The following is a 59983-nucleotide window of genomic DNA, read 5'->3' on the forward strand; positions in this document are numbered from 1 at the left end:
ACGTTTAAAAAAAGAACTGCTTGGTTGAATTTATAAAATTAATAACTTACCTAATAAATGTTTTCAAACGTAGCCACACAGACTAACTTTTAGAGTCTACTATATATCGTTACATTTGATAACATTTCTTAAGAGTTTTTTTTAAAGGAATAGTTCACCCAAAAATTAACATTTGCTGATAATTTACTCACCCTCAGGCCATCGAAGATGTATCTGAGTTTCTTTCTTCATCAAAACAGAATTTAAGACTTTTAGGATTTCATTTCAGGCCTCCTCCTTTAAACAATGCAAGTGAATGTCCTCCATTATTTGACGGGCCAAAATGCATATTTACGGTGCATCAAAATAATCCACACGACTCCAGTCGACAAATAAAGTTCTTCTGAACGCAAACGATTGATTATTTTTAGAAACAAAACAGTACTTGTATACTTTTTAACTGCAAATGTTCGCTTCCATACATCTCTATGAGGTGAGCTCATAAGAGGGACGACGTAAGCTCGTTGGTAAGGTCACGCGTCACGTGGAGGAGTCAGGAAGCGCGTCATTACATTGTTATTATTATTTGGAAATTATTTATTTTACATTGTTTTGAAATTGTTCTGGTTTGTGAACAGAACAAGTTTCTCTTGTAAACAATGATGCTCTTCCTGACTGGCCTGAGGGTGAGTAAATTAGCAGCAAATTTTCATTTTTGGGTGAACTATTCCTTAATGTTGAAAAGCAAACATGATTAACAGTCAAAACTAGTGCGTGTTAACCTTGCTGCATGTTATTTCTGGGATTTTAATGATATCTTGAGATGTGCTCAGGCCAAAACCTAAGGCAGTGTGAAGTTTATGATTTTAAGGTTCTGACTACTAAAGTAAATATTCTGAAGCTAAAGGAGAGAAAATACACTAAATTACACTCAATAACTTTTAAAGATTATAATCATTCACTATATCTATAGATATCAGCATGCTCAAACAACTATAAGAGCCCAAGAAATTGCTCTTCTAATTCAGCTCGTTTCGCTGCCAGAAGAAAAGTTCATGGGGATGCCACTAGTTGATGTACTCAAATGCGCTTAAAGCATATATTCAAATTTACAGCCACGCATGATTAAATGAATTAAACAGAGATCTGTTTCCACTGTAGACTGCTATTCATATTTTGTATCACAGAGACAGTTGGAGTCAGTTCATGAAACAGGAATAAACTCATAATTTTTGCATCATTGCAGGCATATAAACAACTACTTTGTACAATACAGCCATCATCTGTCTAACATTGCTTTAGTAACTAAACCTAACCCCCCCCCCCACACACACACACACACACACACACACACACACACACACAAAAAATATACATCCAACAAAAACCTCAATGTTCTTCACCAGACCGAGGCACCACAATGGCTCAGCTCAGTGCATGACTATGGATCCTCCAGCATACTGTTAAACAATTCAGCCTGAAGGTATGGTACAGAACAGCTCCCTTCACAGTCATAGAGAATGAAAGGGGAATACTGTGGGTGTGTGACACGTGAAGGACATTTTTCTGAATCAGCTGGAACTGTGGTTTTGCACAATGTGTTCAATGAGGTGTAAAGGGTGTGGCATAAATGGCACCTGTCCCATTCCTCAAACTACACAAAGCAGTCAAGTGGAAATCCAACCCAAGAAAAAAAAAATCTGTTACTCAGTTTAAAGCAATACCATCAATAATAATTATAAAAAATAATGAAGGCAGAATATAATAAAATAAAAGACTGTCATGATCTCAGTCTACTACATCAAACATGAGATTTGGTCAATCCTCAGAGCTCAAGGAAGAGTCTGAATTTTTTGGTGCCATGATGACATCATCCAAAATGGCCTCTCTGTCTGAACTATCGTAGCCGCCCTGCGACAAACTGTCACCTTCATCCAAATCAAGAGCGCTTGGCTCCATTTTCACATCGTAGGTGGAAGTAAGGAAGTGGTGAGATGATGTTAGGTGACCACCGTCTTCCAGGTCCTCATCCATCATGTATGCTCCATCAGAAACTAACATCTCGCCTTCGCCTCCTCCCAGGAGAGGGTCATTAGAATGGATTGAAGGGGTGGGGAGGTAATGTTGGCTCTTTTTGGGGATCGAAGCATGGGGACTCAGGAGTCTGTGGAACAAACTCTCTGGCAAGAAGCCCTGAGATTGAAGACAAGGACCACTTTAATTTCCAGATACACAATTCTTTATGGTTGACCTAATATTTAAAGCAGTAGTGACCATTAAGACATAAGCACAACTTTTTTGTAAATTAAATTATCATGAGCTACATTTAGGATAAGGCCACCTATGGTTCAGAACAGTTTTTGATGTCAGGGTAGATATAAGCAGAATCAATAACCATTGGTTCAACAGTACATAGATATACTACCAAGTGAACACAGTAGACACTGACCGAGTTGCGAACAGTCTCGGACCATTCTGGTGCTACAGCATGGTCGGGATTCTCTTCCAGATATTCTTTCAGGTCCTGTAGTACGGGGCCGTATATACCACCATACTGGAAAGCAGGGAAGCGTACAATTATTAAGACCAGTAATTAGGGCTGTCAATTCAACATTAATTTAGTGCGATTCATTTTATGAAAAATAAAGCGTTAACGCAATGCAATCTCGAGATGCGATTTTCAAAGTTTCAAACTACATTTAACTTGACACAGCATCCTAAAAACAGTGCTTATGACTAGAGACGCAACGTAACCAAAGTGAGATGCTCCAAATGCATCTGTCGGCAGGGTTGGGGTGTAACGGAATACATGTAACGAGATTACGTATTTAAAATACAAAATATAAGTAACTGTATTCCACTACAGTTACAGTTTAAATCATTGGTAATTAGAATACAGTTACATTCAAAAAGTATTTTCATTACTGAAGTGATTACTTTGCATTTTATTGTCATTTGTTTCATTTAATATTTAGTCCTTTCAGATGGAAAACATTTATACATATAAATAATGCGATCCAAAGTGCATTTGAACAGCGGTGAAACACTTTCTTATGATGAGTTACATTCATACGAGCAGACAGAGAAGTAAGTTTGAAGTAGTTTGGAGCAGAAGAAATAAAAATAAACTTGTCAGCCTTACGCCAAGTTAAAATGTTATTTCTAGCCATTTTACATGCACGTTATCAGGCACGATCTTATTTTTTTAATCAAGAAAATTCACATTGGATCAATCTCTTTTTTTCTAGTAAGACCTTTGATATTAGAGCAAAAATTGTATTCTTGATAATAATGTTTGTATTGTTTTCCTGTAAAAATATCTAAAAATCCTAATTTGATTTATCTTGTTTTAGAAACAACACTGCATAAGATATTTAGGTTTTTCAGAGAATGTATTTTTAACATGTGTATTTTGTCTTACTGTACTGGCAGAGTTTTTATAGTCAAAACAAGTGAAAAAATCTACCAGTGCTGAAGAAGTAATCCAAAGTATTTAGAATACGTTACTGACCTTGAGTAATCTAACAGAATACGTTACAAATTATATTTTACAGCATGTATTCTGTAATCTGTAGTGGAATACATTTCAAAAGTAACTCTCCCAACACTGTCTGTCGGACACACAAGTACATAGACCAACAATTAAAAATACAGTAGTCGGAAGCAGGATAATAATAGGGTTATATCCAATTAAATGGATAAAGATTCACTTTATCACTTGAGGTGTGGAAAGGAGAAGCTTATTATCTGCACTCTCACAGAAGCAGATATCTCATGTAGGCATCCTGGACCAACAACCAATAGTTGTGGTTATAGGCTAGAGATTGATTAATTCTAAGTTAATAATTCAATACTATTTAATTCTGTGTGTGTGAATTGATAAAAAAATAGAGGACAAGATGCATTGTGATGCATCGAGAATCGTTTTGTAATCGAATTGTTACCCTTTGAATCATAATCGAATCATGAGGCCAGTGAAGATTCACATCTCTAGGGAAAACACCTGTGCCTGATTAGCAAACTCACCGTCTTGCCCGTTATTATGTCTATGACTTTTACTCCCTCACTGCCTGTAAGCACTGCTCCTTTCTCCACCCTCTTCCTCCTCCTCTTCCTTTTGGTCCGGTTCGCCAGTAGCTGCAACAAAAAAAAAAAAGAGGAACATTATCAGATGTGTCAGTCCAAGCAGAACGCTAGTTACATAGGTAACTGTGGCTCTGTGAATTCCAGATGACCGCCAGAGGCAGTGCTTAAGCACTAGTGGATTATCGCAGCAGCAGCTAGATAGGTCGAGAGAATATACCAACAAAATCACGTAGTGACGTAGGCTGAGCCTCGAGGATAATAGCTACATTAGCTCAGCTTTCAGCCTCGGTACGTCTTTCTCATGCATTCCGAGTGACATAACTCTGGCGGTCATCCGGAATCCACAGAACCACAGTTATCTACGTAACTAGCATTCGGCTTCATTTCTCCTGACTACCAGAGGCGGTGCTTAAGCACTAGTGGATGACTACTACCAACATAGTCATGAGGAATGCCACTCACCTGAAAAACAGTCAAGGCTATCCCTGAAGAACCACTGAACTCACAGCATGAAGGGTAGCAACATTGACCTTGTAGAAGCGAGCAAAGGCACATGGAAAAGCCCAGGTATCAGCTGCACAGATATCTGCCATGGAGACTCCTCTAAAAGCAGCCCAAGATGTAGACACAGCCCTAGCAGAATGACAAGAAATACCTCATGGCAGGGGCTTTTGGGCTTTCTTGTATGTCAGAGTGATCAACTTCACAATCCAATGTGACAATCTCTGCTTAGATACAGCGGCACCCTTACGGACACCACCATAGCAAACAAATAGCTGATCTGTTTGTCTAAGAGGAATGGTAGCATCCACGTAACACCTCAAGGCTCGCTCAGGACACAAGAGGTGATTCCTTGACTCATCTGACTGGGACGAATACTGAAATGCAGCCAGATTACTGGACTGATTCACAAACTGAGGAAACAGAACTTTAGGAAGAAAAGATTGATTTGGCCGAAGCACAGTGCCAGAATCATCCGGCAACCAACGCATGCATAACTCACTAACAGACAATGCATGTAACTCACTGACTCGCTTGGAAGCAATGGCCAACAGAAAAAGGCAGTTTTCAAAGATATCCACTTAAGATCAGCCGTCTGCAAAGGTTCGAACTGCAGCAAACAAGTGGAACACTGTTGAGGTGTTGTCGGACCAAATGAGCACATGTTGGCTTGCCAGAACCAGCAAGAAATATTGAAGGGCTAGGAAAATCATACGTTAACACCAGGAGGTTGATGTGGTCCATGGACTGATCTTGAGACCGACAGCCACAAATACCGCTGTGATTCCATGTTCATTTCACCCCATGAGGGAAGCATTGGTCGTGACCACCTCCCAACGAGAAGGAATGACCCCTAGGGGTACAACTGTCATTAAAAACTCCCAGCGATTCCATTGTGTCAATGCATGAACATAACAGTGGGAAACAACAATCAACCGATGACGATGTCTAAATCAGCCGGAAATGAGCAAGGAGCTTCAGAATATTGTCTGCCCGAAAAATGTGACAGAGTGGCAGACATGGCACGAGAGTCCAGATTCATCCCAATGAAAGTAACCAATTGCACCGGAATCAGGCAATTCTGTCTTGTATACAACGAGACCTAGTTTCTGCACATGCTCTAAAAGCAGTCTGGTGTCGCAGACAGCTTGATGCCTTGTGGGGGCACAAAGCAGCCAGTCGTCCAAATAAGGAAGGATCCGCATTCCTCTGGACCACAGAGGATACAGAGCAGTACTCAGACAGACAAAATGATAGGACCTTGAATTGGTAAGCTTTTCGATACTGAATCGAAGAAACTTCCTGTGCGGACACATTTTACTCTATTTACTGGTCATCAGCTGCCGCAGACGCACAATGTTTCAGAGTCCGTGTGGTGGGGGTAACTCTGACTCCCAGAGTTTCACCACTGAACTAGGGTCTAACTCAGCTAGACGGAACCGCCTCTCCGACATAGGCAAAAGACTACAGTGCAAGCACAGGTCTGTGATAGCCTCTCTCAAAAGCTGAATTCCCAAACAAGTCGGACAGACATCATGGCCGTCAGCAGGGAGAAGAGTATTGGGACACAGCTTACATGTCAGTTGGAGGCCAGTGGCTATAGAACCATGAGCAATGATCACTTCGTTAAAAACACCCCCGGATAGAACCGAAAGGCTAAGGCGAGCAGAGCGGTAATAGCCAGGGGGAGGTACCGCGACGATGAACAAAAAGTAATACAATTCCTCCGAAGAGAACCAGAAGGCAGTTCAGCAAAGAATTCTCACGGAAAAAACGTAAAAGAATATATCCACACTCTGATAACTGGCCGCCGGATTGCACTGAGGAGCACAGCGCATCACAAAAATCAAAATAGAGATTTAGATAAGATAAAAAGTTAGCGGGGATCCGAAAACTTATCAGCGCGGTAAAATAGCCACCAGACAGCACCGAGAAGCACAAAGTGTTACCGACAGATCGTAAAATTATATCCAATGAAAAACAAAACTCACCAAACGCAGACAAAATAATCCAATCCGGATCCAAAATGTTTAGGAGCGCTCTGTCCTCAACTTGCGAGGACGATACTTTAATGCTCTAGTAAGCTGCATTTGACAGCGCGGGCTCAAACGAAGAATAATGACCTATCTCTATCAGGCGAGAAAGCGAAAGAGGCTGAACACTGAGCTAATGTGGCTATTATCCTCAAGGCTCAGCCTACATCACTACGTGACTTTGTTGGTATATTCTCTCGACCTATTTAGCTGCCGCTGCGATAATCCACTAGTGTTTAAGCACTGCCTCTGGTGGTCAGGAGGAATGAAACAGAACTCAAGAGCTCAACTTGAGTGTTTTGCACTTACCTCTAACATGTCTCCCTCCACCTCATAATCTGGATTTTCTTTGAGCCAGTTGGGAAGGTCCCTCCTGCGGGGAGCATGGAGAACTCCCTCTTCATCTACCAGCTAAGGGCCAGACAGCAACCACATTTTATTTTTGGAGATATCTATGAGTTTCATGTAAATTTAGAATTGACCAGGTAAGACATCTGCTCTCCAGAGCTAAGCGCTTCTATATTTCCTAAGTTTTTCTTTTGTTGTATGGGTTCTGCTCTCAAGTCATGCAAAGGACAAGTTTGTGAGATTCAATTTCCATACCTCATGGTCCTTACGTTTCTTGCGGCCACTCCCTTCCCCATTTGGCATCAGAGCCTGCTTAGAGAATGTCAGCTTCAGTCCCTCCTCCTACAGAAAATGAACCCAATGTTAAAATAGAAAAAGAAACGGATGAGGTCGATAACTCTTGAATACCCATTAACATAACCCATCTCAAATGTATGAATGCCTCCTCACCTTCAGGAGTTTTACTGTGAACTCTGTATCTTGGCCTTCAACAGCTTCTGCAGATAGGACACTGTTGCTTTTGCGTGGCACTCGGGGGAAACCCAGGTCATCTCCAAGGTCAAGTTCTTCAGATGGCACATTAAGATGTACGTCAGACACATAGCGGCGCCCTGATGGCCAATGTCCCGTCAGAACCAGTGAACAGAGATTATCTATTCGGTTTATCAGCACTCGATCCTTGGGCCAATCAACTCTGAGAGGGTCAGTAAGGGACTCTCGTGGGCCACCTTCTTGGGATGGTGTGAATGAGAGGATGCTGTTTTCTTCATCACCATCACACAGCCTGAGAGCTGCTGCTGAGAGAATGGATTAATTTTAGTTACACATCACATATAATTACACCAATACACCTTGATAACTGTTTGAGTTAACACTTAGTGAATAGGGCTGGTAAATCTATCAAATATTCAAAAAATATTTGTGATTACTGGTGATACAAAATGTTTGTGAATAAAATGAATGTTTTTTGGTCCATTAAGTTTCCTAAAAGAGTGCCAGACTAATAAGATGTATAATGTGGTAGTAGTATCTCTGATCTTAAACTTTAGTACTAAAAACAGTGTTAGTTTTGGAAAGTTCAATTAATTTCTATGAATCAGTTTGAATGTTTTAAATGAATGGATTCCAAATTCTGATTCGAGTGTGTAAATATTTCTGTTTATTATTATTATGCTATGATATTGGTGCTTATAAATGAAAACTATTCTATTTTCATGAAACTTTTGCATTAAACATTTTGAATGTAACTGGCCACAATGGCTGTTTGGTTAAAAAATGATGTTCCTCTGAGCAAATAAATAGAGATAAATTTTGAATATCACCTAAAAACTGAAATATATATAAAAACAATGTTTTTTGCTATATCACCCAGTTCTTTGTGTGAAGATGCACAAATGTAAACTGTGGTGTCATCACAAACATCTTTTAAATGGGGTTGTATCTCCTCACTTTGTTCTCTCTCTGCATCACTGTCTCCACTGTCATCTGAGCTGCCAGAATGACGGGAGGAGGAAGACGAGCCAGAGTCTGAATCAGATTCAGAGTCTGATGGCCCTTCACCTCTCTCTCCTCCCCCTTTTCTCCCACTTCCGCTGGAACCACTGTGTTTGCTCTTCTTCCAGTCCCAGCCAGGTTGCCCTCCAAGTTTTCCTTCAGAGTGTAAGAGGGGCGTGGCCGGAGTGCCTGACTGACAGAGGGTCTCCACCCCCAGCAGCCGAGACTCATCGTCTAGCCCCTCCGCTTTGATACTGGCCGGCTCCTGTGATTGGCTGAATGTATGAGTCTGCAAGGCTGCTTGAACTTGCTGGTTCTGGAGGTAGTCAAGGCGGGCCTGGCTAAAAGAGTACTGTGGGTCGGAAAATATAGAAAGTTCAGTGCGGCTGACGCCATGTCTGGCAGCAGCTAAGAGCAGCTCGTGATCGTGCTGTGGGATGCTCCACCAGCTGGGCAGGTCAGAGGTGGATGGTGCCAGAGGGAGGCGTTCCTCCATCGATGGATGTGGAAGAACACACTCACGCAGTCGACACATCAAGCTGACCCTATAGAGTGTACGAGAAGCTCGCTCTTCTGTGATGGGGGCCAGGGACTGGGACAAATCTTGAGATTCTATTAGAGAAACAAAGAAAAAGAGAAGAGAAGAGAAAAAAAAAATCATGTTAATCCAATTTCAGTTGCTTGTGTCATTACTAGTTCTGTCAGTCAATTAAAATTTGTAAACACGATTAATCACATAACTTTTCATAGTTAATTGTGACTAAACACATATTTAGAAAATGCATTAATTTTACTCTATATACAGTATATACTTCTGTTCCTGTCAAAATGCACTTATTTTCTTCTTAGGAAAGAAAGAAAACAATATGTAACAATAATGCTTTAACATTTCCAAACAAAGCCTTCCACAATATAAAGATAGAAATACACAAAAATAACACCAATTCAAGTAACATTAAATGTTTCCAAAAGTCTACTTGGGAGGTTGACTTATTGAAAGAACTAGTCTCCCCATAGGTTGCATATTCATTGCAATGTGCATTAAATCTCTTAAACTCTCATCCTCCACAATATTAATCAGTTGGCAGACTGTGGCTTTCCACTTCGCTACAGCAGTCGCGCAGCCATAAAAAAAATATATATATATTTTGGCAAATGTTTTTCCTTGGATTCAAAAAATGCATTTGTGTTCAAAAACACATTTCAGTAGGGAAAAAAAGGTATTTGCATAAATTATAGATGACAGAGTTAGTTTTTTTGTTGTTGTATTTAATAAAAAAATAAAAATAAATAAATAAATAAAAAAATCTGCAGATTGCAATTTTATTGCAATTGCGATTAATTGCGCAGCCCTAAATTACCAACCACAAAAATATGTCAAGCAGGTTGTATTGTCCCTGAAGAAATTTGCTTCCTCTTTAGAGTTCTGAACAACATTTTTCCAAAACAAATCAGTCCACAAATCAAAATTGACCCCATTTACTTTCTTAATACACATTTTTGGTCGCACTGTGAACGGGTTATTCCAATAGGCAAAAAAAAAAAAAAAAAAAAAACAAATGTAATGACTTTCATCAAAATGTATTAACTTGCTCTGCCTCTAAAACAAATTTCTGCAAATGTCATCAACAACCTGTCAAACAGTATCCACTTTTCACAATCCAATCAATTTCCAGATAAAAAATAAAATTTGTGCAAAAGTTTTGAACGTGGTTTCATGTTGACTTTAAAGTACATCATTCAAAAGTATAATGTACCTTCTCCACGTGCCGGCCGAAGGTGACACACCTTCCGACACATGGACATGAAGCATTTGAAGTAACGTGACAAGCTCTCATCGGTTTTCTTCTCAAGTCGAGCGAAAGAACGGAAACGAGTCCAGTCCATGTTATGCTCATCTTCTTCAGGAGCCTCTGTTTCCTTCTTTATTCTCTCCACTCCAAAGGTCGATACCACCCTGTAAAAATCGCACTCCTCCCTACGAGTCCACCTGAAATGGAGATGCTTATGAGAAAAGTAGACCGCGAGAATGAGGGGATGAGCTCCAATAACAGTTTTCTTGGGTAACATACCTTTGTTGACGTTCTTGTCGGGCAATCTCTTTAAGTTTAGTGGCTTGTTCGCAGCGTCTACGTCTGCGGTCACCCTTCTCTGCAGCCTCCATCTTAAGTTGTTCTCGTCTGTAAGTGCGCTGATATGCTGTGATGAGTCGACGTAGTCGAGCAGTGAGTGACGAACTTGTTGGCCAATAACACAAATCTGAAGATCCTGAGGACAGACCCTCAACCTGCACAGGTGCAGAGCGATCCTCCACACAAATCTCACTGTCTGCATTCACAGAATCAGCCTGAAAAGCAAAATAACCACATCTATTATTTGAAGGTCCTAACTGAATAAAAAACTAATTTTAAGACATGGTACAAAAGAAAGAAAAAAGAAACAAATAATGTATCTTAAAGGTTTTTACCTCCTCATATACTTCCTTGGTGTGTCTCGATGCAGGTTTGAATTCTGGATCTTCAGAGTACTTGTCGTAGTCCCCTCTAAGATGCAAAAAGAAAACAAAAGGTCACAGAAAGTTCAAGGATACTCATCCAAAAGCGTAAACAGCTCAGTCAATCAGGCCATGTTGTGATAATGCAGGTGCAGAGCTAGAGATTGTCTCCATTTGAAACTGACCCATCCCCAAGCTCTGGATCTGCTGCTTGCTGCTCTGCATTAATGTCCTGTTCATTTGGGCGCCCACATTGCTCAACAAAACACAAGCAGGGGTCGGCACGCATGGTGGTGTACATCTCATATCCTGGCACAGCAAGATACAGAGGGAGGAATATATTAGGGTGTCATATCGACTAGTCAGTGGGGTGTCAAAACTAAATTAAGATACTGACTAGTCAACCATAAGAGCGAAATGAGTGCAAAACTACCAGGAAGATCTTTCTAATTATTGGGACACCCATTATACTAATACATAACATGACATGACTGGTTAATAAAGCCCACACATACCATGCTTATAGACCCCGATAAGCAAGCATCGGTCGGCTTCTGCGTCCCACCAGCCAGATGGAACATCCTGCTGCTCCATTTCAGGCAACCAGATATCAATATCCCTGTACGTAAACACACCTGCCATCAGTGGTGTCATCGTGTGTGTTTTCTCTATGTGTGGGTGAGTGAGAGCTGGCATTGTAGCAGTCAATTTCTAATGAAGTAAGACAATCGCTATACCTTGCATCGGCTCCTCTCAATACAGAATCAGCATGTTCTCCAATGACTTCCTGCTTCAGGTAGTACAGCATTCGTACTCTCAACAACACTCTGCCAGAGGTAAACCAAATGAGTACATAGTAACAATGTTAAATGCACTTTAAGCTACTATACAATTGATTATAATCAGATATAATTTAGCATAATTTAGTGTCTCTGGTGGTCAAACATACTTGTTGCACTGGTGTTTGAGGTGCTTGCGGTAACTGTCATCAAGCAGCAGACTGTCAGGATTGTACTTGCGGATCCACTCGACTTTCTGCACATCAAAAGAGCTCTGAGCCTTCACTCGTTTGCCCTTCCTGCCACGAGGTACAGGGATGGACAGACCTTTAAGGAAAGGAGAAACCCTTTATAAGCACTTTATAAAAAAGCTTATACTGCCATTCCAAAGAAAACGCAGTAACTACACATTTTGTCAAAATTGAGTTATGACCGAAATAGGGTCTCTTTAGACTTCGACCAGTTTTGTTAATCTATGCTCAGATTCAGAGAAAATAGACAGACTCTTATAATCCAAACTTGGCTAAAAATCAAACAACTTTTTTCTCAGTTTCAGTTTTGGAGTAGTTGCTGCTTTCTGGTGTTGTAGCGCAGTATTGCATGCTTAGCATGAATCTACCTCTGAAAGACCTGTTAAAAGACCACCAGTGTGGTCTGGTGGTCTTGTTGGTAGCATCAACAAATTTAACACAAAGACAATGTTAACTGATAATGATTGTAATAAGAGAAAGCCATACCAGAGTGATTAAGCAGAGCTTGTGGTTCTCGTCCATTCTCCGGCGGGGTGATTAGCTCCCAGATGAAGCTCTTGATGTTCTCGTCTCCACGGTAATGAATCAGACAGAATACCAGGATGACACGGCAGATGGTCTCCACGTCCCGCTCACTGAGACGCCGCTTACACCGAGCATGAGACAGGATATCCCGCCAGCGCCCCCACCTGTAGACACAGGCATGTGAAAATTTTAAGTTTCAAAATTGCATGATGTCTCACATATCCCAGCTAGGCTGCGGATCCACTCGACTTTCTGCACATGTGAAAAAGAAGAATTTCACTGTATATATGCAAATGTATAATGTGTGATAAAGAAAATTATTAATTAATTATTATTAATTATTAATTATAATTATTAATTATTAATTACCTAGGGCTGGCTATTGATACAGATTTCCCGATTCGATTCCAATTCATATGGGTACATTTCTGTTACACTGTCCATTTTGCTTACAAATAAAAGAAATTCTCTCTCAGCTAATACTCTTAAATATAAAGGAACCTTCTAGGCAACCCCTTCTAGGTACAATTAAAAATATTTATTTTACTAATTATATTTTATCATTAGTTTTCATAAAATTGGTTACATTTGAGCTTTTAAATTTTTTTCAAATTCCATCTATTCCATCAATTAATGTCTTGAAATTGCATATATTATTTTGCATATATATTTTTGTTGCATTTTTATTGTTTACTTGCATAATTTGTCCTATTTACAAGTATTCACACTGATATGTAGAACATGTGCTTGAATCAGTGGATCTCATCTTTGGACACACAGAACGAATTAAACCAAACTTTTACTCTCAACACGCAGTGAAAAGATCTCGGTGCTAATAACTTCTCCACTATACTACTCAATCACTTGAGTGAAATCTGAACATTTAACAGCCAGTGGCTAATCATAGGCATTTTTAGTTGCATAGCATGTGATTTGGTTGCATTGCAGATCGATCTTGGGATTTAAGAATTGATAGAGAACGAAGATCACGATGCATTGGAAAATCGATACTTTTACCCAGCCCTACTCTCACACCAGTGTTCATAAGATGCTGCACAAAAATAATCAGGAAGAAACAAATTCACAAACCCATAAACAAGTAGATGTTTCTCCACTCTAAAGCAGTCCGTGCGTCCATATCCTACACCAGAATGCCGATCTGAACGTCGAGAGGCCCGGGATTGGCGAGAACTATGGGGTGGGTAGTCGTCGTCACTGTCCAAGTCAGACAGATCGCCACCTTCTCCACGCAGACTGGAAAACTGACGTGTCTGCTTTCTCACTCTGGGTGTGTCAATCACAAGAGTATTCTGAAAAGAATTTGCATGAGGAAGAGAGTGAGAGATGAAGGAATAAATGGGAAGACACCAAGGAAACAAGGATACAGTGATAAAGGGAAAACTACATTATATAGACACTACACTCTACCTTCCTGTTGAGAGTATCCATGTCTATGTCTGCTTTCTTGGCCCACTTTTGCCAGAACTCAGGATCATCCAGAGCAATATCTGTGCGGTTCTCAGATGCCACAAAGCTGGCCTTGGAGAAAGTGGATCCTTTGCCTTCACTCTCTATAGTGATGGTGGTTGCCCTTCTCTGAAGGATCTGGTCGATGTCCTCTTCACAGAAACGACTGCCCTCATCATTCTCATCCATTATGGCCGCATAGGCACCTTTACGAAGTAAATCCTCAATCTCCTTTTTGGAGAACTGTTGGATCTGAAGAAAACAAGTTCACAGCATTCAACTGTAATGATCAAGATAATCAGTACCCTAGTCAATTATTTATTTCCTCTGCTTTATCTTGCATGTTTTAGCCAAAAAATGAATAAAGCAAAATTAAATTTATAGAATTTTCTTTTAGTCTTACCCCATTGACATTACTTTCCTTGTTCCCACTCATGCTTTGCAGAACAGCTCGATCAAGCCCCAGTTTAAGACTGGCCTTATCCAGCATCTCTCTCTCATAAGAGTTTCTGGTAATGAGACGGTACACCTTCACTGCTTTAGACTGACCAATACGATGACAACGTGCCTGAGCCTGTGGGGAAAAAAGAAAAAGATAAGAGACTCAATGTCTGGGACAGAAAACATGGCCAAAAAAGGCCAATGGATGTGAATAAATGCATGAAAATGACCATGGAGAAATTAATTCTTGCCTGAAGATCATTCTGTGGGTTCCAGTCAGAGTCAAATATGACACAGGTGTCAGCAGCAGTCAGATTAATGCCCAACCCTCCAGCACGGGTACAAAGCAGGAAGACGAACCGGTCTGAATCCGGTTTACTAAAACGATCAATGGCTGCCTGTCGCAGGTTTCCTCTGACCCGCCCATCGATTCGCTCGTACAGGTATCTGATCAGACAGAACACGACAATCAAGGAGACAGTTAAATACACATCAAGGGAAGTCAAACAGCTGCCCAGTAATTCTCAAATATTATTACTCGTATTTCCATTTCACTGTTCACATAGATGTAGTGTACATCTAGTGCTGTACCTCTTGTGTATGAGGTAGTCCTCAAGGATGTCGAGGCAGCGCACCATCTGGGAGAAGATGAGCACCTTGTGCCCTCCAGCCTTGAGGCGAGGAAGCAGCTTATCCAGCAAGACCAGTTTTCCTGCCGAGCGCACCAGAGCCTGGAGATGGAAGTCTGGAGCCAGAGGATCATACACCTCCCTCAGCTCAGCCACTATCTTCTCCTCAGCACCTGCACAGAGAGAAGACAAGTGAGTAAAGACAAGCATCCAGTGGTGAGGTGCTGATACAAAGCTTAGGCCAACAAAACAACAAGTCAACTTGGGCGATGAATGAGCAGTGCTTGTTTTAGTGTGCTAAAGAATCAAAGTTGTCAGGAATGAAGCTGAACCTCTTCTAACAGGAGAAAGACATTAAAAAAAAAAAAGAAAGACGTTATGCACTAAATTTAGGTGAATAAGAGGAAATCCTAGGTTGCACAGATGAGGCTGGTTGATCGTGTAATGTGTGCAGTTCAGTACCTGTAATGAGGTAAGGGTGGTTGCAGCACTTCCGAAGCTCCATCATAGTGTTGAGGAGATTGGGTACATTGCTGTTGTGTGTGGCTCCCATGCTGAGGAAACTAAAGTTACGCTCTAGAATAGCACGGTAATACTTCTTCTGTACATCAGTCAACTCCACCTGGGGGACCACAGCGAATAATGTAATCAGAACCCAACTTAAAATATCAGATCATATAGACACTAAAAGCCCTGCTATTCAGAGTCTGAGGGAAACGTGCACACCTCAATGATAGTCTCCTGTTTTGGGGCGAGGTTCTTTTCTACGTCCTCCTTCAGCCTACGCAGCATCATGGGCTTCAAAATAGACTGCAGTTTCTGGACCTGATAAATGCATACAGAGTATTGAGAACTGTTCATTCATTCAACAGAGCACAGCATACCTGACATATTTTTATGTGTTCTACCTGCTCTTCTGTTTTAAGATCTCCAAACTCGCGTAAAAACTCAGTCTCAGAGGGAAATTGGGCCGGTTCCAGAAAATGCAACAGACTGAACAGTTCCTCTACTGTGTTTTGCAGTGGGGTGCCTGTCAGTAACACTTTATGCTCCTGAAAATCAGACAGAGAGAGAAGAGGGGACATAAGAGAGACCACATCCCAGAGCTTATATCTTAATTAAAAGCAACAAAGCATCTGAAAGATATCACATACACCCTCCAAGCACTTTATTAGGAGCACCTGTACACCTACTCATTCATGCGATGACCTAATCAGCCAATCATTGGCAGCAAAGCAATGCATAAAATCATGCAGATACGGGTCAGGAGCTTCAGTTAATTTTCACTTCAACCATCAGAATGTGGAAAAGTGTGATCTCAGTGACTAACCGTGGCATGATTGTTGGTGCCAGACGGGCTGGTTTGAGTATTACTCTAACTACTGATCTCCTGGGATTTTCACACACAACAGTCTCTAGAGTTTACTCAGAAAGGTGCCAAAAACATCCAATGAGCAGCAGTTCTGCGGATGGAAACGCCTTGTTGATGAGAGAGGTCAACAGAGAATGGCCAGACTGGTTTGAGCTGACAAAGGCTACGGTAACTCAGATAACCACTCTGTACAACTGTAGTGAGCAGAATAGCATCTTAGAATGCACAACACGTCAAACCTTGAGGCGGATGGGCTACAAGAGCAGAAGACCACGTCAGGCACTTTATTTGGACCATAGCGTTCCTAATAAAGTGCTCTGTGAGTGTACACGCTAAGGCTAAAAATACATGATATTTAAACCAAACACTAACAATTTTTGGTAACTCATCCAACTAGATTAAAGGTGAAGTGTGTAATTTCTGTGCCATATGCGGCATCAAACAGAATTCCAAAAATAATGACCATTTTAAAACTGGTTTCAAACACTCCCTTGTCTTACATTGTCCGCCAAAACAAATAGTCCCCAAATCTGACACCATTGTTTGAGCCCATGTTGTTAGGGCCAGCCCAGTTCCATAGAAATAACCCAATGAACCTTTAAACAGACAAGAGTGAAAAGCAGCATTTACTACACCTGCGCAGGCTGGGTTAAACCTTTTATTAGCTACTTACAACGTCAAGCATCTTGAGGCTGTCGAGGAGCTTGCAGTTTCTGTTCTTCAATCGATGAGCTTCATCAATAACTACACAGCGCCAAGAAATCTCCCTCAGTTCTGGGCAGTCAGAGAGAATCATCTCAAAGGTTGTGATCAGAGCATCAAATTTATAGGCCCCTGGTATCAAGTGTCCCTAAAGAAGACAGAAAAGGAGGAGAAAGTCAAAATAGGCGCATCAACAAAAGCCAAAATATTTTACTATTATGGACAATTTGTTGTATTTTTAGTGAAGAAAAACTTTGATTTTTACAGTTATAAAATAAAAAGTAAAAAAAAAAATTTAAAAATAAAACTTGTTTTTTGAAAGACTCCTCACATGAAGCCATCATACAGCTTTAGAAGCACAACTCGTTTGGACTACTTTTATGGTTCTTTTTGTCCATTGGGAGCATGACAGCTACTGGTCACTGTCTACTTTCATTGTATGAATAAAGAGCAGCTTCCGCTAAGTAACTCCTTTGTGTTCCTCCAAATAAAACACACCTAGAGGTCTGGAGAGAGGGTGACTAATGACAAATTTCATTTTTAGGTGAATTATGCCATTATCCAAGTGGCATCACATACTAAACTGAGAAAAAGAAACAAACACGATGCCTCTACACAGACCTTATCATCTTTGCAGTACATCTCATACTGCTGGATCATCTGTCTGCTGGCCAGACTGCCGTGGTAAACAATAGCATTCATATCAGTCCAGGTGGAGAACTCTCTTTCCCAGTTTGTGATGGTGGACAGAGGGGCAATTATGAGGAATGGGCCCTGGACCCCTGCAGCAAACACCTCTGACAGAAGGACTATGGACTGAATGGTCTTGCCAAGACCCATCTCATCAGCCAGGATGCAGTTTTGCCTGTGAGGGAAGCCATGAGTATGGAATGAAGGGAGTGAGAATTAGACAAAAAGAAAACATTCACAAGTTGTGCATGAGTTGTTTTGTACCGTTTCTCCACTATTTTACCAACCCATTCAAATCTCAGCATTGACATAACTATTAAAAGACCCCATGAAATTGTTTGATAACAATTGTATTTCCAATTAAAACAGGAAGTTGTGAAGGACTTATCAAAGAGCTTGTTCATTTTTATATATCCAATAGCCTTAAAATGATGTCACAGCAAAGTAAATCCACACTTGACAGCTTGCACCATGGACAAAAATAATGAAGACACTTTAAATTCTATTGTGGAGAATTTCTCACCATTACCTTCTCCTACGCTAGCAGTCCTGCCAAAAACAGTGGGTAAATAAAATGAACCTGTATTAGATACTGGAGTAAGGCCATATTTATTCTAGCCAAGATCCTAGTGTGACAATTCTGATGAATCCACAAACTGTCAATATAAAGAGGCCATTGATGTGTCAATAGCAGGCTGTCAAACTATTTCCTTATGATTGTGTATCTCTGAGCTGTCTGCTTACTGTTGTAGCATTAGATCGGTGAAAGGTGGTATTTATAATTAGGAGGTAGGGGACATTCTCATTAAAGGGAGCATTTTATTGGACAAAACTTTGTATGTGCCTGAGCAGGGGATGAGTTATCAATATTTTGAATTCATTTTACCAGAACAGAAAGACTGAATATTTTAAATGCTTATCTCAGCTAAAAGTGTGTTGTCAACTAGAGGAAGGCACAAAGCTATCAGACATGGATGAAAAGCAAAAAACCTTCTTTTATATCATCTTTAAACATTATTCATATTATGGGGTCTTACAACATTATTCAGTGTTGGATTTTTTTTTTTTTTTTTTTGGTAAACCCCTTTACCAATTTCTCATCTTCATTTATCTAAATGTATTAGCAAAGTATTGTGAGCACTCTACCTGTTGTACCAGTTGAAGAGCAGCCAGTTGACTCCCTCCAGCTGGTACTCTCGGAGCTGGTTCCCATTCTTATACTCTCTTGACTCATCAAGCTTCTTCCAGGCACTTGCAGGAGGTCGAGGCTGACGGAAGAGCAAGTTATGTTAATATTCGCCATTAGCTGCATTTCCATCCAGCTATTTTGGATGAAATCCTGAATGGAAGCGCTTGATTTGCGTGTCATGGCCATTTGCGATGGCAATGTGCTCGTCAGATGGTATAGGTGTGTGAGAGCTTGACGTGACTGGCTCATCGAAAGGCCCGACCATAGCACACAAATCTTCAAAAGTGCTACACCCACAGATCGTCATAAAAGTGCTTCCTCTCAATCCACCAGAACTATTTTGAGCGCGGGCACTCCCAAGTATATGGATGCTGTCTGCTAATGGCAATAGCCATTTGAGCCCTCATTATGTGAGCTATTTCACTTATAATGCGACGTCTCCTGGCAGCATTTAATAACATAATGTACAATTGCTTTATTATAGCAAATAGCAAAGAGGTCGTTCAGCTGCTCCAAGACAAAAGGCAGGCTCCCTCATGATAATGCGCATTTACAATTCATGGAAATGCGCAATGTTTCGCATTTTCTTTTTGATGGAAACCCAGCTACTGTCTCTTGTCTCTCATTGAGCATCGAACAATAAAATACATTACAGACAGGGCCATAGACATGTAGTAAGTAACCCAGGTCAAGTGCTATGGAGACCAGGCATTGTGAGGAGAGAGAAACAAATATATATATGTTAAAATGTGGCTAATGAGAGTGTGATAGTGGCTCACAGTTCTCTTGAGGCGTGGCTGGCGACTTTCAATCTTCCTAAATTCTTCCACTTTTGCTTCATCAACATCCTCCTTGAGCTCCCAAGTAGCGTCTTCATAGGGTAGAGAGCACCACTTCACCAGGTAGTACAAAACCGGCTATGAGAGGGGGGAAAAAAATAACACTCAATTCAATTTTAACTTTCACTCTTTTTGTGGACGTAAGGGAATACAGAATTTAGTTAATCTGAAATAAAGTGAAGGGTACATCCATGTATCAATTCACATCACAACTTAGATGCATTTACATCATAAATCAATACTCTCTTCATCAAAATGTACTTGTATATGGTAATTTTGATCTCTCCCTGTTGCCCCAGAGAACAGAAGCTATTTTATTTTGGGTCTTGGAGAAGCACTGGGTATGTGGTGGGTAAGCCCTTACTTCCCCATTGTCCTTATCGACACTATGTGACTCATCCAAGATACGATCAATCTCCACATAGTCTGGATTGAAGGGCTCCTCATCCTAAAGCACAGAAAATGAGTTTCAGATGTACTTAAAGATCATATTTAACCAAACCAGATATAAAAAGCAATATTTCCCAATGTATGCAAGTTCTATTCATGCTTTTTAATAGGGTCCCACCTCCTGAAATATGTTCCTCATTTGTGCCTGCTTGGTCTTGAACCTCTTCAGCTTCTGATTGATCCTCTTATCTCTCTCCAGCTGTTCAAGACTGGCCCATTCACAGTGCATGTACGAGCTAAGAAAACATCACAAGTTACAAAAATATTCCCACAAGAGACATTGCCACAGAAGAGTGTTTCTATTTATATGAGGTGATCATGACTCACTAGTTTTTATATTTCACAAAGAATTCCTCCACATTTATATACAGCCCTGGAGACACCTGCAACAAGTCAAAAATAAGTATGAGGGTTTAAAATAGACTTGGTAGCTAGACTTTAACTATGAACAGTACGCATTGCATGCTGTCCATTACAACAGAAAATAATTTCGAAACATATCTCAGTTAGTAAAAAACAGACAAACATATGTACAGTAATGCAACTACAAATGGGGCAACCACTGTACACTTGCCCCACAGACTTTCATTGTAATTGCTTAACCCACAACATTTTTGGCATGTTTTTACAAATGGAGATATTTTCTGTGGTGATCAACAGCATCCCATGGATGTTCTCGATTAAACTCATCTTACTCCTTTATAATGCCAGTTACTCTGTTTGATATAGCATTGCATGAATAGATAAGACACTTGCCTCCTTTTTGGTCAATCGCATAGACAAAATTTTATCCACAATTGCAGCATCCTCCTCACTTGGGTTTTCCTAAAGTACACATATAGAGAAATCAGATTCATGTTCATAAACTAAACATTATTCTGACTAAATATGAGAAAGAAAGAAAAATAACAACAAATGAAATAAGTCCAATCAGCCATGACCACAGTGCTTACACACCACAAAAAACTGCATGCTTGAAAGACCGTCCCCATCTAGCTCCTTTTGGAGTTCTGCTCCCATTGACTGTACATGCCCTGCAGCAGACATGACAGTCGTGGTCACATCAACGTCTGCATCTATTTCATCTTCATCATCTGTGATTTTAATGTCTAAATCTTCTGTGTACTTCTTCCTCTTCACCTGACGGTTAGAGCGCCTCTTCTGTTGGGAGAATTGCACTGAAGTCAATACATTAGGTCTATTGCATTGTTCTGATGCTCCCTATTCAAAATCAAATGGTACCAATGCAATTTTAATGCCTGCTAACACGTACAACACTTACGGCTTAATATGGCTGCTATGACTACCTAAATGTATGTTAGTACCAAGTGAATATGCTTCTGTATACGAGTGTGCAATACCTGTGACATGTCCTCCTCCAGGGTGCGGGGTGAAACAGGTGGGCTAAGATCTACATCTGAGTGGTCAGAGGATGCATTTCTTTTCCTTTTCTTACCACCCACTAGAGTGATGGTGCTATAGAGAGGGAAAGATAAAAAAAAATTAAAAAAAATTTAAGTAGGAACTAGATTTTTCCATTTTCTAAAAGAAGTGCTTCTTGCTTATGCAAAACTCACTGCCATAATGGTAAGGTGTTGTGGATGGTTGCCAGGGAATTGCTATGTGGTTGCTCGGGTGTTCTGGGTGGATGTTGACTGGTCTAAGTCAAAAGAGCCCACTCTCAAGTCTCTATGATTTTTTGACCTCTAGATATGGCTCAGGTGTAAGACTTTTTAGCCCATTTTATCGTCCACCAGGTGAAAACCTTGAAGGCCTCGTTCACACCACCATTTACATTTACTTTTATTTACATTTATGCATTTGGCAGACGCTTTCATCCAAAGCAACTTACAGTGCACTTATTACAGGGACAATCCCCCTTGAGCAACTTGGAGTTAAGTGCCTTTCTCAAGGACACAATGGTGATGGCTGTGGGAATTGCACCAGCAGTTACCAGTTATGTGCTTTAGCCCACCACGCCACCACCAGCGACAGGATGTCAATCATTTTCAATAGGGCTGCCCCCGACCAAAGATTTTCCTAGTCGAGTAGTAGGTGTTAGTTTAAGCCATTAGTCAACTAGTTTATTAGTCACACGTTTATGATATTCATTTAATTACTTATATATTGGGGGGCATCAGAATATGGTTTGAGTTCCAGGGCTGAGAAAGAATGTTATAAGTAACATTGCTAACACTGTTCTACATTACAGAGAAATACTAAACCGTAATAATGAAACTTTAAAGTATAAATTTTACAAGCGCATGCAAAAAAGCAAGCCACATCGACATCGGCAAAAGCGGTAATGATTCTGAATGTGTCGGACAAACCAGCAAGGAGACCGTCTGAACATTTTGTTAATTTATAGAGAGAATTGCACATTAGGGTTGTGCTGACAGACAATGATCTCGGGGATCGACGATGGTCAGAGTGATCGCCAATAGCTGATGCATTTGACGAAGTCAAGACGATATTTGGCTCGTTTTCCCATTAATGTATTAAATTATTATTAGGCTATTATTATTATTATCAAATTAATATTACAAATAATTTGTCCGTAGACACACAGACACACGCTTGAAGAAACACACATAATTATATTATTATGTATGACACGCTGTTTGTACTGTGGCATGCATGCAAGACATTTGTCTAAGTAATTTTCCTTCTGCATATTTAGACGAATACTTGCCTGATGGTAAATGGAAAGGTGGTTATTTACACACACACACACATTTTTTTATTATTATTTTTTATTATTTTTTTTCTCAATCACTTCATTATTTTAATTGCTTTTTCATTTCGTGGATATTTATATATAAAATATCCGAATTACATCAGCAACACCCGGGCTGAGGGATCGGTGAATATTCTTGATTTAGTGATTTTGCTTTGAAAGTTAAATTAATTTATTTAAAAAACGAAAAACTTAAATCAAATACATTTCTAAATTCAAACTGCACTCCAAACGAAATGAAAAAGCAATTATAATAATGAAGTGATCGGAAAAAATTCATAAATTACAAATATATATATTATATATCGTGAAGGAGGGAACAAAATGAATATTTACACACATGATGTATTTTCTTGGACACCGAAATACTCAACCAGTAGAGAATGCACAGATGAAGTAGGTTCTTTGCCAGAGTTATACACATTTTAATTGCACTTAATTGTTTTCCAGTTTCATTTGAATTTTTAGTTAAAATAAATAAAGTTCAGAGTTTGAAATCAAGGTGTCTTGCTTTATTGTGTAGGCTTTACCCTAACCCTGCTTAAAGAAAATTACGCCATAATACCACCTAGCGTCCAACCAGCGGTAACAAGCGGTTCGTCGGTTTCCTGTGAAGTTTTTTTTTCTGCGACCAACCGACCAATCAAAACTTGGTCGACCAAGACTCTTCTCATCGACTAACGTTTGGTCGACTATTAGGGGGCAGCCCTAATTTTCAATGAGAGCAGAGTGACACAAACAATTGCAACTGCTGGCGACAAGATGTGTGCGTGGTGAACGACACAGTTAAAACTTTATGAAAATTATGAGCAACATTTGGGAGTGACTATCAATGAGAGTGAAGTCAGTGGAGCTCACATTATCTGTCCCCCTGGTGTCAGGTGCAGAGAAGACGGAGAAGTTAAAGGGATAGTTCACCCAAAAATGTATTCTCTTATCATTTACTCACCCTCATGCCATCCCAGATGTGTATGACTTTCTTTTGCTGAACACAAACTAAGATTTTTAGAAAAATATTTCAGCTCTATAAGTCCATAAAATGCAAGTGAAAAACTTTGAAGATCCAAAAAGCAGATAAAAGCATTATAAAACTACAGTGGTTAAATTAATATCTTTAAAAGTGATGTGCGATTGTGATACAAATCAATATTCAAGTCCTTTTTTACTATCAATCTCCACTTTAAAATTCTTCTTTTGTTTTTGGTGATTCGCATTCTTTGTACATATCGCCACCTACTGGGCAGGGAGGAGAATTTATAGTAAAAAAGGACAAATATTTATCTGTTTTACACCCACACCTATCATATATCTTCTGAAGATATGGATTTAACCACTGGAGTCATGTGGATTTGCTTCTTGGACCTTTAAAGTTATGGCCACCATTCACTTGCATTGTATGGCCCTAAAGAGCTGAGATATTCTACTAAAAATCTTAATTTGTGTTCAGCAGAAAAAAGAAAGTCTTACATATCTGAGATGGCATGAGTGTAAGTAAATGATAAGGATTTAAATTTTTTGGGTGAACTATCCCTTTAAGTGACTGAGCGATTTCACTGTTTTATATGAACTGTCGTAACCAGTAAAAAAGATGCGTGAAAGAAATCGTCTGTATTCTGAATGAGTTTGATTCATGCATTGGTAGATCATTTATCTTGATAATATATGATACAATGAGCACTGCTGCATATTGTATAAACACACTCAACTCTTTGCAGCAAGAAAACCGATTCCTTATCAAATTAGAATGATATCTTTTTACTGGCAGTGTATCTCATCTATGAGCAGAATTTCAAAAGCTATGGCCAGCTGTGCAGTCCACCAATAACATTAGAGCGAAACAGTAGGTCAGCCCACTAGTTCAGGGACTAGCGATATCAAGCGACAATGTCACTGGTGGTATGAACGGGGCTTAAGCCTGATTGCTAAGAAAAGTAATACAATAAATCTTCTCAGCAAACGGCACGATTTGAGGTATCATTCCTGTCCATAGCACAAACTGTGCAGGACAAGTTATGCACCAAAGTTTAATACTTTAGTTTAGAGGTTTTTAGGGAGTTTCCTAAGAATGAGTAATAGTTGTGGTTGCTTTAGCAACCTACTAAAATATGTCAACGAGGTTGAGGTTTATACAATTATCCCAAGTCAAACTCTTTCAGGAAGTATAAGCAAAATGTACTTACTTGAGTTTAGACTTGGATTTACTTTTACTGCCTCCACCTCCAGCAACCATTCCACCTACTCCTGGAGTCTTAGCCTTGGATTTCTTCTCTCCTCCTGCAGTTGGGCTTTTCTTCTTGCTACTTCCACCTCCTCCTCCTTTCTTTTTGGATACAGCAGCCCCTGTGGCACCCTCTAGGTCTGCAGAGGTCTGTCCAGCAGGCAGTTCATCCTGGTTGAGCACTCGTGGGATGTTCCTTTCGCCTCTGGCTTTGGCCCGTGCAATGGCCTCAGCAACAATACGGTTTGCCTTTTCCTGCTTGCAAAGGGTTTCCACTCTCCGCATGGGCTCCTGGACCTTTGCCAAACGCACACCGGAAGACACCGTTGTAGTGGTGGTGCTGGCCGCAGAACTAGCAGCAGAGGTACTGATAACTTTCACCACAGAAACAGCTCCACCAGCACTGGAAGTGGCATTCTGTGGGGAAAAAAAAAAGTGTCACAAATTTCATTCTAAGCACTTTTACAATTGTGTACAGAATTTATATTTTATAAATCCTTCAGATAAAGTTATATTAATATTTACATTATGTAATAAATATTAACGCTATTAGTTATGCTAAGGCTAGGGGCAGGGCTTGCCTTTTCTGTATGTGGGTGAAAGTGAGAAGGCCAGGGTTAGGTGCACATTGCTGGGTTAAATTAGATAGGCTAATTGATAGAGTTTATGTTGGAACATGGCCTGAAATTGTTTAGGACATTTATGACATAGCTAAAGCTAATTTTATTCCAAAATGTTTTTAAACATTGTGGAAAAAAATATTGAATATACTAATGACATTATAATAATAAAATATAATACAAAGAAAAATAATAATAAATGTCTTGATGCCTCATCCCATTTTATTAATAATTTTCATGTATAGAATTTATTTATTTTTTTTTAGAACAAGTGACTTGTTTCTGACAAGTACACCATCAGTTTTACTCGTCTGAAATGCAAATATATGGAAAAGCTAAGTTTTGAGCCCTGTTACGGCTCAAGTCTACATTTTTATCAAACTTATGGACGATTCACGATTCATTTTTTTAAAAAAAATTTTTTAACATGGTTTCAAATTGTATGTTCTTTATAAGAATGTAAGGCACCTGATTAGAGTTCTTAAAGTTCTTTTCATCATAGGAAACAAAGGTGTGCAAGAAAAATGTACAAATGCACCACAGGGGTAAGTTGTCAACAAAGTGTAAATGTAAAATAAATTAAAATCTAATAAACCCAGATGTTCAGAAATAATAGAATAAGAAAACTGCTAAATTCTTAGCCAGTGTGGGTATTCATTTTATCTAAGCAAAGTCTATCTAGAAAGTTATCTTGAAATCAATATCTATAAATTATCAAGTTTATCTAGAAAGTACTCATTGTTTATCAAACAATTTGTGTGTATAGTCATAAACCCCAGCAGATAGAGAAGCGCCCTCTAGTGGTTCACGCTGAGCAGTGCTTCAATATGAAATAATTTATCATTACAATTCAACTAGCAAAGTTTGGTCAAAATGATCGCTTGCCAAATGTTGCATATAGATGCAGTACACTTGAAACACGTCACAGAACAAAGCAATAATTAGCCATCTATCTGAATCATCATGGCAAAAGGAGCGGTGGATGTTTGATTATCCCATATACAGTTGAATTAATTACTCGTCATGCACAAAGTAGATGTCCTAAACGACTTGCCAAAACTATAGTTTGCTAATATTAAATCTGTGGAGTGGTTAAAAAATTAGTTTTAATGACTTAAACCCAAATGTATGTAAACTTCTGACTTCAAATGTATAGCCTCTCCATGATTTGAAATGAAGCACCCATAACCATCACGTAACTAACGCTTTTTTTATGGGTAAAAAAGGAGACCGTTCATCAACATGCGCAAGCCGAGGCCAGTTATGGTCTTAAGCGGGCGTATACCTACATGATGGACGAAGCTGCAGCTTCAATCACACTGTGTACAATCATACTAGGAATATTACCACTGTCTTTAATATCAGTGTTGTTTTTTTAAATGTATTTTTGTATTTTTAATCCCCTTTTCTACCAATTTGGAATGCCCAGATCCCACTACTTAGTAGGTCCTCGTGGTGGCGTGGTTACTCACCTCAATCTGGGTGGCAGAGGACAACTCTCAGTCGCCTCCGCTTCTGAGACCGTCAATCTGCGCATTTTATCACGTGGCTCGTTGTGCATGACACCGCAGAGACTCCACATGTGGAGGCTCATGCTACTCTCCGTGAGCCACGCACATCTTACCACGTGCCCCATTGAGAGCGAGAACCACTAATCGCGACCACAAGGTGGTTACCCCACAAGGAGGTTAATTCTTTTTCTCTTTCTCATTCAGCCTTTGGTGGATTTACAACATAATAGCGTTTGCAATATTTTTAGCAAAATCTCGATTTCTCAATTTAAAATAAATAAAAAAGATCAAAACGCAAAAAAACGCAAATTCAAATTAATCGGAAAACTGCCCAGCCCTAGCTCATAATAAATCAAAGAACATTACAGTGCATGTATGACAGACATTATCATTAACATGATCTTCCCTATAAAGTAGGGTGGCCAGATGTCTCGTGTTTCCCGGGACAGTCCCGTATTTAAGCACTTTTCTAGTGTCCCGACTTATTCAGAAAAAATCGTGTTTTGTCCCGTATTTCCCCTCTCCTAAAATTACTCTGTCACGTGAGTATTCTAATCAAAGGTAGCCAATGATACGGCTTGTAAAACCAATAAAATCACACTGTTATTTGCAGTACATGATTGGATTAAACTATCCACTCACAATCCCCTATCAACAAACGTCCAGTTAGTGAACTGACTGAAGAGTCAGTTTGAAAGAGTACACAGATGAAATTGCGGCTGGAAAATGTCAAGGAAGCATGCATGTACATTTAATGAGGATCTTCAAAAAGTTTACATTTCTAAAAAAGGAGTCACAGACAGAGCCTAGTAGAGTGAGGTGTGAGATTTGTGGAGCTCGCTTTTCCATCGCCCACGGAGGCCACACCGACATCACGAAGCATGTTCATACAAAAAAGCATGTGGATGCTGCTAAAAGTGTGCCACACCAAGTGTTAGCGATTTTTTTGTGAAGCAAAGTTCTGAATCTGACAAGGTGCATACAAGTGAAGGACTTTTTGCTTATCATTCTGTTGTGCACGGCCATAGCTTTGCATATTCATGACCTGAGAAAAGTCTTGCAGGCCAGGCTGGAGGAATCATTCATACCCTCTGACATTAAAAAGCTGTTGGATGCTCTGGCTGAAGCTGGTGACATGCGAGCAGATGATTTCTTTTGTACAGTGAGAAACTTTTATTCAGCATTGGTGGATTACCTCCAAAATTGGGGCCACTCATTGGAAAACACAGCAAAACTTGAGTGGGCCCTACTGAGAGACATTCCAGAGTGGAAAGACATTCAGAGCAGACACGAACACTTCTACTCCAGAATACCCACTCTCGGTTTGATTGACGAAACCACACACTTTGATGAGAGGGCTTGCACAAAAAACGTTGTCACTTGTCGCATTACTGAGTGGAACATGAACAAAACGGCCATGTCTGAGAGATGGACAGACGTTTTTCGTGAGCTGGAGAGCAAGACCATCAAATTCGGAGTCTTAGCCAAAGTCATGGAGTTTGTTTTATGCCTGCCTGGGACATCAGCATCTGTGGAGCATGTTCTCATTAATGAACACAGCATGGACACCGGATAAATCTCGACTCTGTGTAACAGTCATAAAGGCAATGCTTTTCGTACGTCTTAATTTTGGACTGGACTGCTCTGCATTTTATGATAAACTTTTGAAAGACAAGCGCACACAGAAAAATTGCTGCCAGCGAAAAGTACAAGGTGACAACAGTTACAGATGCACAATCTACTTCGCATTGATCTGCGCCTAGGTAAGGATACGTCAATTTCCTTTTTGCTGGGAGGGGGCTGTCCTGTTTTCCACAAGCAGGAATCTAGTCACCCTACTATAAAGACAAATGCCATAAAACTGATGCACAGCATGTCCTACCTGTGGCTGTAGCAGTAGTTTAAGAGGCACTGCTAGTCTTTGTCCTCCTTGCCCTTGAGAAATCTGCAACACTTGAGGGCTGCCACCAGCATTAGCTGCCCCAGTAACCAGTTGAAACTGTTGTACACACAGAAAAGGATGTTTTCTGTCAACAGCAAATTCATCTTCAACACAGATAGACGTACTCCACTGCATGACCTGTCCTCTCACTCACCTTGGCTCCCTGCTGGTTGGGCTGCTGTTGAACTTGTAGCTGAATGGTGAGCACTTTTGGCTGTGCCCCCGTTTGACCTGCCTTGGCTTGGGCAAGAGCAGCCAGCTGGCCTCCCTGCAGGACCAACTTCCCTGGCAAAGAGCCCAACACCAGCCTGGGCTGCTGGCCTTGTTGACCTGCACCTACAGCTGCAGTTCCCCCTATTGTCAATGTCCCAGCCTGGCCAGATCCACCTTGGGAGGGCTGCTGTAGCACTAGCGTGATCCTCTTTGCTTCACCCTGAACAGAGAGATGGGGGCTACATGGATTCTGACTGCAAAGATTAAAATGATGGTTCACCCAAGAATGAAAAGTCTATCATAATTTACTCACCCTTGTGTTGTTCCAAACCCAAATGGCTTTCTTCCATGAAATAAAAAAACAAGATGTTAAAGGGATAGTTCACCCAAAAATGAACATTATCTCTTCATTTACTCACCCTCATGCCATCCCAGATGTATATGGCATTCTTTCTTCTGCTAAACACAAATGAAGATTTTTAGAAGAATATCTCAGCTCTGTAGGTCCAAACAATGCAAGTTAATGGTGGCCAGAACTTTGAAGGTCTAAAACGCACAGAAGGCAGCACAAAAGTAATCCATATGACTCCTGTCATTAAATCCATATCTTCAAAAGTGATAAGTGTAGGTGAGAAACAGATCAATATTTAAGTCTTTTTTTTTTTTTTTTTTTTTTTTTTAACAATCAATCCCCATTTTCACTTTCAATTTCTTCTTAATTTTATTTTGCCATTTCGCATTCTTCTTGCTTATCACTACCTACTGGGCATGGAGGAGAATTTGTAGTAAAAAAGGACTTAAATCTTAGATCCGTTTCTCATCCATACCTATCATATCACTTCTGAAGACATGGATTTAACCACTGGAGACTTTTGGACTACTTTTACACTGGCTCTTACAGTTGCTCCGATACCAACATTTTGGATTCGGTACGATACCAGCCGTGGTACCTTGGTATCAATACTAAATCGATACTATAATCAAATAAAAAGCCTCAGATTTTTTATTAAATTATACAGAAAATGAAAATTAAAAGAACTGCATAAAGTCTTACAGATTCAAAGTACGCGTTTTCCATTTGCATCCGTGTGTGCACGTATCATATGACAGAGCAGAGCGGCACCTCTTGTTCATTCTGTAGTGTGCAGCGCACGTGACTGTATATTATTTAATTCAATTACATCCCCCTGCTGTTTAAAGATCACACTTGGCCATATCCAGAGGTTTTTTTATTTTATTTTCAAATTGTCATTGATTTCATCTCAAATTTGTCACATCTCATATCATTTTGCTAATGACAGCATACTGTAATATGGTACTGAAATTAGCAACAAGATAATATCGTAACATTTGTTATCTCTACTGCCTTTATGTGCTGTTTGGACTTTCAACGTTTTGGTACCCTTTCACTTACATTGTGAGGACCGACAGAGCTGAGATATTCTTCAGAAAATCTTCATTTTTGTTCAGCAGAACAAAGTCAGTCATACACATCTGGGATGGAATGAGGGTGAGTTTTTTTGTGAACTATCCCTTTAAGCAGAACATAAGCCTCAGTCACCATTCACTTTCATTCTGCCAAACATCTCCTTTTGTGTTCCACAAAAGAAAGTCAAACAGGGATGTGAATGATGACAGAACCACCTTTAAGTAAACTACCTCTTTAAGTACAATAAAAGACAACACATGAGGAAAGTCAAATTAAATAAAATAACTATAAAGAGACTGACCTGCTGTGACACCGCAGAGAGGGTCACTCCTTGAGGTCGGACAGCTGCTGTTGATCCAGGGGCTATAGCAGCTGAAGCTTGGGCCTGTGTCTGTACTGGTGTCTGTAGGGACACCTGTGTTTGAGGCTGCACCTGTATCTGTGCCAGCTGAGTTTGTGACTGCAGCTGACCCTGTGTCAACTGCGTCTGTGCAGGTATCTGCACTTGTACAGGCTGTGTTTGCGCCTGTGACTGTGTCTGGGACAGTGAGGTCAGTAGCACCTGCTTCATTGGGCCATTTGTTGTCTGAACCAGCCTTTGGACCCCAGACCCCATTTTCACCTGCCCTTGACCAGGAGATGTCGCATTTAATACAGTACCTCCAGAAACAACTGCCATCCCTGGCCTGAGAGGGGTTCCTGTCAGGACTCTAGTGAGGGTGACTTTCCCTGGAGTTCCGGTGGCTCCAGTGACACCCTGCAGCACTTGAGTCTGACCCTGAGGGCCCTTTAGAATGACGATTTTGGGGGCCGATTGTCCTGGAGACTGTTGTGTAACTGCAGATATCTGCTGGGTGGTGACTTGAGAGCCTGACACAGGTACTCCTAGAGGAGAGTTGAGCAGGACTGTTGCTGCCCCACTGCTGTTACTGGCCACTGAGATAGAGGGTTGAGACACTGCCTGAACGGAAATCTGAGCTGGAGCAACGGAGACATCCTGGGACATCTGTGTGGGCTGCTCTGGCTGAAGAGTCTGAACTGGGAGAGGGATGGGAGCTGCGATAGGTGTTGGGATTGAATCTAGATCTGAAACAGCATCACCGAGTATCGGGACACCAGGATCTGGTGTATGTGGGTCAACTTGGCCCAGGGCCAACTTTAGTGCCTCCTCAACTGGGTCTGAGGAGCCCTGGGAGAAGGCATCCTCCGGCAGGGAATCCAAATTGAACAGTGGTGTGTCATCAAAGAGGTCCATAATAGGATCTGCCATCTTGTCAAACAGTTTGTGAAAGAGAGCAAACAATAAGTGATATCCAGTGTTGGTACACAAACATCCAACAAGTCCAAAGAGTCTGCAGATATGCTGTTTGAGAAGGGAGAGAAAGAAAGGACAATTGTTAAAGGGTTAGTTCACCCAAAAAATGAAAATTCTCTCATCATTTACTCACCCTCATGCTATCCCAAATGTGTATGACTTTCTTCTGCTGAACACAAAGATTTTTAGAAGAATATCTCTGCTCTGTAGGTCCAAACAATTCATGTGAATGGTGATCAGGCCTTTTGAAGGTTCAAAAAGCAGATAAAGTCAGCATAAACAATCTATCAGACTCCATTGGTTTAATCCATGTCTTCTGAAGCGATCCAGTTGGTTTTGGGGGAGAACAGACCAAAATATAACTCCTTTTCTTTTACTGTACATCTTGCCATTGCAGTCTCTAGGCACAATCGTGATTTCAAGCTCGATTACACTTCCTAGCGCTTGACACATACGCAGAGTGCTAAATGGCGCTATAAGAAGTGTAATCGAGCTTGAAACTATGATCGACAAGGAGACTGCTGTCAAGATGTACAGTAAAAAAGGAGTTATGTTTTGGTCTTTCCTCCCCCAAAACCAACTGGATCGCTTCAGAAGACATGGATTAAACCAATGGAGTCTGATAGATTATGTTTATGCTGACTTTATCTGCTTTTTGAACCTTCAAAAAGCCTGATCACCATTCACATGAATTGTATGGACCTACAGAGCTGAGATATTCTTCTAAAAATCTTTGTGTTCAGCAGAAGAAAGTCTTAACTTATATTGCATGAGGGTGAGTAAATGATGAGAGGATTTTCATTTTTGGGTGAACTAACCCTTTAACACCTACAACAGGACAAACATATCCAACATTGTTACCTTAAAGTGAACATTAAATTGTGCTCGCATCTCAATTTACTTCCATGATGTGACATATTTCAAATTAAGTGAAACAGGATATTCAACAAGACAAATATGACAGGACTTCATTTTATCCATTAAGATTTCATTGAATCAGTAACCCTTAAATGCATGGTAATTTCCCCCAAACACTTACATATTCAGGTCTTTAGAGACCTGGTACTTACATCTATCAAAAATGGCTGTACAACATGCCCAGATAGTGGAAAATTGTATATTTATATGACAAAATATTTTCAAGACAATTAGAAAACAATAAATTAAAATATATTTGGATGTTTTATTTTCATAAATAAGAGAGATAATGCAACAAATCAGGACAAATCACTAACAGGATTCATTATTCTCACACTGAAATTTCATGAGATGCAACTGGCTGTTCAAACACATATTGAGCTACACATAACACAATCTACACATGTGTAATGTATGTGTAACTTGTGTAGCTTATGTATATTTTTCTCAGGCACTTGAGTCTAAACAGATGCACAACTTACATTATTTCAGGAGTACACCCAAATTACAAAAGTCATATACTTTTCATATGTGTTGTACTTGCTAAAAGTTAACTTTGTTGTTGATTCTTCATCAAATAGCAGTCAAATGTATATCAAGTCAATCACTGAAACATCAGTGCCACCTCGAGTAAGAAATAACATATATATTATGTATGTGTATACGCATATAAAATACAGATAATTCCCCACTGTTGATAGTTCATTGTTGCACAGAAAGTCAACGTGATACAGTATTTATTTGTATGAATATAGTACTCATTTCTCTTGTAATACACAAAGAAATAGACATCCTGTGATAGTAAACATATATAGATATGAAATAATTATAAAAAATATATATAATTTATGGAAGTGCAAAAAATAAATGCCACTCTTAAACCATTATAAAAAATTCTCTTTTTTTTTTTTTTTGTTTTTTTTTTTTTTTGCAATTTTGGCATTTTTTGTGTGTCACACTATTTATAAAAGATAGGTTGAGGAATACTAATGAGCACAACTCCAAAAAAAATGGATGAGGTACTGGGGTGGAATGAGGTCCCAGGTCTCGAAAGACCCTTGGCACCAGCGCCGGATCTAGTTTTGAAGTGGGGGGGCAGCATACTGGGCTGGTTGTGACGTCATCACAACAACATTCCGCATTCATTATGGCCAATTTATAAAAATAAAAAAAAAAGAGCAATTATTAACATGATCAATTTATACCAGACCAGCTTCCAAGATAGTCAAAATCACAGTGACTGACTAGTTATTTATCAACATACACAGTTTGAATACCGAAGTAATCACTGAAACAGAGAGAGACTGGCGATACACGGTTCATTATATTCACAGTTTACACATACATTGACGAGGCAGCTGTCTTCGGTTTCGGATACTACCGGAAAACTGTATTGGTTCTACTGCATGTTCTTGTGTATCGCTCCCTATTTTTGTGTCTATTAAATCGTTTGACAGTTGTTTTATTGTATTTGTCTGCATTCAACAACATTACACAAGCACAATATGCCCCGAGTTTTATACCGTTTTTAAAACAGTATATTGCATTCGGCATTGTGTGACTTGAAGAGGTAAGGGTTACAGTTATTTCCTCATCCCCAATAATAGGATACAAAGCAACATTTGCTCATTATTCTACTTTGTCTAATTCTGCTGACTTTGACAACACGCGTCTACAAACAACATAGAATGGCAGTGACAGCCATCATGCCCTCAACCACTTTCATTCATTTCTTGCTTGTTTTATTCAGGGTCCTGGGCTTTTGTAGATCACTGGTTAGATGGATCAATCAGACGTCTGCATTTTTTTCACTTTTCTTGGTGCAAAGGGCAAAATGGCACATTTCCCTATTTATATGAATATCAGATGCTAAATCTACATAGAATTAAAGTCCTAACCAGGAATATACTTTAATGTCTGATGTTGTTAATGCTTGAGGACTTGGTATTGGCTGTTGTCATTGCATAATTAATGAGGTACATCTGTGCATATTTTGGGGACTGTCTGGGGGTGTTATTAATTAACATTTAAAAGTTATTGGGGGTTATAGTTATGTTTTATGTTCTGTTTAATGTTAATTATGTTGTTTTATGTTATGACATGTTTTTTTTTTTTTTGTTACCGTGGGTCAGATTAGTGTTCCTTTGTGTTAGGTGTGTTTGTTTCTTTCTTTAATTTTTTTACGCCATGCCAGCTTCTATGGCTATATTCATGGCGGGAACCAGGTTTAGTTATTTAAAATAGTTAAATAAGTTAAATGAGGTGTTTAAGATTCATTTTTCCTAAAAACCTTAAAACTAATTTGGATTCACTTGATTAAAAACCTTTTCAAAAGAATCAACTGAATAATACAGGTTCCTCAGATGTGTAGAGGTATGACAGTCCAGTAAAATATGTTTAATGGATAGTGGGTTCTGACAAGATGAGCACTTTGAGTTAGGTGTGATACTGTTTGACATCATGCCAGCTAACAAAAAGCTTTTTGGAGCTCTGAATCAAATGAATCAATTGATTCGATAATCAATTCGATAAATGATTCCGTATTTCGATGCGCTCATACCCCCACACACTAACGACACCTGCTGGTGAAATCACATGAATTGACCCCAACCCCAATTCCAAAAAAGTTGGGACAATATGAATAATGCTAATAAAAACAAAAAGTAATGATTTGTAAATTATATTCATCCTTTGCTATATTGAAAGCACCACAACTACACAAACTATAATGTTTTACCTTGTGAATGTTATTGTTATTTTGAAAATGTACAGTAATTTCAAATCAGATGATTACAACACGCTCCAAAAAGGTTGAGACCGGGGCAATTTAAGACTAATAACAATTTGACGAGTTGAAATAAGGCGATGTGAAACAGGAGATGTTAAACAGGTGAGGCAACTGTGTCATAGTACTGTATACTGTATAAGGAGCCTCCAAAAACAGCATAGTCCTTCAAGAGCAAGGATCGTTCAAGACTTATCAATTTGCCAACAGATGTTTCAACAAATAATCCAGCACTTTGAGAACAATGTTCCCCAAAGACAAATTGAAAGGATTTTGGGCATTTCACCCTCTACAGTGCACAATATATTTAAACGATTCAAGGAATCTGGTAAATTCTCAGTGTGTAAAGGGCAAGACGAAAACCACTTCTGAATGTGCATGATCTCGCGTCACTGTCTTAAAAAACGTCATTCATCATAAACATGGGCTTGGGATATCTTTAGCAAACCTTTGTTAGTCAACACCACTCGCTGCTGCATCCACAGATGCAAGTTAAGACTTTACTATGCAAAGCAGAAGCCATACATCAACACTGTCCAGAAGTGCTGCTGACTTCTCTAGGATCGGTCTCATCTTAGATGGAAAGTAGAACAGTGGAACTGTGTTTTTTGGTCCGAAGAGACAACATTTCAAAAAGTTTTTGAAAAACACAGCCGTCGTGCTCTCCGGTTTCCAAAGAGGAAAAGGATCATCCATGCTGTTATCAGCATCAGGTCCAAAAGCCAGTGTCTGTATGGGCCAGGGGTGTGTCAGTGCCCATGGCATGGGTAACTCGCACATTTGTGAGAACAGCATGAATGCAGACAGATATGTAAAAATTTTAGAGCAACATATACTGCCATCCAGCACCATCTTTTCCAGGGACGTCCCTGCATTTTCCAGCAGGACAACTTCAAACCACATACTGCCTGGATTTCAAGTGCATAGCTGTGTAAGCAGACAGTGTGGGTGACAGACTGTCCTGCCTGCAGTCCTGAACTGTCTCCAATTGAGAATGTGTGGCGCATTATTAAGCTTACCATCCGGCAACGAAGACCCTGTACAACTGTGCAGCTAAAGACCTACATAATGGATGAATGGTGGAAAATTCCACTTTCTAAACTTAAGCTTGTGTCTTCAGTGCCCAAATGCTTAATAAGTGTTATTAGAAGAAATGGTGATGCTAAACAGTGGTAAAAACTCGACTGTCCCAAATTTTTTGGAGCGTAATTTGAAATTATTGTACATTTAAAAAAAAAAGAAAAAATGAAATTCACAGGGTAAAACATCATATAATGTGTAGTTGTAGAGCTTTCAATATAGCAAAGGGTGATTATAATTTACAAATCACTCATTTTTGTTTTTATTAGCTTTTTTCATACTGTCCCAACTTTTCGGAATTGGGGTTGTACACTTAGAAGAATTGGAATCAAAACAAATTGTTTGTTTAGGTCTCAAAGCTTTATGAAGCATGTTTCTAAAGTGTTCATCACTTGTAAAAGTTTATTGATGCCTGACCATTTTGATTGTTTTAGGGAGACATCAGTTTGATCATTATTTTCTATCAAGAGTAGGAAAGCAATGACTCAAAGCAGCTAGTAGTCACTTCTTTTCAATCAATTCCCATGCTATACTACTATTTATGCGTGCACCAGAAGTGCGCATGCTTTTATGTCAGCTGAAGTTCAGATGAGGTGTAAGCGCCCCTGACCCAAGGTATAGTTTAAGGGTTAAATGAGGTCGCTATTTGACAGGTTAAAAAAAATAAGAGGGCTTGGTGATGTCAGCCAAAAAGAAAAGGCTGTTTCAGAAGTTGATTTTGATGAACAATTACAAAGACTAGTGTTGTCAAAAGTACCGATACTTCAGAACCAAGTTGATACTAAGATAAAAAAGATGTAAGGATATCAGTGTTTCTGCAGTACCGGTAGTATCGACTCTATCAGGTACCAGCTATATGTATGACTGACACATGACAGCTTTAAAATGCTCACAGGCTTATTTTGAATGTGTGCTCTGTTACTCCTTATACACTGAAATGGACAATTAATCAAATTTAAAATCGTGACATGTCCCAGTGTGATTTATTAAACCGCTGAAGGCTGCAATCTTACTGTGGAAGAGCTGCGTACTTTAAATAAATCCGACCGCTCATCCACTAGAAACTCCACAGACATTGAGAATCATTCACATATCAGATGACAGAGCACAGCACTTATCCATTGTGAACCATGCAGCACATGTAAAATATATATTCATATAATTAAAATCACAGCATCTGCACTTTAAAAGTGCTTCACAGTAATAACATTTAAAAATGACCATATACACAAACACCAGTAATCTAAAATACAAACACTTCAAAACTGTGTCTTACATTTCATTTGTCAGACTCAGACCGTTTTCCCAGAAAAGTGAAGCTTCCGGCAAAAAACACACGTCATAATAAAAGCACAATTCTAAATAAAGTCTATATGCAAGAAATTGAATAAAAATATATTACAACTGTATAGTAAAATGTAATATTCACTATAATAATAATCAAAATATCACAAGCAAGACAGCTGTTGAATAAAAGTTTGGCAAAAACAAAATGCAATGACATGTTGAAAAGTTCTATTTTGACTTGTTAAAAGTTTTAAGAATGTATTAATTAGACACCAATTTGATGATGAAATTTAATTAAACTTTAAAAAAAAAATTCTGGAAAATAATAATAAATCTTAAACTATAATTATTAAAACAATGATTAAATAATTAAAAATAACTAAACTGGTGTGTTCAATAGCATATTAGCATATTTTTGCTGTGGTATCGAGAACCATGAAATTTCACTGGTATCGGTACAGACTACTGAAATTTTGGTACGGTGACAAACATTATTTGTACACAAATGAATTGCTAACAATAAGACCAGAATGTGTAGTAATAAAAGTAAATTGGGTCCATTTTGATTTTTATGTTGACTAAGTTTACAACTACATATAACAAAAAAAATCTTCCTTTATGAATAAACAGCATCAATCATACCTTACATCCAAATTACAGTGCATTAAAATGGTCTCCTATATGAAAAACAGAAAGTAAAGAAGAATGAAAGTAAAGAAGGTACTCACTCTCTTCTTCCCCTCTGTCCTCTCCTACTCTCTGGAGTTACTTTTTACTTTGCTGGTTGGAGTAAATACAAAAACGTCCATCAATGAATGTGTGTACTGATGCCCTGAAGACAAGAAAAACAGAATAAGAAAAAAATTATTTATTAACAGTCATGAGACATTTTAAAGTAAACCGTTTATGCATCTTACTGCATGGCACTGCCATCACTGCATGGCATGACTGGCTGAATTGTAAGTGCCCACATAGCATCATAACACTATTTTGAAAAGTCACATAGAGAGCAAAAATGTGCCACATAACTAAACATCTCATTCTTTAAAGCCAATCTCAATTCATACTAGTCAGTGTGTTAAATAAACAAAACCAATACTCTAATGCAGGGTTCGACTTGCCATCTATGTGAAACAACAGTCCTTAACAGACAGTCGGCAAACCCCATCAATGTTCACAATGGCGATTCCTATTGCTAGAAATGCTAAATATGTGGCAGATCATTTTGGTTTTTGCTAATGGCAGATGTAAACTATATCAATGACGCTCCATCATTCACCTCGCAGTCTTCCATTCGGACTGTCTCTCAATCTCTCATCAACAAACCGGACCAAACCAAAGGCAACGTGCTACAAAAACCACAGCGCGACTACGAACAGACATAGACAAGGCCGCAAAGCTGTTTCGACTTGGCTAGGGCATATTTTCTTGTCAAATATGACCTAATAACACTGACATCCACTACCCCTACTTTCCCCGCAATAATTTCATGGAGCTAAATTTACCTTTGCATCGACACACATGGCTTTCTCCGTCTCACAACACTGTACGATTACAGGAAACGGCCAGTGTAGAGCAGGAACTAACTTCTTGCCAGCGCTCGCGTCGAAAGCTCAGCCCCCGGGCTCTTACGCCACCGCTGATTGGTCCGTCCTCACAGCGGCTGTCAGAAGTCAAACATTCCATTGGCCGGAAAGGTTATCAATCACTCCGGTGTGCGGAATTACAGGGCGGGAGACAGTACTGGGTTTCGGTCGGACGGGTAGTTTGCTTGAGGATGCAGTAAATGCGGCCTACTTGTTATCACAGGGGGTGGCGAATGATGCTCGCTTGTTAGAATTTAAACGGCAATTGATTCTTTTCTTTACTACAACTGTTTAGGAAAAAATAATGTCGTTTACTTTTAAGTTTAGAAAATACTTTCAAGGCGACTTTATTAAAAAAAAAAAAAAAAAAAATTCTAACTATATAGCCCTACAATGATCTCAATGAAGCATATGATGTTGGATGAAATGATGAATATTGCCTTGTGTATCAAGTGCATTTGTCATATACTGAAATGCACGTCATCACGAATTAAATTTAGGGGTTTAGTGCTGTTATGTATTAGATTATAAGGAAGATATAACGATTTTACAATGTAAAAAAGCCTATTTCAAATAGCCATACAATTAAAATTCCACGACAGAGAAAGACATTAAGTAGATGTGCTTTCACATTTTAATAAATTACATATTATTCATACTAGAGGTAAAAACAATTATTTGTATGTGAAGTTACAAAATAAAAATTAATTTTTGTTGCACCTTAATGAAGATAACAATCATCAATAGGAACTTATTAATATCATTTTAAAAGGTTTTCTGTTAAGTGTGTAAAATTACACATTAACACAGAATTTTAATTTAATGTCTGCTGTGGTTAGAAGAACTCAACAGAACATAGGTTGTAGCCTACTGTTTCAATTTCCTTAAATGTTTTAAACGTTTTATTAAAGCGTTCCTTTATTGAGGTATTCAGTGATATTGTTTTATGTATATTGTCTCTCCACTGTATTTTGTCTTTGATTTAGTTTGAACGACATGGCATTCTAAAAAATAATGGAATTTAATCTAGGAAGAATGGTAACATATGAAGAATTCATGCTTGAAACATTTTACACTGCACTGTTAAACTTGGATTAGTACAAATTAACCCTTAAATGCATACCTCAGATCTTTAGTGACCCGGGACCTAATTCCACCCTTGTAGCTCATCCATTTTTTGAAGCTGTGCCCACACCTCTTTAGTATTCCTCAATCTCTTTCTTATAAATAGTGTAACACACACACACACACACACACACACACAAAACTAAAAAAAAAAAAAAAAAAAAAAAAATTATAATGGCTTAAGTACCATAAGTGTATAGGGTCATTAGAGACCCTAATTATGAAAGATTGTCTTTTTTTTTTTTTTTTTTGCACTTCCATAAATTATATTTTTATGATTATTTCATATCTATAAAAGTTTATTATCGCAGGATATCTATTTCTTTGTTTATTATAAGAGGAATGAGTCCTATAGTCATACAAATAAATAATATATCATGTTAATTTCCTGTGCAACAATTAATTAACAACAATGGTGATTTATCAGTATCCATAATGTATCTACACATACATATTATACATGTTATTTCTTACTTAAGGTGGCGCTGTTGTTTTAGTGATTGTCTTGATTTACATTTGACATTGCTATATGACGAAGAAAGAACATGGAAGTAAACTATTGCAAGAACAACACATGAATAGTATATGACTATTGTCATTTGGGTGTACTACTGAAATTATGTTAATTGTGTATCTTTTTATACTCAATAAGTGCCAGAGAAAATACTTAGGTCACATGTAGCTTATGTGTATCTTATGTGTAGCCTATGTGTTATGTGTAGCTCAGTGTGTTTTTGACAGCCAGTTGCATCTCAGGAAATTTCAGTGGGAAAGTAATGAATCCTGTGATTTGTCCGGATTTGTTGCATTTTCTCTTTGATATATGAAAAATAAAAAATCCATCAAAATATATCACAACATTATTTTCTATTATTTTCTAATTGTCTTAAAAATATTTAGAAATTTTGACACTATCTGGTCATTTTGTAGATACTTTTGTGATAAGTGCCGGGTCTCTAAAGACCTGAATATGTAAGAGTGTTTCATGAAATTCTCATGCATTTAAGGGTTAATGATAAATAACTGTTACATTCACATAAAGTATTTAGCGTGATTATTTATTTTACTGTATCATGATAAGCAGAGTGACATAGTGTGGTCATTAATATGAAAATCTCCTTTCCTCACGCATTCACCTTGTCTATCACCTGTTCTCTGTCCCCACCTTTATTCATTGCATAGTCATTTTGTTGTGCTGCATGTGTGAATAAGTGTGTGAATGTGTATGGGAGGGTTTTTAAACCAATTCAGTGTAACTTATTGATTCTGACAGCCCATCCTACATGGTCCATAGGAGTCCAGTGTACACTTGCACGTCTGCTTGCCAAAAACTCCATCTGCCTTTGCTCGACTGGTGGTACTGTGGTTTTTATCCATTATGCTATGCTGCTTTCTGTGGTGATTTAAGGTTAACCATGCCAGCTCGGATACTGAGAGCTATATTTACAAACAGCTGTTGTTATAGGTGAAATGCCTCATTCAGAAAGGTAACAGCATGAGGGAATAAAAAAGAGAGAAGCTTCTCAAGTATTGACTACCTTAGCTGTATTTCACATCACAGAATGAAGAGAAATATTTGTGCTTAGTTAAGGAATACTGTTTAATAAGATTTCTCTTTAAAAAAAAAAAAAAACTTCAGCAAGCAGGCAAAAATGGACAGTTAAAACAGAAATCTCACATGAAAATGAAATACATAATTTAAAATATATTATTATGGCAGTCCAATTGTATGTTCCTATAAATACAATGTTCCATTTGACCATACTCATTAGCATAATATCTGAAATACATGACACAAAAAATACAGACATATAACTTATAGTGACATTTCCAAATACTAATCTTTTCAAATCTTGTTCTAAGTAATATTTAATTTTAATAAATTTCTCTGTGCTTTTTTGCTCTCAGACAAAATTAAAAGACAGGAAAAACATTCATGGCATCTAGCACTTCTAACTAGGGATGGTTCACCCAAAAATTAAAATGCAACATTGCATCATTTACTAACCCTCATGTAGTTCCAAACCCGTATGACTTAATTTCTTCTATCATGGAACACAAAAGATGTTACACAGTATTTTAGTCTCATTCACAATTATTTTTTCTTCATACAATTAAAGTCAATGGTGACTAAGTCTTCAATTCTATCTAACATCTCAGTTTGTGTTCCACGGAAGAAAGAAAGTCATACGAGTCTGGAATATGAGGAACATAAGTAAAGAATGAGTCTGGAACATGAGTATATAATTTTCATTTTTGGGTGAACTGTCCCTTTAATCTATTCTCCATAGTGCAGAGAATATGACCCATTCCCATTTCCTCTCCCAGCTCATCTCTTTCCACACATGATCATCCTTTACAAGGGGAAGACCAGGAAGCCTGAAAAGGTAGAGTACTTCCAGCCTCCCATCAAGTTGCCCCTCTCTAGTTTGAGGTAAGCCTTGTCCCCTCTCTCCATGATCACGAGTCCAGCATTAGTGGCTGCCTCCCGTGTCACATCTTGGTCTCCAGCAAATGCTGAGATCATTGGCCATCCATTCAGCATCAAACTCACCTAAAAGAGGGGACAAATTATGAGAGACTCCACTGTATTATATGCTCAGTATTACAGCTCTGTGAGACTCTGCCTTGGAAAATACCATGTAGAATGTACAGTATTATACTATGACTTGATTATGTACCTGTATGGTTTGTCTGTTGTATGCTTTCACCACATGGAAATTGAAGCTGTACACCCCTCGCCTTGGAGCGAGGAAGATACTGCTTTCTTGGTCAAAATGACCACCCACATTCACCAAGATCTGAATAAAAAACAGATTAAACAGACATACTCTAAAAACAAGGTTCTCAACTCCTTTTGGCCAATGATTTTCCATGACATTTCCAGGCAGTTTTGATAACTGTACAAAGTTTTTTTTTTAAATAATTTGGATTTAGACCAATTTGAAAAAATAATCATTCAAACTGATTTGTGAACCGTTTCAACCAATTCATAAAAAAACAACTGACTCAAAAGAGCGATTCACTGACAAATCGAAAATCACTATGGCTTACGAACAAGATTTTACACAAGAGCAATATTTAGCTGATTAAAATTTTTAGAACAGATAAAAACTATCATTTTTTTTTATTATTCATTTTTAGAATTTCCATGACTGATCCAGGCCTGGAAAACACAATTTTTAAATTCCCCTCATATTTTCAGATTTTCCATGATTGTGGTGGGAGATCTGTAAAAATAATCATATCTCATCAAGCTCAATAGACAGCATTTGTGGCATGTTTGAAAAGTATAGCTACAAGACAAACAATATGCGTGTTACATGATTTTAGTGTGATTTTAGTGTGAATTCATGTTATAAAATTATAAGTTGCACATTTCTGCCTTTAAACCCTCCCAAAATTAGCCATATCACTTCAGTCTACTACAATGGACTTCACAGAGGATGAACTGATGCCAGCACCAACTGTCAGACATGGGATACTTCACTAGACACTGCCTGAATCTTGAATTTAAGATGGACTCCACCGGAAATTAATCTGCCACAAGCTTACAGTCAAACTGCAGTGCACTTCACTGACCTCTACCTGCATCACCTTGGTCAAAGAATGGACTACACTCTTAAAATGGAATATGTAGAAAATAAATTAATTGCAGCCTTCATCAGCCAAATAACAATAGACAATGCATCTGTTTGCACTTCTGCAGTTAATTAAGAATGTAAATTCTTAAGACTTCAGTCATTAATCTTACAGTTAATACAATATATTTTTGTTTAAACATTGGCCCCTATCACTTACTTATTTTACTCATTTTAAATCTTGACTTGTACTATACATAAATAACTAATATTGGCATTATATTCATACTGTTTATCCAGAGAGGAACTGGCCCCTACAGTGAGCCTGGTTACCCCCAAGGTTATTTTTCTTCATTAACTAACATCTTATGGAGATTTGTGTTCCTTGCCACTGTTGCCTTAAGCTTGCTCACTGGGTGTCTAAATATAAATATAATTATTTTCTATTATTTATTTTAAGGCACAATTTACAATCATGTCTTTTTTTTTAAACTGCACTATTATGACAAGAAGACATTACTATATTACAGTTTTTTCTGTTGAAGCATAATTTTCTCTAAAGCTGCTTTGAAATTATGTGTGTTTTGAAAAGCACTATACAATTAAACTGCCTCAGGCTGTCCATTGAGCTTAACTTGTAATAAACCCAGAACATTCCTTTAAAGGGATAGTTCACCCAAAAATGAAAATTCTCTCATAATTTACTCACCCTCATGCCATCCCAGATGTGTATGACTTTCTTTCTTCTGCAGAACAAAAACAAAGATTTTTAGAAGAATATTTCAGCTCTTTAGTTCCAAACAATGCAATTGAAATGGTGGGCAGAACTTTGAAGGTCCAAAAATCACATAAAGGCAGCATAAAAGTAATCCACATGACTCCAGTGGTTAAATCCATGTCTTCAGAAGCAATATGATAAATGTAGGTGAGAAAAAGATAAATAGTTAAGTCCTTTTTTACTATAAATTCTCTTCCCTGCCCAGTAGGTGGCGATATGCACAAAGATATCGAATCGCCAAAAACAAAAGAAGAAGAATGTGAACGTGAATGTGTAGATTTACCATGGTGGAGATTTATGGTAAAATGGACTTAAATATTGATCTGTGTCTCACTCGCACCTATCATATCGCTTCTGAAGTCTTATGGATAACTTTCATGCTGCATTTATATGATTTTCGGGGCGTCAAAAGTCTGAGACCAACAGAGCTGAAATATTCTTCTAAAAATCTTTGTTTGTATTCTGCAGAAAAAAGAAAGTCCTACTCATCTGGGATGGCATGAGGGTGAGTAAATTATGAGAATTTTCTTTTTTGGGTGCACTATAAGAGGTCTGGTAGGGACATTAGCATACCAGCAACCAAAACACAACACATGCTGTTTACAAGCATTGCTGGTCTTTTCAACAGGAAAGCCAGTGAAGTGAATTTTTTAAGAGGCAAGGTTGCTTACCTGGTCAAAGTAAATGATCATGGTACGGTTGCTCATGTCTGTGGGCTCATGGTTTGTTTGGCGAGTGGCGGAGAAGGCCACACGTCCAGTACCTGAACGCACTGACATACCCAGCGCATTCCCTGCTGGCTCTGAAGAGGGTGTGGAGTCACAGACCACCAGGCATTTACCCTCAAGAACGATGGGCTCGGTGTCATTTTGCCCTCTAACCACTAGAGGGCCTATTAGAAGAAGTAGGACTGGTATTAGCATGGGCAGCCTAGCTTGCCTAAAGTGGCTACCAAAGCTTGGCAGCATTTTCTCAACTATTATTGTGATATCTCAGCTGAAATTAGTAGAAAATATTCTCTGTGACTTCGTCGAGTGAGTTGTCTTCTGTAAACTGAAGACTAGTTCCGTAGAAAGATCCACAAAACTGAGCTGTTATGAACTACCATAAAAGTTTAAGTTGTTTTACTAAATAGGTTTTTAGAATGTCCTCAGGCTCTGCCTCTTTCTGTCTGTTTCTATCTGTTTTCTGACGAAGATCTACTTCTGTACTATCTTGTTAAATTGTCTGTAGGGGATGAAAGGCAAGGACATATAAAGGTTTTTCATCATTCTGAAAACGATCCATCATTATAGCCAACCTGTGAGAAGAAACATAGAGAGAGAGAGAGAGAGAGAGAGAGAGAGAGAGAGAGAGAGAGAGAGACAAGGTAAGAGAAACAGCCAACAGGTATGCTCATGTGGACGAGGAGGAAGAGGAGCAGTGAAGGATGAAGATGAGACTATGAGGTAACAGTTTGGATCCCTTTCAGCTGAGGGGAGCAGCATCCAGGAGCGAGTGAGAACAAATGAGAGAAAAAGGAACAACTCCACTGAGAGACCATCTGTCTTTAACACGCTCTCACTTCCCTCCTGACGTTCCACAACATGCAGTGACTCCCTCCCCTATGATACTCCATCTTTCTCTCCTGCTTATTGGCTAAACCCCCTCTCTCTCCTCAGTGCCTTGGCACACTACAACAGACAACAACATGCAAATCCTGAAACCAGAAAATATATCTCTTGGTATACTATGAAATAAATCTTTCAGAATATGAAGCCACAATACATCTGTCTAAATCAGATTCTGATTGCCACAACCCCCCTCACTGAATTACCATTCAAGTCATGTTTATAGTCTTTATGAAGCATTGACATTTACAAAGGTCAACTTTCTTTGTGGCTGATCTTGAGACAAACCTTATTTATTGCGGACTTTTTTTTCATTAGAACTAAATCTATTCTTGCATGCAATAAGCTCCATTCAGAAACTGACAGCTTCATTCTATTAACAAAACTCCCCACTCACGCTAACATGAACTAATTTACCATTTTAATTTTAATAAAAGAATAAAAACCTATTTTAAGTATTTTCATATTTTAAATTATTAATAAGTACACTTTTTATAGCACTTAACAGTCATCTAAAACTCCAAATCACTATATCACTAAGTAAACTTAAGGGAATTCTGTTCCCTAAAAGTAACACAAGATGAAATGAAGACGTTCTAAAGCTTTTGTAACAACAGAAAATAGTGATATCACCTGTGTGATGTAGTGGGACATCCCTCGTTTTCCCAGGTACAATGATGTGAGGTGTCAGAGATTCTGTAAGACTATGAACCTGACAGCTTTTAGATCTTTTTTCACTTATTCTGTCTTCCAAAGACACTCCCCTCCCAACTCCACCAGCGTCACCCCGCCCTCCCTCCATCTCTTTAATAATCCTATCCATGTAATCTTTATTGTTGCAAACAGCATGACAAAAATGGCATTTGTAGCTGTAAATGACAGCATTGCGTCCAAGTCATGTGTTAAGTGCATAATGTAAATGAAAATGTAAGCTAAGATAATAGGCACGTAGAACATAACAGACACAAATATGACCCAGCGTCATGCAGTATTTGAATTGATCTAAATTGATCACAAATATCAGAAAGGGCAAAAAAGATAATATAGTAAAAGGAAATCTGTCAAATTAAACCACTTTAAATTTTCATAAATATTCAAACTTGTTTATTTTCTCAAAACATACATCACAATGAAAGCAGCAAATGACTTTATATACACTAAGAATGAATTGCAATGTGTAGATTTTTAAAACAAAGTACTGTACTGCTGTACGGACGTGCTGATAGTGATGCTAGTGTTGTTGATTATAAGGAATGGCTGCCAAGCCTGAAAACATGAAAATAGCATATCTGTCAGATCTCAATGCTTCTTAAAGGGATTAAAATATTAAATTCTCTCATCATTTTCTCACCCTGATGCCATCCCAGATGTGTATGACTTTCTTCTGCAGAACACAAATGAAAATTTTAAGAAGAATATTTCAGCTCTGTTCCATACAATGCAAGTGAATGGTGACCAGACCTTTCAAGCTCCAAAAATCCCATAAAGGCAGCATAAAAGTAATCCATAGGACTCCAGTGGTTAAATCCATGTCTTCAGAACCAATATGATAGGTGTAGGTGAGAAACAGAACAATATTAAAATATTTTTACAATAAATCTCCACTTTCACTTTCTGAAAGTGAAAGTGGAGATTTATGATAAAAAAGGATTGAAATATTGATCTGTTTCTCACCCAAAGTGATTGCATCGCTTTAGAAGACATATATTAAACCACTGGTGTCGTATGGATTACTTTTATGCTGTCTTTATGGGATTTTTGGAGCTTCAAAGTCTGGTCACCATTCACTTGCATTGTATGGACCTACAGAACTGAAATATTCTTCTTAAAATCTTCATTTGTGTTCTGCAGAAGAAAGAAATTCTTGCATATATGGGATGGCACGAGGGTGAGTAAATGATGAGAAAATGTTCATTTTTGGGTGAACTATCCCTTCAAAAGTATATTGTGCTCAAAAATGAAAATTGTCTTCATATACTCACCCATTGTTTAAAAATGTAAATTATTATTAATTGAAAACCTTGTCTTCTGTGGTAGCTCTCAAATCTTGCTTGAGCATATTCAAACTTGGCATGTGAAAATGCCTTCCATATTTGACATCAGTGGTGCCTAACACCATTGGTTCTCACGTGTTTTGTAACAAATTACGGCGCCCTAAGTTTTAATATGCAGAAGTGCAAATTACATTTGAGAGCTACAGTGGAGGGCAAGATTTTTAATGATTAATGATTAAAATATTGGTTGTGGCAAATTAAGTGAGTACATACATACAAAATTTGGTGATGCTTCAAATATAAGGTCTACATACTTTTTGAAGGCCATTGTGTCATTTATCATTCATTACCTTCAAGAGACATTTGGCTCTTCATGAAATACAGTAAATGTTTCAAAAGTCTGTTCTCAACCCAAATCTGATTGCAGTCATATTTTCTTGAGGATGGTGACCTTGCTGTTCAATTCTGGTTCGTAGAGGCAAAAGCCCAGGCACACGGGCTGGGTAAAGATGGTGTTGAACTTGTGCAGGGGGAGCAGGGTGGAATATGGCCCCAACTCTGAAAAGGAGATGGACCCAGAGTCATAGTCCAGGGCAACTGCTAAATGGTTGACATTAATTTTTGTGGAGAGGTGGGTTTTCCTTCAGTTATGCCAGGCAGCAAGTTTCCTGTCATGCTGCTATTTGAGACTCCAGGATATCTGGGTCAGTAAGATAACCAGGGAGTAAATTTACAATGTGGTCATTCAATCTATCAGCAATACACAGAAACACAAAACTGGACAGAGTGGATTTTAAAATGGGCTACACCACTGTAATTATGTGCTTAGAACAACAAAGAACAAGTTAATGTAGGGCTGGTTTTTAGGTCATTTGATTTAAGGTTGTGATTTTACATAAATCAACATCTTCTTAACACAGTTATACAACCCCAATGCCAAAAAAGTTGGGACAGTATGAAAAATGCTAACAAAAACAAGAAGTAGTGATTTGTAAATTATATTCACCCTTTGCTAGATTGAAAACCCTACAACAAACATTATATGATGCTTTACCTTGTGAATTTTATTTATTTATTTTTCATTTTTTTTAAAAAATTTTTATGTACAGTAATTTCAAATCAGATGATTGCAACACGCTCCAAAAAAATTGAGACAGGTGCAATTTAAGACTAATAACAATTTGACGAGTTAAAATAACAAGGCAATGTGAAACAGGAGATGCTATACAGGTGAGGCAATCCTGTCATAGTATATAAGGAGCCTCCAAAAACAGCTTAGCCCTTCAAGAGCAAGGATTATTCAAGGTTTGTCAATTTGCCAACAGTTGCTTTTGCAAATAATCCAGCACTTTGAGAACAATGTTCCCCAAAGACAAATTGGAAGGATTTTGGGCATTTCACCCTCTACAGTGCACAATAATTAAAAGATTCAAGGACTCTGGTCAAATCTCGGTGCGTAAAGGGCAAGAAGAAAAACATTTCTGAATGCGTGTGATCTCTGATCCCTCAGACATCACTGTCATAAAAAACATAATTAATCTGTAGTGTGTATCATGAACATGGGCCATACTTTCAAGATGGCGCCGCAGATGGCTGCTTTGTGTGGAGCTCTATAGTGTTTTTGTCACTTTTGTTTGTTTGTCATGTTTTTTAATCAATCTTTCCCGATCAGTTTCACCAGGGATGAACTGCTGAATATTCGGCAGAGCATACCTGATAATTTTTTGCCGGTGTTTGATTATTCAGACGTTTTATAAGACATCTTAGTTGGAGGTGCAGCAGTGGTCTACAAGCAATCCAAAGACGCACGTGAGGGAAGCGAGCCAGCATGCTTGTGAAGCTTTGCCAACGCTGCTTTAGGACTTCACTGCCGAGTATCCATCTGGTGAATGTCCACTCCCTCACCAACAAAATGGATGAACTGCTTCTGCTCACTCAAACAAATAAGGACTTTTCTAACTCCACTGCTCTGTATTTTATGGAAACCTGGCTGAATGAAGCTATCCCGGACAGCACATTTCATCTGCCAGGCTTCCAGCTGTTCAGAGTGGATCGCGTTGCGGAATCATCAGGAAAACGAGAGGCGGTGGAACAGGCTTTTACATCAATGAAAGTTGGTGTACAGATGTAACAGTGTTGAAGAAGATGTGCTGTCCTAATTTAGAAGCAATCTTCATCAACTGTAAGCCTTTCTACTCACCGCAGGTGTTTTCCTCGTTCACAAGCCACAAGCGTGCATAAAAGCAGCGTTGCAACAGCTGGCCGATCACATCACAGACACGGAGAAACAACACCCGGACTCACATATTATTATTCTAGGAGATTTTAATAAAGCTAATCTCACACGTGAACTGCCAAAATACAAACAACACATCACATGCCCCACTAGAGACAGAAATATACTGGATCACTGCTACACCACTGTAAAAGATGCATATTGCTCTGTCCCACGTGCAGCTTTAGGACTCTCTGATCACTGTCAGGTTCATCTTCTCCCGACCTACAAGCAGAAACTAAAATCAGCTAAGCCTGTAGTATGGACTATAAAGAGATGGACCAATGAAGCAGAGCTGGAACTGCAAGTCTGCTTTGACTGCACTGATTGGAGTGTTTTTGAGGCTGCAGCCACAGACCTGGACGAGCTCACAGATACTGTTACATCATATATCAGTTTATGTGAGGATATGTGCCTCCGTACTAGGACATTTTTATCATTCAATAACGATAAACCATGGTTTACAGGAAAACTCAGAAAGCTTCGTCATGCCAAAGAGGATGCTTACAGAAGTGGGGATAAAATATTGAACAACCAGGCCAGAAACATACTAACAAAGGAAATCAGAGTGGCTAAAAGAAGCTACTCTGAAAAGCTGAAAAAAAAAAACAGTTTTCAGCCAATGATCCTGCATATGTGTGGAAAGGCCTGAAAAGCATCACCAAGTACAAGATACCTCCCCTTCGCTCTGTAGAGAGTCAACTAATGGCTGATGAACTGAATGTGTTTTACTGCAGGTTTGAAAAGCCCAGTCTCACATCCCTCCCCCGCTCTGATCTTCACTTCACAAACACACCAACACCTTCTGGAACCCCCCTCCTTCCCCTTACTGCTACTCAATCTGTACTTATGATCTGTGAGGAGGATGTGTGCCAGGTCTTTTGGAAAAAAAAGATTAGGAAAGCTTCAGTCCCAGATGGTGTTTCACCTGCCTGTCTGAAAGTCTGCACTGACCAACTGGCCCCCATCTTCACACAGATCTTCAATAGATCACTAGAGCAGTGTGAAGTTCCCTGCTGCTTCAAACGTTCCACCATCATTCCGGTCCCCAAAAAAACCAAAATCACAGGACTTAATGACTACAGACCAGTTGATCTCACATCTGTGGTCATGAAGTGGTTTGAGAGACTGGTTTTGGCCTACCTGAAGGACATCACTGGACCCCTGCTGGAACCCCTTAAATTTGCTTACCGAGCATACAGGTCTGTGGATGATGCTGTCAATATGGGACAGCATTATATCCTGCAACACCTCAACAGACGTGGGATTTATGCAAGGATCCTATTTGTGGACTTCAGTTCAGCCTTCAGTACCATCATGCCTGATCTACTCTTAACCAAACTGACCCAGCTCTTTGTGCCCACCCCAATCTGTTGATGGATCACCAGCTTTCTGACAGATAGGTAGCAGCTAATGAGACTGGGGAAACTCACATCCGGGACCCTCATTATTAGCAATGGTGCTTCTCAGGTATGCGTTCTCTCTCCACTGCTCTTCTCCCTGTACACGAATGACTGCACTGCAAAAGACTCCATTGTCAAGCTCCTGAAGTTTGCAGATGACACCACGGTCATCGGCCTCATCTGAGACAGTGACGAGTCTGCATACAGACGGGAGGTTGATCAGCTGGCTGTCTGGTGTGGTCACAACAACCTTGAGCTGAACACGCTCAAAACAGTGGAGATGGTAGTGGGGTATGGATTAAAGTGCCCACGTACCTTCACCAATAATATGTAGTTAATTGTATAATGGAATTAGCTGTGTTCGACCACCATTATAAGAAGGGTAAATGACAAATAATCCGATTTCTAATCTGAATAAAGATTCTCCACCATTAAAAATTATTTTATTAAAATGTAATAAAATAGGCTCGTTGTATCCGATCACAATTAATATGTAAGGAATTAGCTTAAGAGAATTATGATTAATTCACTTATTGAAAGAATTACAGTATACGTCTAATCACTCTGCCATGCTGAGTTGATATGACGCAGCTGTGAACTCTTTAGAGTAATACTATTCTCATGGCTATTTAAAATAACAAAATATGATATGGTTCAAGCTTCAGAGCGCAGACCTTTTAAAAATCAAGTGATGAGATTATTTATCAAAATATACCACAGTCATGTGTTTATTGCTAATCTAAACACATAGAGAAACATGACAAACAGGTTGGTGTAAATTGTAACAGAAGGTGAATGAAATGATCTGTACAGAGAAATTGAACTTTATGGAGTCTATAGACAATGCCTTGAACCATCGACACTTAATTTAATATGCCGTGATTTGAGATCGAGTTTACTCAAATTAAAGAGAAAGAGACACCAGTACTTTCTGCAAAAGTTGGAGATGTACTTGCATTTCCTTGTGTTGCTTTGGTTCTTTGGCTATTTGTAGTAAGTTCTTGTTGTTCTGTCGATGTTTTGGATCTCTGTTAAGCTCGTGGATAGTCAGATAGTTCTTTGTCTGTTGTGTCAATGGATGGGTGATGGAATGACCAGGCGGGGCTTTGAAGCAAGGCCTCCAGCAATGGTGACTCGCTACTCCCTGTCACGTGTGTGATTCGTAGCACAGAGAAGAGAAGAGCTTCCTCGGAACTTTGCATTCTGAGCCTTCTTGGACTGTACATTGTGTGGATCTGGGGCAGATGGGCTAAGAGCCCAGAGGGAAGAGTGCGAAGAGAGCAAGAGATAAGAGAATGGAGCTTCATTGGTGGGGAGGCTTTGTACTGTTGAGCCACACCCCAAAGGTGTCTTAAGCCAATCAGAAGTGTCTTTTGCGGGTTCACATGGTCATTGATGAGACTTTGTTTGTGAAGACTCCCGTTTCCCGCTCAAAAAGTACATGTTTTAATCATACATTTGATATATCTCGGATACAACTAAATATATAAAAAATTAATTAACATAAACATTCCTGAAATGCAGAAAGAATTTCAAAGATAGTAAACATGATGTGCTTTATCATGAATGTTACCATTCTAGTAATATGACATGAATAAAACAAGATTAAAGATTATAATCATCAATTCGGCAGTTAGCAAAGTGATTACAGGTCATAATAACATCATTTTCAGAATTATCTAGCAAGGCTAAGTATTGTGTACATTTTGGTACAAAAAGGTAGATTCTGTGCATTTTAGAGGGTTAAGTCAGCAAAGTACTGTGACTTTGTGTGAAATGTTCATGGATTAAGATAAGATGTCTTAGTATTAGATTTGTGTTGTCCATTGCAAACATGAGGGTCTCATAAGGGAGTCTGCATTAGCTCTGTGTCTTGGTAATGAGTTTTTAGCATGTGACACAGGAAATGTCTCATTTTTAAGTGTTTGTGTGTTATTAAATGAATGAAACAAAGGGACTTCTTTTAGATTTCTGGCATGGGGGTTTCTTCAGAAGAGTAGTTTTTAAGTAATGTGATCATTAACTTTCAGGGCATTCCTGATTTACAACCTGGAAGAAGAGGAATATTGGTGTGTCCACAGAACATTCTTGGTTCTCGAGACAGTTGACACTCAACAGAGCAGCTTTTAATGGACTCATTTCAGGCCTCTGTGTCTTAGTTAATAACCTGAAAGGAAAATATCAGTTTACATCCTGGATTTGAATAATTTTGCATAGAAATCGTTAATTCTTCTGCCCATAAATTCCTACACTATTCATGTTTGACCCCCCCTCCCCACCCCCATCCCCACATACACACCTCCACCTCACACCCCACTCCCTCCTGCACAGACTTTTGTTGTTCTGATCTCTGGTTAGACAAGAGTAATTTCAAACAAATCTACAGATGCTACAGACAGACTGTCAGACTGCAACATTCTAAGAAGAATCTTTATTAAAATAATCCACTAACCAGGTAAAACAGATGATTTATACTGTATTAAATACCAATACTGTATTTAACTTCATCTGATTTTAACTGAATTATTATCTCTCACATAATAATTCCTCTTTTCCACAGAATATTTTTTTCCTACACGACCAGACTCAACTAATCTTCAGAGATTATATAAAGTAGCATTCAAACTGTTGTTGTAATCTTTTAATATCCTTTTTTATGTTGGTGTACCTATTTAGTCTTCTGTTACTAACAATATTTTATGTCTTTTAAGCATTCTGCAAGACTTATAATGAGACTATGTGGAAGAAGTTTTCCTACTTTCATCCTGGGAAAGGCAGAACTGCACCGTCTAATATGTCCATCATTTCCAGAAACCAGGACTGGTTGGGCCATTTTGGCGCGACCAACAGAACCATTTCCTTGTCCTCTCGGACTTTGCAGAGGACAGAGTGAAGAAGATGTACCAGGGGAAATGCGTATTTGTGTTTCGCCAGCCACTTGTGGGTCAAGGCATCTGTTCCCAGCGGGGCTTGGGTCATGGAGTACCAAAGAGGGCAGTGGGCAGTTTCCACGGAGGTGAATAGGTTGATTTCCACTTTGCTGAATACTTTCCAAATCCTCAGAATCATATGAGAATGAAGTCTCCATTCCCCCACCATCGGTCCCTGGTGCGACAGCATGTCCGCTCCACATTTCAAGCGGCTCGCGACATATGTTGCTCGAAGAGAAAGGAGATGACGCTCACTCTACATGAGGAGCCATTACACCAGGCTCATCATTGAAAACCTGACCCAGCATAATACCTTGCTGATAAAAGGTTGGAGCTGTCCATGGTGCAAGAGCAGCCAGAGAGCGGCTAGTCACAGTGATGCGCATGCGCTCTTGGTGCCAGGCGTGCCGTGGTACGTGATGTTTGAGGTCTCATGTGTAAAAGACCTAATGGTATGATGGTGGATGCTGCTGTCATAAAACCCAGCATTCTCTGAAATGACTTCAGTGGAAATGCTTTCCCCAGATTGAACTGAGACAGACACTGATGAATGGTCTGAATGCGCTCGCTCGTGAGGTGTGTGCACATGCTCACGGCATCAAGTCAAATTCCCAAAAAGGAGATTTGTTGGCTGGGAGAAAGTGTGCTTTTCGCCCAGTTGACAATGAGACCTAGGCTGTTCAAATGGTTAAGTATCAAGTTTCTGTGCTCACATAACAGAGCCACTGATCGGGCAATTAATAGCCAATCATCAAGGTCATTTAGAATGCGCACACCACTCATCTTCAAAGGGACGAGGGCCGCATTGACACATTTCATGAATGTGTGGGGAGCCAAAGACAGGCCGAAGGGGAGGACTTTGAACTGATATGCAGTTCCTTTGAACCTGAATCTCAAGAACAGTCTGTGATTTGGTACAATCTGAACATGAAAGTATGTGTCCTTTAGATCTATTGATGCAAACCAGTCCTGTGGCTGAATGTGCAGTAAGATCTGTTACTGATTTAACATTTTGATCGGGCATTTTGCAAGTGCACGATTCAGGCGTCTCAGATCTAAAATGGGTCGAAGCCCGCCTTCTTTTTTCTGAATGAGAAAATAGTGGCAGTATAACCCTTTGTGGGCAAGGCATTCTGGAACAATTGCGTGTTTTGCAAGGAGATTGTGAATTTCTGCCCCGTAACAGCGGCGTGTCTCATGACGGAACCGTGGACAGTAGAATGCTGTTGAAGGTGGCCGGCATGCAAACTGGATCGTATAACTGTGTTCGATTGCATTGTTTTTTTTCATTATAGGAGATAAAGTGGTTGTGTATAGTTTGTGGGGTATGAGAAGCGTGAAGAGAAATTAAGCCCTTTCTTTGAGAATGTATGTGTGTCTCATGCAGTCGCAACGAGCGCTTTTCTCTTTTCTTTTTGAAAGCATTTTTTATTTGTACACAACTCACAGAAACAACATTTTGCATAACTTCCTGATCCCGACGAACTTCGGTGGGGAGTAGGAGTGGAACAGCATGTGTGTCGAACCGGGCTTACTTCGGATCTGGGCCAAGAAGAACATTGGGCTCCAGATTCCTCTTCAAGGTGTTGAGCCGGCCAGGAATGCACCTGCTGCCCGGGAGGGTTTTTTCCTTTGGCACTGGATTTGCGCTGAGGTGGCGAGGCTTTCACTTGGGCCACAGTTTACGTGGTCTCACCAGTGGCTCAGTGGTAGCTCTTGACAGCACTGAGATGGTGGGAGTAGGGTTCTTTGCTGTCTCGAACAGAGCGGGAGCGGGGAGGATAAGAAGAAGTGCTTCTTTTCAGCAAAAAGGGCTTCATTGCTTGTGACTACTTTTGCGCCGCAATGAAGCGCTCAGAGAAGCCTTCCACAGCGTTGCCGAAAAGGCAGTCAGGCGACACTAGAGTGTCGAGGCGGGGTGCTTTTTCTATGTCACGCATCTCCATGAGCGTAAACCAGACATGCCGGTCCAAAACCACCAGATTACTCATCGCTTTTCTGATGGCCAATTCAGTGATTTTTGTAGCATGCAGCACCAAGTCTGTGGTGGTGCAGAGCTCCTTAAACACTTCAGGGTTCGGGCCTTGCTCATCTATATCTTTAAGAAACTTGTCCTAAAAGACTTGAAGCACCGCCATGCAATGAATTGCAGAGCAGGCCTGGCCCACCACCATATAAGCTCATCCAGCCAGTGCGGACATCAGTCGACATGGCTTGGAGGGGTAGGCAAGGCAGGACTTCCATCCCATAGCAGTAGTTGGACAGAAATGGGCTGCAACCGCCTCTTCAATAGGGAGAAGCTTCAGATATCCTTTCTCCTCTGCACAGTCCACTTTCATTAGAACTGCTGCTCCAATCTGGGCACGAGATGAGTAGGGCACGCACCAGGTCTTTGTGAGCTCTGCGTGGACCTCCGAAAAAAATGGTGCAGTTTTCCAGGCTACAGTCTGCTGGCGACGGCTGGACTGCAGGAACCACTTGTCCAGGCAGGACTTTACCAGCTCCTCTGGAGTGTACTACTCGATACCGAGCTCTTTAACTGCCCATGTGAGGACGCGAAGGAGCTCTCTGTCAGTGGCCTGTGCACGTTCCTTGCCCTCACTGGGGGAAGGGGTGGCAACATCCTCCGTTGACCATTCACCCATGTCTGATGCTGCGAGGGACATGGCATCATCTCCGCCTTCAGAACCGTCGAATGTGACCAGATTTGCTCTCCAATAGAGGGCCGGAGTTCGTCACATGCATTCTGCACTGGCGAGGACACTGCGTGGGAAGACTGAGGGGCTCATTGGACTTGCGTCGGTGTGAGATCCTCCTCGAATTCTTCCACCTCTACCTCATGGCCCCATCGTGCCTCCTCATGTGGTCCCTCAGAACTTAACACAGAGGAGGTGGATAGGAGGGCGCGGGAGGCGGAATCGTCCCTCAGAACGAGGGTGACCCTCGAGCGGAGCGTCCAGAGACTCAAGCTATCATAGTGAGGGCAATCTGTCCCCAAGAGAGCTGCTTTGGCATGGGTGTGGCCCAGGCAGTGAATGCAGCTCTCATGCTGATCTGGCAGAGCGATGTGTCACTCGCATGCAGAACACTTACAGAAAGACATCTTGAGAAAGACGTGTACACGCAAGCACCTCTTTTGAATGTCCCGTGGACTGATTTATATGTAAAGGATACAGCTCCTGTCAGAATGCTGCAGGACGTGGGTAGGAGCCTCACTGAGGCGCTGTTGTCAAAGTGACGAGCATCTGAGGCGAAGAACCCATTGCCGTCGGCGAGGCGGGGAGAATCTTCAACGGAACACTGCAGGGTGCGAGTGAGTCTTTCACTGCATGTGCAGAGATTCAGGCAATGAATTCTGCAGGGAAGTCCCGTCCACTGAAGGGTGTATGTCGACGGCAAAGAGGGCTTTTCATGATGAGATGTAGTCATAGTCAAGACGAGACAATGCCGGTTTTGAAGGAAGAAAATTCTGAAGAAATGGTGATTGAGCGCCCGCTTATATAAGCCAACTGCGCGCCTTAAGTAGGTGACCATACGTTCTCTTTTTCCAGGACATGTCCTCTTTTTCGGATCTTAAAAAAGCATCTGGCCGGGATTTCTAAATTTGCTAAAAGTTCCGGGATTAGGCTTTAGTTGCATTATGATGTGCATCTGGTCTAATACTTAATTGTGTGTGCACGCATATTTGCATTATTTAACCCCTCTTTGTAAGTCCCGCCTTCTCGCACACAATTGGTCGATTATAAGAGGCTTGCAGCAACTATTGGTCAAATTCCTACCTGTCAATCTCTCTGTGAATGCGCAAAGCACTGTTGTGTTCGGCATCAAACAGTAGCTTGACAGTAGCAGCAAATGAAAGCTGAGTGGAAACAATGCCCAAACGAAAGTGCAAATTTACAGAAGATTTGCACAAAAAATTCCCATGCTTTCATCCAGATCTAGATCCGTGGGAAGCAGAATGTATGACATGTAAAGCTGGCACTTAAGTGTCAGTTGCTAATAAAGGTGCAAGTGATTTAGAAGCACACATTAGCTCTGCAAAGCATAAAGGGTCAGCAAAAGGTGAAAGTTCATCAGGTATATTAATGGACTAATTTTTGTGACCAGGTAGAATTGTTATCACATTGCTTCATTTTCCATGGCCATTCAGAATAATAGTAATAGTTAATGAAGGTACACTCATGGCATCAAATATTTTATTTTAGGACATGAACATTCAAAAGAATGTATTTATATATATTTATGTTATGCTAACAGAGTGTCTTTTTCATTGTATTAAAGTTTGCATTCATAGTAACACTGTTTTGAACCCTATTATCAAAAACTCAACTAGAGAGTTGGGATCCTGACAGTTCTTGGATAGATTAGATTAGATGA

The 59983-nt window shown here is 39.5% G+C and overlaps 2 protein-coding genes across 5 annotated transcripts; both read right to left on the bottom strand.

Moving 5' to 3' along the window:
* Positions 1 to 1172: 1172 nt before the first annotated feature.
* On the bottom strand, positions 1173 to 39956 carry chd8 (chromodomain helicase DNA binding protein 8). 4 transcript variants are annotated; one of them, XM_051700021.1, is made up of 40 exons: positions 39830 to 39956; positions 39053 to 39156; positions 38967 to 39001; positions 31241 to 32302; positions 29452 to 29730; positions 29238 to 29354; positions 25187 to 25641; positions 21631 to 21745; positions 21227 to 21430; positions 21026 to 21094; positions 20597 to 20652; positions 20388 to 20505; positions 20184 to 20267; positions 19760 to 19897; positions 18938 to 19059; positions 17723 to 17966; positions 17073 to 17249; positions 15936 to 16079; positions 15754 to 15852; positions 15490 to 15649; positions 14990 to 15200; positions 14650 to 14845; positions 14361 to 14531; positions 13919 to 14209; positions 13580 to 13800; positions 12452 to 12654; positions 11885 to 12041; positions 11673 to 11762; positions 11451 to 11554; positions 11121 to 11244; positions 10909 to 10984; positions 10514 to 10788; positions 10199 to 10431; positions 8397 to 9053; positions 7398 to 7744; positions 7203 to 7289; positions 6909 to 7010; positions 4006 to 4116; positions 2429 to 2533; positions 1173 to 2172 (listed from the first exon to the last, which is right to left on the bottom strand). In XM_051700021.1, exons 4-40 carry the CDS (start codon positions 32207 to 32209, stop codon positions 1798 to 1800), a joined length of 7686 nt encoding a protein of 2561 aa, XP_051555981.1. In that variant the 5' UTR covers positions 32210 to 32302; positions 38967 to 39001; positions 39053 to 39156; positions 39830 to 39956; the 3' UTR covers positions 1173 to 1797. The 4 variants fall into 4 exon arrangements, with proteins under 4 accessions (XP_051555981.1, XP_051555982.1, XP_051555980.1 ...); XM_051700022.1 differs by lacking the exon at positions 38967 to 39001 and having other exon boundaries at positions 7398 to 7741; XM_051700020.1 differs by lacking the exon at positions 38967 to 39001.
* Positions 39957 to 42610: 2654 nt separating this feature from the next.
* LOC127442791 (cerebellin-1-like) lies at positions 42611 to 47774 on the bottom strand. Its single transcript, XM_051700981.1, has 4 exons — positions 47638 to 47774; positions 46066 to 46694; positions 43717 to 43836; positions 42611 to 43589 (listed from the first exon to the last, which is right to left on the bottom strand). The coding sequence occupies exons 2-4, from the start codon at positions 46360 to 46362 to the stop codon at positions 43392 to 43394; spliced, it is 615 nt and encodes a 204-aa protein (XP_051556941.1). The 5' UTR covers positions 46363 to 46694; positions 47638 to 47774; the 3' UTR covers positions 42611 to 43391.
* Positions 47775 to 59983: the final 12209 nt, after the last annotated feature.

This window comes from Myxocyprinus asiaticus, chromosome 6 (genome assembly GCF_019703515.2).
Source record: "Myxocyprinus asiaticus isolate MX2 ecotype Aquarium Trade chromosome 6, UBuf_Myxa_2, whole genome shotgun sequence".
NCBI lineage: Eukaryota > Metazoa > Chordata > Actinopteri > Cypriniformes > Catostomidae > Myxocyprinus > Myxocyprinus asiaticus.

What these genes read in the sequence shown, in the direction of transcription:
- chd8 (XM_051700020.1), bottom strand. Translation starts at nt 32,209, where the DNA reads ATGGCAGATCCTATTATGGACCTCTTTGATGACACACCACTGTTCAAT. An exon ending in TGCGATTGACCAAAAAGGAG is followed by an intron (nt 20,653 to 21,025) that starts GCAAGTGTCTTA and finishes GACTTGTTGCAG; the next exon opens with GTGTCTCCAGGGCTGTATAT. An exon ending in TCACAGTAAAACTCCTGAAG is followed by an intron (nt 7,290 to 7,397) that starts GTGAGGAGGCAT and finishes CATTTTCTGTAG; the next exon opens with GAGGAGGGACTGAAGCTGAC.
- LOC127442791 (XM_051700981.1), bottom strand. Translation starts at nt 46,362, where the DNA reads ATGCTGCCAAGCTTTGGTAGCCACTTTAGGCAAGCTAGGCTGCCCATG. An exon ending in TGATCATTTACTTTGACCAG is followed by an intron (nt 43,837 to 46,065) that starts GTAAGCAACCTT and finishes TTTTTTATTCAG; the next exon opens with ATCTTGGTGAATGTGGGTGG. An exon ending in ACAACAGACAAACCATACAG is followed by an intron (nt 43,590 to 43,716) that starts GTACATAATCAA and finishes CCCCTCTTTTAG; the next exon opens with GTGAGTTTGATGCTGAATGG.